The sequence below is a fragment of the Zingiber officinale genome, chromosome 2B (assembly GCF_018446385.1).
Source record: "Zingiber officinale cultivar Zhangliang chromosome 2B, Zo_v1.1, whole genome shotgun sequence".
Lineage (NCBI taxonomy): Eukaryota > Viridiplantae > Streptophyta > Magnoliopsida > Zingiberales > Zingiberaceae > Zingiber > Zingiber officinale.
The window spans coordinates 121,092,094-121,164,182 of NC_055989.1; the positions used below are offsets into that span (position 1 = coordinate 121,092,094).

A 72,089-nucleotide genomic window follows, 5' to 3' on the forward strand; every position below is an offset into this window, starting at 1 on the left:
GCACATCTTCTAATTCTAATAAGAGAAAGGAACCTTCGGAAACGAATCAAACATATCTTTGGTATCTAAGGCTTGGTCATATTAACTTAAGTAGGATTCAAAGGCTAATCGACGATGGACTCTTGGGTTCATTAGTGTTGGGAAACTTTCTAACTTGCGAATCTTACTTGGAAGGTAAAATGACCAAGAGACCTTTTAAGGCCAAGGGGTATAGAGCCAAAGATGTATTGGAACTGGTTCATTCTGATTTGTGTGGTCCTATGTCTATCCAGGCAAGAGGTGGTTTCAAATATTTTGTCTCTTTTATAGATGACTATTTGAGATATGAGTACATTTACTTGATGTATCGCAAGTCTGAATGCTTTGATAAGTTCAAAGAGTATAAGGCTGATGTGGAGAAATGTCATGGTAAAAGTATTAAGATATTACGGTCTGATCGTGGTGGCGAATACCTCTTTGGAGAGTTTAGGAATTACTTATCAGAGGCTGGGATTCAATATCAATTGTCTGCACCTGGTACATCCCAACAGAATGGTGTGGCAGAACGAAGGAATAGGAATCTTATGGAAATGGTTAAATCGATGATGAGTTATTCAGAATTTCCAGATTCGTTTTGGGGATATGCTCTGGAAATAGTAATGCACATTCTGAATATGGTACCTTCTAAATCAGTACCCTCTACTCCCATGAAATTGTGGAATGGACGTAGCCTAATCTGAGTCATATTCGGATATGGGATAGTCCAGCACATGTGCTAAAGGGAGATACTAACAAGTTGGAATTACGTACAGAAGTTTGTCTGTTTGTAGATATCCTAAGGGAATGAAAGGTGGTTTGTTTTATAATTCTAAAAATCAGAAGATCATTGTTAGGACCAATGCTCGATATTTAGAGGAAGATTATGTAATAAACCATAAGCCCATGAGTGAAATTGTTCTAGAAGAAATGAGAGAGAACATGCCTACTTTAGTACCAACAGTGCAAGATGAAATATCACAAGAAACTACAACACGTATCACAAATGATACACAACAACAAACTGTACCTCGTCGTAGTGGGAGGGTTATTAGGCAACCTGAAAGATTCATGTTTTTGGGAGAGTCGTCGGACTTGAAAGGTACACTCAGAAAGAGGAAATCGATTATGAGAAAACTTTTTCGCCGGTGGTCATGCTTAAGTCTATCCGGATACTCTTATCTATTGCCACTCATATGGATTATGAGGTTTGGCAAATGGATGTCAAGACAGCTTTCCTTAACGGAAGTCTTGAAGAAAACATCCACATGAAGCAACCAGAGGAGTTTATTGCATAGGGCAAAGAGCATCTAGTGTGCAAGCTCCATCTGTCAATTTATGGACTGAAGCAAGCTTCAAGGTATTGGAACATCCGGTTTAATGAAGTAATCCATTCGTATGAATTTATTCAGTGTCCGGATGAGTCTTGTCTATACAAGAAGTGTGATGAAAACGTGGTGGTATTTCTTGTACTATACGTAGATGACATTTTGTTAGTTGGAAACAATATCAAAGTGTTGTCGGAAGTAAGGGTATGGTTGCCCAAGCAATTCGATATGAAGGACATGGGAGAATGCGCACATATTCTCGGGATCAAAGTAATAAGGGATCGCAAGAAAAGAATGTTGTGCTTATCCCAAGCTTCATATATCGATACGATCCTAGCTCGTTTTAGCATGCAAGACTCCAAGAAAGGTTTTCTACCTTTTAGGCGTGGAGTATCTTTATCTAAAGAGATGTCTCCGAAGACATCAAAAGAGATAGAAGAAATGAAGGCAGTTCCTTATGCTTCAGCAGTAGGAAGCCTAATGTATGCTATGTTGTGCACAAGACCGGATATCTATTTTGCCATGGGCATGGTTAGCAGATATCAAAGTAATCTAGGACAGGGACATTGGACTACCGTAAAACATATATTAAAGTACCTGAGAATTACTAGAGATTATATGCTGATTTACCAAGTAGATGATTTGCTCCCTGTGGGTTACACAGATTCTGACTTCCAATCAGATAGGGGCAATAGTAAGTCTATATCAGGCTATGTGTTTACTTTAGGAGGTAGAGTCATTGCATGGAGGAGTGTTAAACAGAAATGCATTTCAGACTCAACCATGGAAGCTGAGTATGTGGCAGCCTCTGAGGTAGCCAAAAAAGTTGTATGGCTTAGGAACTTCCTAATGGACTTAGATGTGATTCCTAGTTTGCCCAAAATCATCACAATTTATTGTGATAATAGCGGTGCAATAGCAAACTCGAAATAACCACGAGTCCATAAGGCGAGTAAACACATAGAGCGCAAGTAGCACCTGATACAAGACATCGTAAAGCGAGGAGAAGTTGTTGTCGCCAAGATTGCATCAACAGATAACCTGGCAGATCCTTTCACTAAGGCCCTTCTGGCGAAAGCTTTTGATCGACATGTTGAAGGAATGAGAATCAGATGTATGGCAACGTTTATGACAGCATAGTCTTTTAGTATAAGTGGGAGATTGTTAGAGTGTATACTAAAAGCCTAGCTTTTTGTAAACATTTATTTTGAAATAAAGAATCACATTGGTCAAATGTCTACATTTATATGGTAAGTGTAGTTGTTCAATTAATTTATATTGTAGATAACATGGTGTGTGGTGTCACACACAGAAGATCATGTTATCAATTCCTTATAAGTTATAAAAAGTAGCTCACGACTAAGATGGAAAGGAACAAACCATTGGAATAGTCATAGTTTAATTTGATATTAGTTTATCTTAACTATAAAGTTACACTAGTACACTCTGAGTATATTGAGCAGGACCATTTGAGGAAATATCTCTTTATACTGACTATATAAAATATGAAGACCTCTGTTATTATGGAAGTGTGTGCTCTTAATCATGATATAATAACAAGAACGTATACTTAATATTTATTTCTTTAATTTATCAAAGGGTGTGATTTAGTTCGATAAATCAATAGGCCCGATAAGTTGGGAAATGATATTATTTATATGGTGTGTTGTTGATTATAGAATGAAACTGTGTCTTAGGAATCTAGGTTGGTGATATCCCCAAGAGGAGCTCATAAGGATTGTTATGTAAACTCTGCAAGTGGACTTAGTCCGACATGACGATAAGGTTGAGTGGTACTACTCTTGAAGCTAGATATTAATTAAGTGAGTTATCAGTAACTCATTTAATTAGTGGGCATTCGATATCTTAAACATAGGGAGATTAACACACTCATGATAAGAAGGAGCCCAAAATATAATTTGGGATTGGTACGGTAGTTCAATAATAGCTTTTTAGTGGTATGAGTTATTATTGATGAACTTGAGTTAGGTGTTCAGGGCGAACACGGGAAGCTCAAGTTCATCGGGAGACCATAACCAATTACTCCTCTCGATCTCTATTATAGCCTCTTATAAATAGCCTTATATCTACCCAAAGCCTAGCCTCTTAGCCCATGCTAGGGGTCAACCCCTATCCTTGCTTGGAGCCCAAGCAAGGGGTCGGCCAAGCCAAGCTTGGTGCTTGAGCTAGGGTCGGCCAAGCCTTGCTTGGTGCCCAAGCAAGGGGCCGGTCAAGTGTGAAAAGGGAATAGGGATTTTATTAAAAATAAAATTTTGATAAAATCTTTCCTTTTATGTTTTCATCCACATAGTTTTAAAAGAGAGTTTTAAATTTTAAAATCTTTCCTTTTATAGATTTTCTCCAAAGGATTAAAAGAGAAATTAGATATATTTCCTTATTTGTAGTTATCTATAATGTGAAAGAAAGATTTAATTTTTTGACAAAACTTTTCTTTTTGTAACCATGATATAAAAGGAGTTTTATTTTTAAATCTTATCTTTTATAGATATCCATAAAAGAATTTAAAAGAGAGAGATTTTAATTTATAAAATATTCTTTTATAGCCAACCACAAAAGGGATTTATAAAAGAGAGATTTTAATTTTTGTTTAAAATCTTTCCTTATATGATTAAACACATGGTGGCCGACCAATATAGAGGAATACAAGGAAGTTTTATTTTTGTTATAAAACTTTCCTTTTTTGGATTCACCAAGGAATATAAAAGACGGGGAGAACGTGCCTTCATGAGACACACAACTTATTCTATTGTTCCTCTCCTCCATCCTTGGTGGCCGGGCCTACCTCTTCTCTTTCTCTTCTTCATTGTGGCTGGTGGCATCTTCCCTTGTGGAGCACTTGGTGGCCGGTAGCTTGGAGGTAAAGAAGTAGAGAAAGGAGGCATTGTTTTCTAGCATCCCTTGGAGCATTGTGGTGGTGGCCGAAACTTGGAAGCAAGGAAAGCTTTGGTGGTTTTCTTCTTGGTAGATCGTCGCTCACACGACGTCCAAGAAAAGAAGAGGAATACAATAGAAGATCAAGAGGTTGTTGCTTATAAAGAAAGGTATAACTAGTAGTTTTATTCCACATCATACTAGTTTTCTTTGTATGGATTTTGAAATATCAAACACAAGAGGCTAACGATTCTAGGTTTCAAATTTATGATTCGAGTTTATGTTTCTTTTGTTTTTTTCGATCTTGTAATTCGATTGTTCTTAATGGTTAAACTTAGGGTTACTATAAGGAGATTAAATATTGAATTTCGTTGAAAGGCTTTATCTAGGAAGTGGTGGATGCTCCCATAACCAAGAAGGCCTAGTGTCTCGCCATGTTTAACCTGGAAGTCGATCTCTGAAATTAATATTTAATCAAATTTGTAACATAGGTGGATTTGGATTAATAATGTTAAGCATCATTTGCAATCCACGTCTAAACCTCTAAGAACAGATAAGTTGAATTTGGAATCAATAATGTTAAGTTTTATTTACGATTCCAAATTTAATTTCTAAAGAACACAATAAGTTGTTCGGAATGGTTCAGGACTTGTACAAAATTTTTGTACAGGGGAACCAGTATGATATTCCGGAATAACAACCAACAATCATTGCTTCTTTTGTGGTCGCTTGAGTGATGCTTTAGCCTTCTAGAGTTGAGCTCACCCGAATCCAACTCTGGCTTTCTCCTCGAGTAGTTTTCTACTCTGGCTTCTCATCCCTCGAATACGCTGCACGCGTCCTTCTCGCTCCATCGGCGCCCTCTTCCACAACTTCTCATCCCTCAGATGCACCGTGTCCGTTGACTCGATTCCTGTGTTATCATTCTCGTCCGCTGCATCTTCTGCTTGATTTCTTACGTTCCTAAGTCCCTTCACACTCATACGCAAGACATTAAAATACGCAGAATCTAACATAACTTGATTGATCACATCAAAACCCTAGGGTACTTACACCTGTAAGTGTTATAAATCCTTTTAGATGAAATAATATTTTATTTTGTTGAACTAATATAGATTAAAATATTGAAAGTATTTTATTTTGATCATGAATCTTAGTGACACATATTTGTTAAGATTTTATTATGCACAATCTTTTGTCTTAATAAAGAGGTCATATATTATAAGATTTAAATGTGCATAATTAATTGAAATCTTATCTTAATATAAATATCATATCTTTTAATATGGTATGATTATTTTATCATATCTTTTAATATGGTATAATTATCTAGTCATGATTTGCCATAATAATAAGGAAGAAAATGATATACAGAGGAAAAAATCTTAAGAAAAATCTTATGGATAGACACATAAAGTGATGGGGCTCACAAAAGTGAAAATGCTGGGTCATTAATTTATGTGTCTATCCCTGTGCTTTTCTATGAGATTTTTTCCCTTTGAGTATCATTACTCATTAAGGAATGACTCAATGATGGTAATGACTCCCTATAAATAGTGGCCTTTAGGGTCCCTAAATATACACACCTTTTAAGAATAACAACACCATCTATAAAAGAGGTTTGGAGTGTTTAAAAGTCTCTAAAGCATTAAGCATCAAAAGGGGTGGCAAGCATTCTTCAAATATTAATGGTTGGAGGTAATAATCGATTTATTTTTTTCATATTCAGTTATCATGTTTATTTAAAAACAAGCATGATCTATTATTTCTAATAGTTAGTATTAGAGCAACTTTTACTTTCGTCTTGATATAATTATAAATCAATCAAATTTTTTTATGCAATTTTCTAATTTCTATTTTTTTAAAAACAAAAAAAATATTAGAATTTAGAATTATGAAAAATTTGCATGTACAAAATAAGCATGTATTTAATTTATGCAGCACAATCTTCAAATTTCTCTAATATGCATTGTGATATCCTCGAACTCAAGGGTGATAACTATAAAGTATGGATGGAAAGAGTTCTCCTTCATTTGAGATGGTTGGACATTGACTATGCCATAAGGAAAGACGAACCACTTGCTATTAATGATTTTAGTATTCCCAATGAGATTGACCTTTATGAAAAATGGGAGCAATCTAATCGTCTCTGTGTAATATTCATAAAGACTAAAATCTCTACTGATATTCGTGGTTCGATTGAGGAGCATGGAAATGTCAAGGACCTATTTAAGACAATTGATGAACAATTTGCAACTTCAGACAAGGCCCTTGCTAGCACCCTAATAATGGAATTCTCATCATTAAGGCTCACCAGCGTGAAAGGTGTGCGAGAGCACATCATGAAGATAAGGGATATAGATTTTATTGTCCATCTCATAACACTAGAATTGTAGAATCAAGAAATGTAAAATTTCTTGAGAATGACTTGACTAGTGTGAGTGATCATTCTCAAGACATAGTTTTTGAGAAAGATCATATTAATGATCAACCACCTTGTTCAAGTTATGAATGGACTGTCATTCACACCCCTCAAGCATAAATGAGTGTTAGACAATCAATTGAGGAGATTCCATAAAATATTGATAAAAATCTAGTCAATCAAATGGTTAATGAGGAACAATAAGGAATTGCTCAACCGATTGAACAACAAGTTTCTCAAGAGGATAACTTACGAAGATCTACTATAATAAGGAAGTCAACAATACCTAGTGATTATGTTGTGTATCTACAAGAATTGGATTTTAATGTTAGAGCCAAAAATGACCCTGAAACATTTTCACAAGCTATGAGTTGTAGTGAATCAAAATTTTGGTATGATGCTATGAAAGAAGAATTGAATTCTATGGCATCTAATGGAGTCTGGGATCTTGTCAAGTTGCCTGATAATGCAAAAACCATAGGATGCCAAAACAAAGGACTCATTGGGCAACATTGAGAGATATAAAGCAAGACTCATGGTTAAAGGATTCACTCGAAGGGAAGGAATCGACTACAAAGAGACATTTTCTCCTGTCTCTAAGAAAGATTCCTTTCACATTATTATAGCATTGGTTGCACATTTTGATTTAGAATTATAACAAATGGATGTAAAAATTATGTTTCTTAATGGAGATCGAGGGAAAGAGGTTTATATGAAACAACCAGAAGGTTTTTTCTCTAGTAATGGTGAGCACTTGGTGTGCAAGCTCATGAAATCCATATATGGATTGAAACAAGCTTCTCATTAATAGTATTTGAAATTTCATTATGTTATCTCTTCATTTTTTTTTGGAGAATGTCATGGATCAATGTATATACCAAAATTTTAGTGGGAGCAAGATTTATTTCGTTATTCTCTATATGGATGATATTTTACTTACAACCAGTGATAAGGGTTTACTATATGAGGTAAAATAATTTCTCTCTAAGAACTTTTATATGAAAGATATGGGTGATGTTTCTTATGTCATTGGTAATAAGATATACAGAGACAAATTTCAAGGAATCTTAGGCCTATTTCAAGAAACCTATATCAACAAAGTTTTAGAGAGATTTCAGGTGAAAAATTATTCACCAAATATAGGTCCCTTTGTGAGAGGTAGCAAATTCAATATGGATCAATGTCCGAAAAATGACTTTGAAAGATAACAACTAAAAAACATTCCTTATGCTTCTGCTATCAGAAACTTGATGTATGCTTAGGTCTACACTAGACTTGACATTGCATTTGATGTTGGTATATTGGAAAGATATCAAAGTAATCCGAGTATAGACCACTAGAAAGTTGCAAAAAAAATGATGAGATACCTTTAAGGGACTAAAGACTACATGCTTGTATTAAAACTAGCTAAAAATTTAGAAGTGATTGGCTACTTTGATTCAGACTACACTGGCTGCATTAATTCATGAAAATCAACTTCTGGATATATTTTTATGATAGCCAGTGGAGCTATATCTTGGAGAAGTGCAAAGTAGATATTGTCTGTCACTTCTACTATGGAGGCTGAGTTTATATCTTGTTTTGAAGTGACCTCGCATGGTATTTAGATGAAGAGTTTCATTTTGGAGCTTAAAATTATGGATTCTATTTCAAAGTCATTGAGGATATATTATGACAATTCAACTGTTGTCTTATGGCTAAGAACAATAAAAGTGATAGTTGAACTAAGCATATCGACATTAAGTATCCAGTCATAAAAGAATGTGTTAGAGATAAGATAATGGTTATTGAGCACATTAGCACTAAATTGATGATTGTTGATCCTTTGACTAAAAGCATGCCACCGTTGAAATTTAGGAATCAAGTAGAGAGGATGAGACTTGGTTCCCTTATGTAATTTTTGTTATTAGAACAATTTAGTTATCAATGAAACTCAATTATGATATTTTCTCATATTTGTGTACACATTAATTAATTTGAGAAATATCAATAAAGTTGGACCTTGAATAAAAAACATAAAGTTTATTCATTAAGATATATTGGTTGAGAAACATGATACAATGTAATACATGGAAGATAATACTCGCGTTTGGAGGACCTATCACCATGATTCATGTATAATGTACACTCATTTAGTGAATGATGAAATATATATGTGTCAAGTGAGAAAATATTAGAAATATTTTATTTTGATTATGAATCTATCTTATTAAGTTGCACATATTTGTTAAAATTTATTTATATACAATCTTTTATCTTAATAAAGAGGTCATATATTGTAAGATTTAAAAGTGCATAATTAATTAAAATCTTACCTTAATAGTGGTCTCTAGGGTTTCTAAACATACACACCTTTCAAGAATAATAATATAGAAGAGATTTAGAGTGTGGCTCTAAAGCATTAAGCGTTAAAAGGGGTGCTAAATATTTTTCAAATATCAATGACTGAAGGTAACAATTGATTTATTTTTTCACATTCAATTGTCATGTTTATTTAGAAATAAGTATGATCTATTATTTCATAAAATACAAGTACGAGACCACTAATATGCTCTTGGAGCTCCCAAAAAGTGAAACATCCCTCACGCTTTTGTTAGACTTGGACTTATTAGCAACTACGAGAATAAGAGATTTTAAAGTTTTTTAAATTGATATGAGGTATCCAGTTTATACTAATTAATTTTATAGTAATTAGTTTGATCCTATAAAATTTTTCCATCGGTCATTAAAATAAATTAGGAAATATTCGTAGCGGGTGGTTCATTAGCCCTGTATTCTTAGATTAATCGTCCATTAAAAAAAAATTATCCATTAATTCTCTAAAACTGAGTTTTACTTAATTAGATGGTTGAGAAACTAAGCATGTGTCTTATTTGTTTTATTTTATTTTATTTATTTTTGGAGGCATGGATATATAAAAAAAAAAGAAGGTAAATTGCATAGAAATCAAAATCTTTTGCTCTGTTTAGCTAATATAAAATAATGAACGGACGAATTATAATAGATCAATTTTTTGCTATTATTTCATTCGTCTGAAATCAATAAGGGAACCTAACATTTCTTCCCCTCTTCCTCAAACTCGTGGCCTGAGCCTCACTCGAATCTCTTATAGCGATACCATGACGCCAATAGTAGTGGCGGTAAGGGAACTCACGGTCTTAAGGTTTAGCTTGGCAGCCGCGAGCCACTGTAAATTTACTGGCCACACCACAATTTCTTGTTTTTTTTTCTTCTCTTTCCCTTGCTTCTTCTTTTCCCTTACTTTTCCATGCGATTTTTTTTTTCACTTGTAAGTTATTTCCTTATTCAATTCATATTGTTCACGCTAGGGGAGATCGTGGATCGGGTTGATTCGATTATTAGGATAAAAAATTATCCGGCCCTACTAGATCAGATAATACAATATCAGGACCTACATTCGACCTTATATCCGACGGTTATTATGTATTAAATATTCGACGGATTGTCAGTTATTTAGATATCCGACCCTATATCCAATAAATATAAAATAATAAAAAATAAAATATTTTAAAATGATAATAGACATTACTCATTACACGCTGTAGTAGCTAATCGTCAATAGCTCCTACAACGTGTAACAATTTATCGGCAGTAGCTACTACAACGTGTAGCAGCTTATCCGTAGTAGCTACTATAACGTGTAACAACTTATCGGCAGTAGTTGCTACAAGTAAGGGTGATCGCGGATTGGGTTGGTTCGGTTATTGGGATAAAAAACTATCTGGCCCTACTAGATCGGATAATGTAATATCATGACCCTATATCTGGCCCTATATCCGGCAGATTTTGTTTTTTTCGGTTCGGTTCAGGTAGGCATAAGCGGATTGGTCGATTTGACGAGTTGACTGCTCACCCCTAGTTCACACCATTCACTAGAGATGTATTACATGTTCTCTTTTCTCATTCTCATTTATTATTTCATCCTTTAATTTTCATTTTGATTTTCATATCTACAAGAGAATCATATATTTATATCCTATCAAATATCCTATTACCCTTTATATATATATATATATATATATATATATCTTACTATTTTATTAAAAATCCCTCCCCTTTACTAACTAACTTTGGTGAAGCCTAAAATACATTTACGTTAATGTCTTTTTTTTCTATTTACACTAAAAATAATTCCAAAATTTATTAGTAATTCCACAAGCGAAACAATCAGTAATTTAGAGTTCGAGACTCAGTTACAACGTATTATTATAAATTTTTCTCATCATTAATTTTCTATGGTTGTTTTATATAAAAAAAATATAGTTCTCTTTAGTCTCATATCTTAGATTGACAACACTATGATCAAAAAAGTTTATATAAATATTTGAGGTCTACGTTGTTAAAAAATATACTTTTCTTAGTTTTTTTTACTAAGACAAGTATAATATTAAATTAAAATAATTTTTTACATAGGGAAGCCCGTTATAGTAGTCATTATTGCATGGGTATGACGAATTTTACCCAAATAATTAATTCTTGGTTTATAAGGGTGACACTAGAAAATCTAAACAATTTAAATTTTCAAAAATATAAATAATTTATATATTATTATATTACACAATCAAGTATATATAATTAAAGAGTTGTTAGTGGGTTTTGAATTTTCTTTGGGCTTTGAGAAAAGAAAGGGAGAGACTATATGAGAAATTGGCGGTTCAAATGATTCAAAGGGTTTCCTCTGGTTCGAGTGGACAATTCTGATGAACCGGTACTTGGTTCAGCCGTTGCAGGTAAAAAATCACAAAGAAATGTGAGAATCTAAAGATGTTTCTAGAAGAAAAAACAAACATGAGATTAATTATGCCAAAGCTAAAATGCTCTAAAATAACAGAAGATATTAGGGCATATACGTAATTCCGTCCGGTCCTTGGGGTGCACCCCACTTCAACAGCGCACCCTCGCGAACGACCATCGCAATCTTTTCCTTTCCCTTGTAGGACTTGCCTGGGTCCCGTGTAGCTTCGAATAGGAAAAGAGGGTATTCGAATTGAGGGCGCGTCCGGAGGCTTATATTTGGGTCTATATTTATTCCAACTAATAAACAGAAAAATAAGAAAATAAATTAAATAAAGAGTTTCCAGGGATCGAGATCGTCACCCATAAAGTGTCCGCATCGCAGGCAAGGAGGAGGCGGCCTCTGCCAAGCCCGCCGCCGCGCTCCCATTTGCTTCTTCGCGGCGGCGCCGCCCGAATCCCTTCCCTCCTCTCACGTCTACCTCCTCTCTCTCATCGCGGGAGTCCTGCCATGCGCATCCGCAAATGCGCCGCTCGGCTGCTGGGCACTGTCTGCGCCGCCTCCTTCTCCTCTCCTACTCCGCCGCCGACGCTGCCGCCGCAGCACCCGCGGGCCGCCGATGATGCCTTCTCATCCGACGGCTGCGGGATTCTCTGCGAGCTGAATCGCTCCCCCTGGGACGACCTGATGTGCCTCGACCTCGTAGCGGCTTTCGACCAGGTATGGCCTATCGATCCGCACTTGTCGCGGTCCTCTTCGTTTAGCTCCGAAGGAGCTTCATTTCCGCTTCTGAACCAGCTCGAAAGATCTAAATTCGGATGGCTTCGGCTCTATTTAGCTCCTCGTCGCTTAAATATCGCTTCCTCCAACAGTTAGGGTTTCCTATTCCTTGCCTCCCACCTTTCTCCCTAAACCTGGGATTGAACCCTAATTAATATACAAGCAGTAGCTGAGTCGATGCCCTGAAGTGAATTCGCTTAGCTATCCGCGTCCACTGGACAACTAATTACCCTCCGCATTTATAGATTCGGCAAAGGAAACCCTAGCTAGTTGCTTCTCATCGATCTCAATAGTGCTAAGTTTTCCCAATCTCATTCCTGATTCAATCTCTGTGATTCTTGGTGGGTCTCTGCCACTGGATCGGTGCAACGATTCGACCTAACTTACTCCAAGTATTGGCAGGATGAAGAGGAGGAAGACGGCGAGGGCATTGTGGGGAATGCAGTGAAAGCAGAAGCGGGAGAGGACACGGGTATTCTTGGAAATCACCTAAAAAATGACGCCGACTCCACTGCCACTGTCGAGCGGTATGCTTCTCCCTGACCTAACCCTCGACTTCTCTCCCTCCTCCTCCTCTTCCAAAAGGAAAAGCTTTTTTTTTTTTCCTTTTCTTGGCAGCGAGGAAGCAAGGAAGGAGCCCAAGAAGAAGAAGAAGAAGGAGAATGAGGAGAAGACCGGCGCGAGATGCAAGAAGAGCGACGGAAGGGGGTGGCACTGCAAGCGGCTGGCGCAGCACCCGCATTCCCTCTGCAGTTACCATCTCGCGCAGCTCCGGTCATACAATGCCAGCAAGGTCGAGGTAAGCAAGGAAAACCGCGCGGGGAGGAAGAAGCAGGCCGACCTATTATCCGGTGGCGCTGCCGATGACTCGAACTTCTACTATTACTACTCCGGCTTCGGCCCTTGGCGCGGGAAGACTAGAAGCAGCGGCAGTCGAAGTGACCATATCTGTGTTCGCGGCTTTGCCCTCGAAGATGAAGACGACAAGGAGGAAGATAGAGAGGATAATGGGATCGTACACGAGGTTGCAGCCGTGACGATTGCTGGTGGGGATGAAGAGGACAGCGACGTCGACAACAACGGAGGCAGCGGTGGTAATCGGGAAGATAACACGTCGAGGAACGCCAGTAATCGTGGCAATCATAAGAGCTACAAGAAGAGAGGAAGGAAGAGAATGAAAGCTAGATCGCTCAAGTCTTTGCTTTGACTGATAGACGATCATTTGTAATTGGACATGCACACTTGCATGCGTAGAATATTTGTGCCTGCATGTCATGGGCCTGGTACAGACACGGCTGCAACATTTAACCAGCAGAGCCCATGGATAGCTGAATTTGGCCCGCAAATATAGACGTGGATTCTTCAGATATCTTAGTCCACACACACGCACAAAAGAATAGCTAAATCTTCCAAAATATGATTTTAGATAATAAAATAAAACCATCTCGGACTACTAAGGTTTGCATTAGTGTATCATGTCGTCTGTACAAACATCATCCCTTGGATACATTTCTTTTCTCGTCTGAGGGGGGCCTTCAAAAACACATTTTGTTTCAGTACCCGCCAAGACTTTCTGCAACATAAACGTCAACGAAAAACACTAGAAATTATCAGACTACCCTTGGTTTATTCTCCTCAAGTCGATCACGACTACGCTTATGTTATCAGTGGCATTCCGTGCCAATGCAAGCCTTGCCAAGAGCGCCGCTGCGAGAGAGCAGCGTGAATCGGATGGTTGCTTGTTCTCTGCATCAGATGCTTGTTCTTTCTCTGGACCGCCAGCTTCATCCCCACCACCTATTCCACTGAGGATCTCGGAATCCTTTGGTGGATCAGCTTCTGCCAGACACTGTCGAGCCACATTGCACGCTACCTCATTAGGTATGACGTCCCATAGCCCGTCGCTCGCAATGATTAAGCACTCATCTTCGGGAGATCTATCCAACACGCAGATCTCCGGCTCGGATGTCACAAAAGCTTTCAGGTACTTGTCTCCTGATGTAACAAAATCATCATGTGAAACAATTAAAAGCATACAAGCACATCGATGGCATGAATTAAACAGGAAATCAGCATGTGAAGAATCTACAAATCATTCCCCATATGATGCACGCCAATTTCTAAAGATCTCTAACAATGTCTAATCTCTCACAAGACTGAGACTGAGCACGACAAAGCAAGTAGAATCAGTTCTAGAATTCAGCAATTGTTGTTGGGTTCACTGAGCCAAAGCCAATTTATTAGGCTCAGTTAGCCCTATCGTATCAAATTAATATTAACTTAGACTTTTCATAAACATTGCTATGGTTGAAATTTCATGACAGCTGAGACTTTACCTGTTGCACTTGTCGAGAGCCCAAAAGATACTACGGAGTGAAGTTAAAGGCGATGGGAGTCTAATAGACTTAATAGAGGAAAGAAATTTTTCTTCAATTTTTTTAATACCCCACGAGCACAAGAGGTGTTGTCAATTTTTTGTATTGCTGAGATAATTTCAGAAAAGATTGAAAAATATCTTGCAAAATGTGCGGTGGATTTGCTTAAATTTCATTATACCTATTTACTAGATACTTGGGATTCTCTTAGTGATTGTAACTCGTCTTTTGTTATATTTGTACTATTATATATACCAAGATAGATGAATATTCCATCATATGAACTTGTGGCAGAGATCATTCTACATTCCATAGACTAGATTTAGATGTATAAATATATGAGTTAAGACATTAGAGACTAGTAAGCTATGTTGAAGTAGTCTGCAAACCCATCTAGCAGTACTAGAGGCCCTGATCCCAAAAAGTGATATCAAAGTTGAGGTCACCTACTTTTGTAGTAGACTTTGTATTAGGAAAAACAATATGCAAGACATCCAATTCTTTTAGACAAGCAACATGGACTTTAGTGAACAATAGAGTTGATGCGGAGGTTAGTAATCTTGACTCGATCAACATAGACTCCACGTAGAAAGCCCTTGACCTAGTCGATGTAGACTCTATGTGGCATCCCTTTGGCTCGGTCAAAGGAGGTCCGGGTCATTTGAGTCCCAGGGTACATTTGGATTGATGTAGTCGGGATAAGAATTAGAGCCATCACAGGAAAAGGACGCCTTTGTTTCTAAGGTATTTGCTCCAACCTCCAAAGGTATGCACAATTAACCACAAAACCACTATTATACTATTCTCCGTTCTTTTCTCCAACCCTACCCTGACTTGAGTGTCAAAGGGGTCATGCCAAGGTACGTCTTGACCCCCTTCTAATCCCATGTTAATCATTTCCAGAGAGGACAAGGCCCTTGGGATCTTGTTGGTTCTCAGCGAACACTAGTTTAATCTGCAAACAACTAACTTGTCAAAGCTGACTCATCGATAGTTGACTGATCGACAGCCGACCTGACGATAGCCGACCCATTAGAATTCAACTTGTCGAAGACAGGCCCGATTAAAGGACAGAAGTCGTTGCATCAAGAAGTCAAACTGAGACAACTCGGCAAGGAGTTGACCTGTCCTCCGTTCTCAAATTGGAACAAAAGTGTTTTATGTTCAAAGGCCTGATAAGAAGTCCATTTTTCTTTTCCTCTTAGTTATTGATATATCAAATATTCATTGATACAATAGGAGTTGTAATGTGCATGACAAAAAAAAAGGCATTATATATTAAAGAGAGTGACTAAAAAGAAAAAACAGGCAAAGAAGTTAATACCAATACCATTAGATTAAGTCTTACAAATAATGTCATGTATATGGTGGCAATAAGATTTTACATTTGTGCAAAGTCTGAAGGCATGTCACATGGTGACAATTTAATTAACAAGATACATCTCAAAAGGCAGCTACATAAGTAACATATGATAGATGACAAGGACTTGAAAGGAACATATAACTTTGTTGCTAGGTTGTGGATAACTAAAATGGAGATCTCAGGTGAAAATTTAGTGTTGATATCCATAACTTTGTTGCTTAATTATATTTCCTGTGAAGACTCTTTTGATAGGTTAAAGAGGTGAGTTCACTCTTTAGGCGATGAATGAAGCTATTGTATATATTGCTCAAGTAGAAATTGTCATTTCAAATTTGAGTAAATATACACTAATTAAACAGAGCAAGAACAGAAAGGAACAAAACCATTGGGATGAAGATAACCTACAAATATAAACAAGTATTTTCTATGACAAACATTAGAGAAGTTGCAAAATCTTGAATAATCAATGAGGTATTTATTGAATTTTATGAGGAATCAATCATAATCAACTTAGACTAGAAGAGATCAGCAAAGTTAATGTAAAATTGCTCAATTCAACTGTATGCTTCTTTGTATTAAGATATTTAGTTTGTGTGTGAACTTGTATATCTGTACTAGACATTTCAAAATTACAAAAAAAGATGTATATGAATACCCTAATGAACAATTACAAGTTTTTAACAAATTGTTCGTAAACAATGTTAATGTACAGGAATAGTAATAGGACGAGTTCTCAAATTTCTATACCTTCCCTTTCTTGATTATTTTTCATCTCATGGGATATTGATATTTGGCCGGCTAAAAATATATTATAATTAGACAAATTGAAATTGAACTCCAACTAATATAACAAAAAATAATTGGATACTTTAAATATCATTAGTGAATTGACTTTGTATCAGTTAAATGGGGGAACACCACTCAGGTGGTTGACCCAAAATATGGCTTGATAATGATCTCATGAGAATGAGATACATGTAACTAGCATGTTGCCTTAGTGATGCAAACTGAGGAATGTTTATTACCTTGAATGTATATAGTATAGTGGATGTATTAAAGATTTCTCAATTGCACTTGCATTGATAGTTACCATCTATATTGTATTTCGACTTGGATGATTGTAAATCTATTCAAGACCGATGATTTAGAGACCATTTTTAGGTCAAATATGCTTTGAGGGTCGACCTATTCATGTCTCTCCTTGGTGGAATATAAACATTGGTGCCCCTAATGCGTCACTTTCAATAGATATCATCTCTATTTTTGTTTAGTATAATCCCTCACATTGCTTTCATCACCACCTATAACTTGCACAAATGAACTAGGAACCATATTGCTCCATTCCCACTTTAAATATACCACAATGGTGTATTATGAGAACCAATCATCTTTCCCTCTAACATTGCTTAATGGCTGGCAACAGTAGTGCCGCTACTTCAGTCATCCACAAGTGCTGTCACCTCCTTTATTATTGAGCAGGATCATTGTCTTACTTTTAGCTCATCTCAAACTCGATCAAGGTTTTCACTAGTTATTTGTTGATCTTAATCCAATAAGGTTCATATCTAAGCTAGCTGATCACCACAATACACCCTTGTGAGTTGTATCATTACTTCCAAGCATACCCACAATTCCGTAAACCTAAAGATGCCAAAGAACGTCGATGGTGACTATGAAATACAATAGAAACAAGAAGAGTCTGAAAATACAAGGTAGGAGTGATCATATTTTTAAAATCCCCAAGCTAGCAATTAAAATTGACCATGTCTTGTAACTAGCACAATCCAATTCAATGGTTCAATAGTCCAATTATTTAATATATTATACACATGAAGAGTATCATTGAATGCTCATTAAAGATTTTTCAGAGTTTTGCTTATTTTCATAAATAAGCGAATGAATAAATGATCATACACTAATCTAAAGGTCTAGTTGAAAAAAAGTAGCCCCCGGGACTATGGTGCAGAGGTAGGGCATTCAAGTTGTCATCCAGGCAACCATGGTTCGAGCCTCAGCTATGGCGAATTTGCAGGAATTTTTCCTCCAAATGGGGCACGCAACTAAAAGATGTTGGGCTCCTGGGCTGCCCGCTACGAGCGCTTCCCGATTTTTTCTGGTAACCGGTTGGAAACTTCCGTGGGACCGGGCCGGTCACCTCAGGCTCGACGTTACCAGCCTGGTTAATCATTTTTTTAGTTGAAAAAAAAAAGTAGCACATCAAAACAATCTTAAAGTTTTTCATTAATGAGATAATGAAGATGCTAGTTAAAAAGAAAGTAGCACATCAAAACATTTTCAGAGCTTTTCATAAAATGTGAGGATGAATAAAGATGATATAGCAATCTCAAGATCTAGTTGAAAATAAAGTAACACATTAAACATCATGCAATATAAGCATTACCAAAACATTAAGTGGGCAATGTTGTTAAATAAGTAGAGGACAAGTATATTAGTTCAGTATGGAATAGAATGAAATACCTAATTAATGCATATCAGAACTCAATTATTAAAAACTAAATAAACTTGATAAAAGTTGATAATTGAAGTGACCCAAATCAAACCAAGTTTTAATCCTACATGACAATTAGACTTATACAACACCCACCCATATATAAACAACTAAAGCATTGCATTTAAACATTCACCCTTTCTCACATCTCCCAATTGTCACTCCATCAACACACTATTGTATGTTTTTAATCACAATGTTGATGTGTCTAAGATGAATGATCTCAAAATTGACAATGCATATTGAATTGGGCTTTTATGAGAGATCAGAGTGGGCAAGTGGGCACAAGGGTTCACACTATAATCACAAGATTTAACCATTGTTGCCTTGGAAGTTGATGCCAAAAATGTATATTGTAAGAAAAGTGATGTAGTTGCAAACGAACTAAACTAGTACATATGTTGAGAGCAATATTTTGCGAAAAAAGCAAATTGAAGGTTACCTTTCCATTTATACCACGTCTTTACTGTGCGCTTGAAATTCAACAATTGAATTGAAATTGAGTGGGCAATGCCATGGAGTCTAAAGACATCGAGTTGAAGTAAACAAGACTATACTAGGCCAACATTAGCTAACTCAGCTCAAATGTTAAATATTATCACTTCACGTTTCACACCACTAAGTGAGCATCTCAAGAATTGCTTTTAAATCTGAATAGATTTAAGTAATCTGACTAAAGAGTGTCCTTTACGATTTATGATAGCATAAATTCCATAAAATTGAGATAACAAACCATCTTATACTTTCATCAAGTACCATCATTCAACTATATTATTCGGTTTGTTGGTCATGCTCCTTGCTTTTTTGTCTGTTGGCTGATGTTTCATATGAGACTTCTAACCTATGATTAAATTGGATAAAAATAGCTGTGCCTTGTGAAAAAAATGAAAAATGCTTCTGAGTCAATGTGTCATCTATTTTATGAATGTGACAACTCAACATTGGTTTGAAATCAGATCGCTGCAAATATATGATTTGAGTAACAGAAGAGCCTTTGGGTTAGAATCATGACAATGTAGCAAGTTATCTGTTGCTATGACGAACTCTCTGTACATATGGTATATTTTGAAGAAAAGAAATGAAAGGATCTTTCCAAAAATTGGATAAATTGCATGAGCTAGTGGCAGCTCGTATCCTTCTAGATGTGGAGGTTAAAATGCCTTTCCTAACAGGAAAACTGCATCCTGCTGAATCCCTGAGGCTTTATGACTGTACCAAGTTTGGGGCGCTAAATTTATTGTCATTCCAAATCTGGAGTTGGCTGCTTTAGTGATGAGTTGTAAAGGCTATTTGTTCTCTGAACTATTGAGATTGTAGTTACTTTAGATCAAAATGCTGAACATTTATTGTTCTAGAAATCTGTTTTGGATAACAGATTATTTTGAGCTGATGAATGAAATTTCAGATACTGAACTTTAAAATTGCATTTTTTTTTTTTTTGTTCCAACTTGGATGCTGAAACATGAACTTCCTTTAAAAAATAAACAGGGCATTGATAAGGGGCTGAAGGATTTTCTTGGGAGCTTATGGCAAGATGAAAAGGTCGCATAAATGAAGGTTTTCAGTTTGAAATTTTGAATGTTTGGAAGAAAAATATCCAGAAGACTAGAAAGAAAAATATCCAGAAGACTAGAAAATCCTCAGAAGACTAGAAAAGGAAATGAACTTTATTATTAAAGGAAGTTGATTAAAAGATATGTTTTATATTCTTTTTCTTTCTAATTCTTTTGTATGACATCTTTGTCTTTAAAATATGCCTTCTAACCCTCTTGGTTTCCTACACTCACATATTGTGAGTGACCCTTGTGAGACAATGCATTTGAAATGTTGGAAAGAGCAAGTTGATACATGGTTCGTCGGAACGGATGTGGAACGGCCGTCGAACGAGCGTTTTGGCACGGGAACACCTCATCCCATGTCAAATTTCTAGTAAATAACATTGGTTGCTATGGGCCGGCATTCTTGGGCGTTATAACGGCAAAAAAAAGGGCATAGAATAGAACGAAATGACTTGGAACGAACCTTGGATTCTTCTTTTAGTGTTTTGTTGCATTTAAGGCAGATTTGACCTTGTTTTGATTTTTTTTTAATGTTTTGTTTGTATTTAAAGAAAAAAAACAAATTTGATATGTGGATCACATCACTATCTTTATTTTTCAGTATTTTGCAAATAATGTAAGACTATCGATCTACCATACATAAACATATTGAAATTTGAATATATTCATTTTTGACTTATGGCCCCGTTTGATTTTTTTCTATCATCATTCCAATATATTTTTTTCTATCATCATTCCAATATATTTGACAAACAAACCTGTTTATTCAAATATTTTGGTTTAATCTACTAAGTTATTAAGAATTCTTTATTTTTATGTAGCTCAAAAATATAATATTAGCTATATATTTTTATCATATAAGCATGATTATAACCATGTTATTAGTTAAATAGGAATGTAATGCAATTTTTTATTAGAAAGATTAGGGTATGATTATCATTTATTTTTATTGTCTTGTTTAGTGTTTTAGGCACATCCATAAATTGTTAGCACATCATTAATTATTTTTTTAGAAAATATATTAAAATAAATTGAAAATTATACTCGTAATTACTAATAAATTTGAGATCGATTTAATCACACATGATACTCAAGGAGAATATAATGAAGATTTGGTTCCCTCTCCATCACTCTTCGTGGTATTAACTTTGACAAGATATAATTTACATTGTATTTTCTCATTATGTTATTATTATATGCTAATTATGTAATGATGTATTAATTTTTTATGACTTCATATATTTTATTTTTTATTACTAATGTAATTTATACATTTATTTAATTTTTTTTTTACGAATTCTCTATTTTTTATTTTTTTTACAAATCCACATCCTAAATGTTCCGTGAAATGATATTGGAACCGGAATGGTAGAATCCATGATAGCCGCCACAATCGTTCTTGCGAACCTTGTTTAAGATTATCACAAGTTATCTTTGTAAGTACTCAGTAATGGTTTTGATATGATCAACCAAGTCATGTTAAATCCTGTTGTTATTTTGATACCTTGTATCTAAGTGTGCATGAAGGAAGTCGAGCGAAAGACACAGCTAGCGAGAAGGACGACGCAGGAGAGAGCCGATGGGCTAGGTGCATCCGAGAGACGAGGCGCTGTAGAAGAGTACGCTAGCGGATGAGAAGGAGGCGCGTAACATTTCATAGGGATGAGAAGCTGGAGCATAAGACTGCTTGAGAAGGTCGAAAAATGGGTTTGGGTGAGCCCTATTCTGGATAGCCAAAATCACCCCAAGCGAGCGGAGCAAGAGCGGAAGACCCAAACGAAAAGTCAACTTGAAGTTGACTGTGGTCCGGGCACCCGGAGCTATTTCGGGCGCCCGGACCAGTCTAGTTCAGCCGAGACGCCTCACCAAGGCCCCCCTGTGTGAAGGCGGTCCGGGCGCCTGGACTAGAAATTTTATCCAGACCCATTACGTCATCATCCGTTGCGATGCGGATAAAATTTTATCTACACCCAGGCGCCCAGAACCCTTTCAGGTGCCCAGATCTGGCCTATAAATGCAGCCCTGATTTCTGTAGTTAGAACAACACTTGAAAAATGACTTCTATTCTTGTTCTACTACTTTTGTGAGTTGTCAATGTTGTAAAGAGACTACTCCGACTTCATTTGTCTAGGATTAACAATCCTCTAATTACAAACCTAGTAAATTCTCTTGCCTCTACTTTTTAATTTATGCATTTACGTTTTGTTTTTATACAAGTATTTTCTTAATTTAGTTTGAAATGTCGAGAAATGCTGATTTTGATTTTCAGGGCAATTCACCCCCCCCTCTTGCCTGCTGCCAGGGGACCAACAATTGGTATCAGAGTCAGGACGCTTTAGAAGGACTAACCATCGACCGAAGCAAAATTGATGGTCGGACCAAGCCTTATCCCACCAAAGTTCAAGGGGGAGTTCGCACACTAGAAACACCAAATGGAGGTATTCCTAAAAACCGACTTAGAAATTCTTTTAATAATTAAGTACGATTTTACAGTTCCAAAAGATCAACAAGGCGTAGAGAAAGAAGAATATCTTTGAACGAAGAAGGAGCAAAGTGATTTCATAGCCAGCAGTAGAGAGGAATATCACTTATTAAGTATATTATCGCCTCAAGAAGTAAATTGCATCGGAAGCTACACATCGACAAAAGGCCTCTGGGAGAAGTTCCTGGAACTCCACGAAGAAACATATGAAGCAAAACTAACATGACGGGACATTTTTCGGAACAAGCTAACGAGCATCCGTCTAGAGAAAGGTGAGAAGGTAGCTGAACTACACACAAAGATCGAGGAGTTGATCACGGACTGGTCAACCTCGGTGAAACGGTAACCAACCGGGACTCGGTACGCTACGCACTCAACGCTTTTCCCAGGACTCCAGAATGGACCTCGATCCTATTACATCTCGAAGAATCTGGAGGTAAGTACCCTAGAGAAACTCTTTTCTACTTTATAATTATATGAAACCAGATGTGTAGGTACAACAAAAGAATCAAGCCGAAATCTGGCACTAAAATCCACCAAAAAGGATGAACCCGAGTCAAACTCAGATTTGGAAGGAGACCAAGAAGCTTATATGGTAAGAAAATTTAGAAAAAATTTTAAATCTAACAAATTTAAAGAAATGCAGAACAAAAAAAAATCTAAGAAATAGAAGAAAGGTTCAATGCTACCAGTGCCAAAAAAGACACATAAAGGAAGACTACAAGAAACTCAAAAAGGAAATAGACAAGAGGCCCAAGCAAAACAAGCACAAGAATCTCAAGGTCACTTGGGACGAAAGCTCATCATCCGAGTCAGAAATAGAAGCATACGCTGGTCTAGCATTGATGGCTAACCACAAAGAGCAAAGCACCTCGAAAGCCAGCATCGATGAAGGGGGAGCGACTTCAGACGAATACAGCGAGGCAGGGGGAGAATCAAGCTTTAGATCTGACATGGTAAGTGAGGTATGCCTCTTACTAGGGGTGTAATCGAGTCGAACTAAGCCGAACTCTTGAATGTGTAAGTTTGGCTCGTTTATAATCAAGTCAAACTTGAGGTTTACTTAACGAATATATTCATGGCTCACGAGCTTATTCGAGCTAAATTTAAATATTCATTAAAAAATTAAATTATATATTTAGAGAAAATTATAATATTCTTATTAAAATTTATAATTTTATTCTAATAAATAAATTTAATATATTTGTCTATATGTTTCACAAGTAGAGTGTAAAATCTATAAATTCAATATCAAAACTATTATTTTTTTATTTAAAAGTTGATTCATGAGTTTAACAAACATGTTCACGAGCTAACGAACCGAATATTATGAAGCTTGAGCTTGATTTGTTTATCTTAACGAGCCTCATTAAACAAGCGCAAACGAGCTTTTATCGAATCGAGTTTCGAATAGCTCATGAGCGGCTTAGTTCATTTACACCTCTACCTCTTACCACCTGATCAACTGTATTTCGACATTAAATCAATGGCAAAATCAATGCACAAATTGAAAACTAAATATCACAAATTAAAAAATAAAAATTTAATTGAAAATGTCAATTTGAAAGAATAAATAGAAAATTTAAAATGTTCAAATTTTTCTACTTCAAATTTTAGGAATTATAAAGGATTAAATTGGTATTATAGATTTCACAAGGGTCAAATCTAAAAAATAATAAAAACATGCATCCCTAGAAAATATTTGATTAACCTAATAGGAAGTGATCTTGTCTGAAAGCTGAATCAACGGACGCTGGGCACGTGACGCTCTCCGAGTTGCTGACGTAGATCTACGACCGGTCGCACGGCGCTCCGACGAACCTGCAAAGAAATCGGGCCGGGAAGGGGTTCCCGGCGACGATCCTCCGACGCTCAAGTCAGGTAAGTGGGCAACAAAGAAGTGGCTCCGAATATGCTAGCATGCGTACCTCCGATGAAGTGCAAGGCTCCTTATATAGGGCTGGGGAGGAGCTCATGCACACATATCGAGACGAATACGTGTCCTCAGTCCATACCCCAGCATGGGCTTGTCAGAAGAGCATGCCTGACGCCATACTGCTACAGTCCGAGCACCTCCATGATGGGACATTAGAACATTCCGGTCTAAGATTCCGTACATGGCTTGTCCTCCGAATATGCCTACTGTCAGAGGATGTTTCTTTGTTCTTGTCTTCTGTTCAAGGCGAGGGTCCAGCCGTTCGACCGTACCGTTACGTCCGACCGTCCCTAAGTACGAATCTGCTCAGGAGAGTCTCGCTCGTGTGCTCGGCTGCGTCTGTCAGTTGCTGCTTTATGCCTATGCTGAGCGGACCGTCAGTCCGCCACGTGTCGGTCGGACACAGGGCGCATTTAAGAAAGGCGTGCTCAGCTTTAATTATAAAGATTTGACACAAATTCCAACGTGATATCGAAGAAGGCATCCATGGAATAACGCCGAACGGGCATGACAGAAAAGAAGAGCCGAGCGGAAGAGCATTCCATGGGCTGGTTCAACGAGCGTTATTCAATCAGACCGGCGGTCCAGTCAGTCGGACTTCGCCTCCTTCGACTAGACTTGAAGAGAAGGCAAGTGATCCGGTGATAAGGATGGGGACCCCCTTTTCTGAAGGAAGTCAAAGCCACGTGGCGACCCAAGGCCAAGAGGCCGATCGGGAAAGAGGTGCCGATCGGCCTAGAGGAATATAAGCAGAGGCACATAGCCCGACAAGGAGTTGGGTTTCCGACGCTCAGGGTGAAGAAGCTCGCCTGTCCGAGCGGACGGTCCGCTCAGCATAGGCATAAAGCAGCAACTGACAGGCGCAGCCGAGCACACGAGCGAGACTCTCCTGAGCAGATTCGTACTTAGGGCCGGTCGGACGTAACGGTACGGTCGAACGGCTGGACCCTCGCCCTGAACAGAAGACAAGAACAAAGAAACATCCTCTGACAGTAAGCATATTCGGAGGACAAGCCATGTACGGAATCTTAGACCGGAATGTTCTAATGTCCCATCATGGAGGTGCTCGGACTGTAGCAGTATGGCGTCAGGCATACTCTTCTGACAAGCCCATGCTGGGGTATGGGCTGAGGACACGTATTCGTCTCGATATGTGTGCATGAGCTCCTTTCCAGCCCTATATAAGGAGCCTTGCACTTCATCGGAGGTACGCATGCTAGCATATTCGGAGCCACTTCTTTGTTGCCCACTTACCTGACTTGAGCGTCAGAGGATCGTCGCCGGGAACCCCTTCCGGCCCGATTTCTTTGCAGGTTCGTCGGAGCACCGTGCGACCGGCCGTAGATCTACGTCAGCAACTCGGAGAGCGCCACGTGCCCAGCGTCCGTTGATTCAGCTTTCGGACAGGATCAGGAAGGAACCTATATTGGATTCCAAAATCATGTTTAATTAATTTGTGCATATTTCTAATTTTAATTTGTTTTAATATTTGCCTTTTAATTACCTAATATGCTAAAATAAATTCCTTTATACAACTTTTGAAAAAGAGGACTTAATTTCCTATCTCTAGAAAATTTTCTAATTTTTTTTTTGACCGTTGTATTTTATGATTTGTTTTTCAAATATTATAGTTTTCAATTTAAAAAAAAATTGCACAGATATTTTTACTTATAATATTCTTTGCCCAACAAAATAATTTTAAAGTATTTTGATTTTTTATGAATTGTTTAGATAAATGCTAACTTTAAAATAAAAAATTCTTGAATACTTAATTTTCAAAAAAGTAATTTTTCTGCAAATATACGTACACATTTACATTCTCAGAAATTTTCTCAAGATTTTCTGAACCTCTAAACTATTTTTGAGCATTTTTTTAATGAAAATTCCTCCTATAGTAAATAAATCATCACTGCTTAAATTAATGTCATTTTTTATGAAAATTTTATTCCTACTTTCGATGTGTCCGGTTAACCTTTATAAAAATGTCTAGAATTTTTCAACAAATAAACTAAATTTTAGAATTTTTTGTTTTAAATTACTTTTTAATCACAAAAATTAGAATTTCGAGTATTAATTTTTAAAAATTTTCATAAGTCACTGTTTTTAATTTCGAGTATACAATCCTTAGACTTTAATTTCAACTTATTTGAGTAAAACCCCTATTTTTAATGTGATCAAAGGGGGAGAGTTAGAAGTTAAGTTTAAGGGGAGGTATATTTTTCAAAATATTGCATATCCACTGCTCTGTTTCAAAACTTGCAATTTCATTTAATGTCTTATCTTGTTTTACCCTAATTTAACTTGGGTTGATCCACATCAAAAAGAAGGAGATTGTAAGTACCCCGTGATGGTTTTGATATGATCAACCAAGTCAAGTAAGATCTGTTGTTATTTTGATATCTTGTGTCTAAGTGTGTAGGAACTTAAGAGCATAGGAAGTCGAGCGAAAGGCACAGCTAGCGAAAAGGATGGCATAGGAGAGAGCCGACGGGCTCGATGAGTCCAGGGGACGAGGCGCTGTGGAAGAGTACGCTAGCAGACGAGAAGGAGGCGCACGACGTTTCTGAGAGACAAGAAGCTAAAGCGGAAGACTACTCGAGAAGGCCCAAAAATGGATTCGGGTGAGCCCTATTCTAGATGGTCGAAATACTAAAGCGAGCAGTGCCGGAGAGGAAGACCCGAATGAAAAGTCAACTTGAAGTTGACTGTGGTCCGGGCACCCAGAGCTATTCCGGGCGCTCGGACCTCGGGCGCCCGGACCAGTCTGGTTCAGCCGGGGCGCCTTGCCAAGGCACCCCTATGCGAAGGCGATCCGGGAGCCCGAAACCCTTCCAGGTGCCCGGACCGAAAATTTTATATAGGCCCGTTCCGTCGTGATGTGTTGCGACGCAAATAAAATTGTATCCACATTCAGACACCCAGAATCCTTCTAAGCGTCCGGATCAGGCCTATAAATGCAGTCCTGATTTCTATAGTTAGAACAACACTTGAAAAATGGCTTCTATTCTAGTTATACTACTTTTGTGGGTTGTCAATATTGTAAAGAGGCTACTTCGCCCAAAAGACACTTGAGTGAACTTCATTTGTCTAGGATTAACAATTCTCTAATTATAAACCTAGTAAATTATCTTGCTTCTGCTTTTTAATTTATGTATTTACGTTTTGTTTTTATACAAGTGTTTTCTTAATTTAGTTTGAAACGTCAAGAAACGTTGATTTTGATTTTTAGGACAATTCACCCCTCTCTTGCCGGCCGCCAGGGGCCAGGGGACCAACAATCTTTTTCCTGACTTCTAAGAATTTCATTGTCATCACAATGGTCGTTTTCTGAGGCAAAAGGTAAAACCATCACCTTGATGACCCCTCCAAAACAATCCCACACTTCCTAGAAGGAAGTAAATCACGGGGGCACAATGCCCATTGTCTTGATAGAGATGTTAAAGAAGTTCATATACAACTTCTTTGACAAATATCTTTGTGAATGTTTTAAAACGCCCAATGATCCTATCATGTTCTGTGTTTCATAAGCTTAAAACAACACACAATATAGGTTTTATCAAGAAAATTTCTTAGTAACTTATCCCGGGTTCGCAAGAACAGTCATGGCAACTGTCACGGATTCTATTGTTCCAGTTTCAATATCATTTCACGGAACGCTCACAATGTGGATTTGTAATTTTTTTTTAAAACAAGAATTAGCAAAAAATTTAAATAAATATATATATTACATTAGTTTAAAAAATAAAATATACGAAGTCATAAAAAATCAATACATCAATACATAATTATCATACAATAATAATGAGACATACAATGAAAATTATACCTTCTCGGAGCTAATACGAAGAGTGATGGGGAAGAACCAAATCTTCATTATATTCTCCTTGAGTATCATGCTGATTAAATTAATCTTAAATTTATTAGTAATTATGAGTATAATGACAATCATTTTAATTTTCAATTTCTTTTTAATACATTTTCTAAAAAACTAATTAATGATGAGTTTGAGGATGTGCCTAAAATACTAAACAAGACAATGATAATAAATGATAAACAATCATAACCTAATCCTTCACTTCAAAGACTGCATTACATTTCTATTTAAGTAATAACTTGATACAATCATGCTAATATGATAGCAAATATTTTATTTTTGAACCACATAAAAAATAAAGAATTCTTAATAACTTAATAGATTAAACCGAAAAAATCAAAAACTTACCTTAACCAAGATTGTTTGCCGAATATGTTGGAAATGATTATAAAAGAAATCAAACGAAGGAGCTCAGCCACTGACCGTAAGCGAAAAATGAATATGTTCAAATTTCAATATGTTTATGCATGTTAGATCGGTAGTCTTGCATTATTTGCAAAATGCTGAAAAAAAGCTAGTGATGTGATGCACATATCAAATGCCTTTTTTTCTTCTTTGAATAACAAAAAACATTAAAAAAAAAAAAGCAAAGCAAAATCAAATCTACCTTGAATGCAAACAAAATAGTAAAAAAAAATTCAGTAAGTTCCAAGCCATTTCGTTCCATTCCATGCCTTTTTTTTTGCTGTTATAACGTCCAAGAACGACATCCCATAACGACTAACGTTATTTATTAAAAATTTGACATGGCATGAAGCGTTCGCGTGGTGGAATGCCCGTTCCGGTCGTTCCACATCTATTCTAATGAACCATGTATCAATTTGCTTTTCCCAATATTTTTGCATTGTTTCACTAAGGTTTCTCATATTCTGAGTGCAGGAAACTGAGTTAGAAGAGATATTTGAAAGACAAAGATGCCACACACAAAAATTAGAAAGAAAAAGAATAGACCCATTTCCTTTTCTAGTCTTCTGAGTATTTTCCAATCTTCTGAATATTTTTCTTCCAAACATTCAAAATTTCAAATTGAAAAACCTTCATTTATGCCACCTTTTCATCTAGCCATAAGCTCCCAAGAAAATCCTTCATCCCTACACCATGAGTTGATACGTCACTTCAGAAAATCTAAAAACTTCAAAGGTGAGGACTCGAAGCCTAGATGATTCGTGAAGGCCCCGACTAGATATGCATCCTTTGAATTTTGGATAAGGTCCTTTGACATTCAAGAAAACCAATAGAATCCCATAGATTGCTTTGTTATAAAAAATTCTTGTGGAGATTAGGGATAAAAGATTAGTAATGACTAAATTGCAGCTCAACTTTGTATCTCACAAGGACCACAATAAATTTTGCCTCTTTATAATGAGCACGAGCATGATATTGATGACTGCATCGTTTGCTCAAACATAGAAGGAAAGAACCAAAGGAGGAAATAGTCGAATTAGTTTAAAATAAAATTTAATCATTGGTGGCTCAACAGGAAGGAGAGTCGAGCAGCACAAAAGTCAAGACTTATGAAAAAAAGAGGTCTGCATACTTCTCTTTGAGTGTAGCACCCGAGTACAGTTGTGATATCACTTTCTTAGACGTTGACAGGCCATCAAAATGCTCTAATGGTCCAGTTTCAGATTTTCACCTGCTTAGTAAAGAGAATACTTGTGGGCATCGGTAGCTTCGCAATGAAATTCCTAACCCCCACTAGTATCAATGGGCATCAGTAGCTTCGCAATGAAATTCCTAACTCCCACTAGGATCAAATTGATAGGAGCTGACTCTGCAGAGTCAAAGGCATGTTATAAAACTGCCTTGAACATAACAAGGAGACGCAGCCACCCAAACCAATGCAAAAAAGGTCACAAAAAAGCTGAAGGCAAGGCAGCCAAGGACCAGTTCATTCTTGAGACGTGAGCCTATGGAATAACCTAGAGAATTTGAGGAAGGACTAGATCAGACATTAAATCTAGGAAGCGAAACATCCTCCAACTCTACATAGAGTACTGAGACATATTTACATGGATAGTCGAAGATATATTAGGGATCCCGGGTCGTATGGTTAAAAGTGCAATTATTTGAGAAATATAGTAAGAGGTGAGAAAACGGATAAAAGTGCAATTATTTGAGAAATATAGTCCTGACAATGTTAGCCAACATGGTCATAGTGAAGAAGCCAAAATGGGAAGTGGCAGATGTGCATGGACTTCATCAACTTTAATAAAGCTTGCTTGAAAGATGTTTCCTAGTTCATAAGATAGATGAAATAGTGGACAGCACTGCAAGTTATGAGTTATTGAGCTTTCTGAGTGCCTCCTTTAGATACAACAAGATCAGAATAGCTTAGGATGACAAGCCCTACACCTCCTTTCAAATTGACCAAAGTACATTCTACTATAAAATCATATCTTTTCAATTCAAAAAATGTAGGGGCAATATATCAAAGGATAGTTAACAAGTTATTTGGTGGTCAGATTGAGAGGAACATGGAGGCATACATTGATTGCATGGTAGCAAAGAGAATTCACAAAGATCATAAGGAACCTTAGAGAGGTATTTGAAATGAGGAATCAAATAAGGTTAAACTTGTTAAAATAACTTTAGGGTAGGCTTAGCCAAGTTCCTTGGTTACATAGTTCATCAAGGGGAAATTAAAGCAAACCCCAAAAAGGAAAATTCTGGTTATGCGACCACCTCACAATAAGACAAATTGAAAAGCTAAACCGTTGAGTAGTAGCCTTAAGTGTTTTCTTCTCTAAGTCAATCAACCATGCATCAAAGTTGTTGAGAGGATAACGAGAAGCTTTTGAGGATAAAAGAGGACTTAGAAGGACTACCTCCATTATCCCAAATTGCACGAAGAGAATTGTTGATCTTCTAGATGTTAGTACCTAAGCATGCTTCAAGTGTTGTGTTGTTGAAGAGGAAGGAAAGGAAAAGCTTATTTAATTCGTAAACTGCACAATGAAAGGGGTTAAACTATGATATGCAGTCGTCAAGAAATTACATACTTTCAAAGTCATGTCATTCATATGATGATGAATTACTCGTTAAGGCAAGTGCTGCAACACCCAGATGTGGTAGGCAGGATGTTGTGTTGGGCAATTGAGTTAGGTGAATTCAATGTAATTTCCTATATGCAAATGGAAATGAAGTGTAAGCATCGGAAGATTTCATATCAAAGTTGACAAGCCCAATGGTTGAGATAGGGCAGAACCAATGGTGAACATTTTTCATGTAAGCATCGGAAGATTTCATATCAAAGTTGACAAACTTTGATAAGCCCAATGCTTGAGATAGGGCAGAACCAATGGTGAACATTTTTCATGGTTGGGTTATCTATGAGGAAATACAAGGGCATTGTGTTGGAACTTATCAGCTTGGACAGTGTAAAACTCAATATGACCCCATGGTTTGCTTTCGTGATAACCAATAATGAAGAATGGTATATGACTCTCACTATAGGTCAAACTCTAGAGATTGAGGTATCTACAGAAAGGATTCAAGTGTTCGGGAACTCCCAATCGATGGAAACAAACAGCGAGGTAGCCCTAGCATAATGCAAGAGTCAATGTCCTACCAAAAGTTGCAACCCTCACTCCTTTGGAGATAGCCCTAGTTAGTATCGAAGTGGTCAATAAATGCAACATTTAGATACTTCTAGAGGTAGATATGTGCAATTATTGGATGGGGGGAGTTATCATACGGTAAAGCCCAAGTTTACAGTAAATTATCAAAGGCCAAAGCCATTATATCTTAATCAATGGAATCCTATATAAACATTCCTAGTTAGTGACTTATTTGAAGTGTTTTCATGCAATATAGATCTAGTTAGTTTTGTTTGCACCCAATATAAATCTAGTTAGTTTTGAGGGACTTACATAAAGGAATATGTGGAAATCAAGTGGAGCCCAAAGCCTTTGATTTAAAGTGGTGAGGGCTAGATACTTTGGCCCACTCTTTAAAGAGATGCATCTAGCCTAGTAAAGAAATACATTATATGTTAGAAATACTTGGTGATTTCAACAATTAGTAGTGGAAGTTACACTAATAGATTGTGTTTATCCATTTTACTAGTAATGAATTGACATTTTGAGTCCTTTTCCACTGAGCGAAAGATAGAATAAATTAATTGTAAGAGTCGATTACTTCACAAGTGAATGAAATCTAAGCTAGTTTGGATCATTTCAGAGCAATAGTTGGTTATGCCCCTCCCTATCTTTAAGGCCAAGTTCTCAACCCTTAATTTCTCTAGTTCTCTAGGTCCTCAGCTTGAAAGTGGACAAGGACCCAACATCACAAACTCAATTCCACGAAGCCACCTCCTATTAGTGATCAGACCACTATTGCAACACTCTTGGATTTGACCTTTTTAAAGCTTATTCCATGTAATTCAATGGCAAACCCAGGGATAAGAAAGCCCATGAGGTACTCTTCACAGTGTTTGAAGATTTCCCAAATTGGATAGTCATCCTTCAACCTCCATCATGCTTGCAAACAAGGCCTCTTTAGGCTCCCCAACACCTCCATCAATTTCCACTTGAGAGGAGATAATCATGAATTGGTTTGACTCTCAAAGGGAGGTAAAATATTAAATAGAGGGCTCATGGTGCTTGAAGGGCACATAACGTCAGATATGTCCATTAGTCTCGAAGAACCCACTAAACTTGAAGGACCTACAGTTTGGCACACAAAGCCCACCTCTTTATCCATGCAAAGCCCAAGCCTTCTAAGCTCGAGAGAGGACTCCACCATTGCGTCTCCTCATCCAAGAGAGAACATCATTAAAGTTGGTGATATATATATATATCCATGAAATAGAGAATTAGTATGTTAACCTAGTGATACAACCAAGGAAAAAGAAAGCACATCTATAAAGCTTCATAGACCAACTTCAATTAGATCCTCCTAGTGTAGCTACTTAAGGAGCTTGGACTTAGTGATGAGCGTTTGCAAACTCAATGCATCTAACTTTTCTTTCTAGGTTAAGGAGTGAAGAGAATTTCCAACACGAGGAGAATGTGCCTAGTGGATTGGTATGGTTAACTCAGGATAACCTATATAGAAGAACTATCTCTCCTACCCCATCTTCAAAGCTCCCTCCCTCGCCGCGACAAAGCTCCATTGCCGGTAAACATAAATTTTAGATAAGAAAAACTTTTAAAGGACAGAACTAGCAGAATTTTGATTTGCAAGTTTTCTTTCTGAATTTAAATTTGCAGATCGAAAAGTTGCTTCCCCTGTTGATTTTCCCCGCTATGCCCTGGTCTACCTTGTCGTGATGAAGCTCCCATGCTTTTCATTTTATTGTTAATCATGTTTTGTTTCTTTCATTTTGTGTTATAATTCCTTCGTACCCTGCTTTTTCCCATTTATCATTTTTAGAAATTGCATGATTCTTAACTATTTGCTTTCAGTTATATCAACTCAAGGAACCTTTAAATCTTAAGGAGCAGGAAAACACATCCACTTTTTTGTCGATTTTCATGTGATCACTATTGTTTTCAGGTATATTCATATTTTGATTTTTTTTTTAATAAACGTGATGTACTTGTGTCTTTAATTGCACGAATAAGGTCCTAACTCCTAAATAATTGGATTGTTGTGTTTTTTATAACTTACAAGATATATGTGTAAGGTCTTATATAAGTGGATTATAAAAAAAAAGAGCAGCCCGGTGCACGAAGCTCCCGTCATGCGGGGTCTCGGGGAAGGACCCATTGTACGCAGCCTTATCTTGCTTTTTGCAAGAGGCTGTTTCCAGGATTCGAACTCGTGATCTTTTGGTTACATGGCAACAACTTTACCGTTGCGCCAAGGCTCCCCTTCATATAAGTGGATTACGAATCGAAGAAAAATTCTCCATATCAAGTTTTATTGTTCTTTGTTTATTGCTTATTGTTCATAATTATCTATTATCATAAAACAACTTTCTGGATATCAAAAAAGACAAAAAAAAATAGATAACCCAAATCTTAAGAGGTTCATTGAATAAATATTTTAGTAAAGAATCGTATAACAAAATAGAAAGCTTAGTTCAAATTTTAACTAATGAATCAATGAAGATTTTGTTGAAAACAAGAATGATGAACATGAAGAATTTGTGAGAAACGAAAGTGATGAGAATGAGAAATTTGTAGAAAATGAGAACAAAGATAATACAAATTTTAATAATTTAGATGAAACTGAAATTGACAAAACTGAAGATATGATCCTGTCTGAAAATCGTGAAGAAGGCTGGTTGGGGATGTGGCTCCTCAGTTGACCTCGTGAAGACTTGGCTCTAATCTACAACGCAAGAAACGTTAGTGCTGGCAAGGGAAAGGGTCCCCGTTGGCCCTCTGGCGCTCAAGTCAGTCACCAAAACAGTAGAAGAAGGTGGAGCAACAGCGAAAGCAATGAAAGCACAAGCGTGAATAATGAATAGCACATACCTCTGCTGGTGCATGAACCCCCCTTTATATAATGCTATAGTAGGCGACGTGCATGCTCCTCAGGGCGTGGGCATGTTTTTCCAACTGTCCTATGAAAGGATATGTTAGAAATGTGTCTCTAACACTATATCTTAACAGGGCATGCAAATCCCTAACATGACCGTAGAAGCTTCCGTCGTACGATTTGTCTGTTGATCATACCATGTTGTCAGCGACATTACCTCCCAAAGGGATATTATGAGATATGGGAGGGGCTCCACTGTTTGGCCGAGTGGAGTAGCTGCTTAGTCGGGACTCCCCGCCCGGTTGATCTTAGTTGTTCTTCTTGATTATAGTTTGGTTCGGCTGATTGTCTCTAACCCGACTAGATATGAGTCTGGTCGGCTCGGTACTCGCTTGGTCAGTTGTGCGTCATCTGATGTTCTTTCTATATGACCCGTCCGGATGTGCAATCTGCTCCGATGAACCTGCTGGCCAATCGAACCTTCAAGCTAGATTGGTCGCTGAAGTCGACCTCTGCTCGACCCACTTTTGGTGAGCTCGTGGTTCCTTGGCATTTGACCGCCCTTGACTTTGACCTCCACGTCGGCTGTTATCTCCGTCCTTTACCCGCACTTGGTGGGCCTCCCTTATCACCGCATCAGTTGTGATGATCAACATACAAACGAATATCAATGTTCGACACTTAGATATGATTTGAACATATTTGATCCAAGAGTTTGGGATAATCTTGATATAAAAATGAGAGATTTACTCGAGAAAAGAGGTCCTAAAAGAAAAGATATTCTCAAATTTCCTTTAGGTAAAGAATCTCGACACTTTTCTCATACTTACTATATTCAAATGTTACCAAATGGTGAGACTCGTGATAAAAATAGTTAGTATCCTCGAAGGAGTTGGACAAAGTATTTTGTATTTGTTGTAAATTATTTAAAGTAATACACACCAAAAGTTATTTAGCAAGAGGAGTTAATGATGGGAAACATTTATGTGACAAACTTAAACAACATGAAAGTAGTGTTGAACACCTGACTAATCTGAGAGTTTTTGTTAAACTACAAATGAGATTAAAGAAAACATTGACAATTGATAAGGGAATGCAAGAACAAATTAAAAAGAAACAAAACATTGGAAATACGTTATGCTAAGAATAGTTGTTATTGTCAAATGTCTTGCTATACATAATTTGACATTTTATGGTACACATGATAAAATTTATAAAGATGGTAATGGTAATTTTTTGGGTCTACCTGAAATGATTGTAAATTTTGATCCAATAATGCAAGAGCATTTTTGACTCATTCAAGATATAAAGATTCATTATCATTATCTTAGTCATAAAAGAAAAAACGAGTTAATATCTATTCTAGCCTCCAAAGTCAAGAATGCAATAATTAAAAAAGTAATATTTTTCAGTAATTTTTTATTATACACCAGATGCAAGTCACAAAGAACAAATAACTTACATATTAAGATGTGTAGATGTTTAAGAGACTCCAATTAAAATAGAAGAGTACTTCTTAGAATTTGTAAATGTAGAAGATACAACTGGTTTAGTTTTTTTCAATTAATTGCAAGTTGCTTAACAATCTTTAAAACTTGATATTGATAATGTGAGAGGGTATGATAATGGATCTAATATGAAAGGCAAAAATTAAGATGTGCAAAGGAGATTGCTTGACATTAATCCTCGAGCATTTTACATGTCATGTGGTTCTCATTCTCTTAACTTAGTTGTTTGTGACATGACAAATTCTTGTGCTAAAGCAAAATCATTTTTTGGAGCATGTCAATGTATGTATACCATGTTCTTTAATTCAACAAATAGATGGAATGTTTTACTTGAATATATTGATGGATTAACTTTAAGATTCTTGTCGACTAAAAGATGGGAAAGTCATATTGAAATGATCAAAGCAATATTATCTCAAGCTTCCCAAATCAAAGAAGCTTTGTTCAAATTAGTAAAAATAAGTAAAGACAGCAAATTAAGTAGAGGTGTTGAATGTAGATCCGCTACATTAACGACCCCTTAGTGTCAGCCCCACGGATATGGAGGAAGGTACATGTAGGTACACAGGCATCAGGCGTATGGTGGAGTAAACCCCAGGTCGTCAGTTCTGAGAATCGACCCCTGGCCATTACGCCAGAGATGTCATGCACCCACCGTCTGTGCTACGCCCTGGAGGCTTAAGTAGAGATGTTGAAACTTTAGCATATGGTGAACTTTGAAGTTTTGAATTTATATTAAGCCTTGTTATTTGACATGATATTTTGCAAAAAATTAACTTAGTTAGCAAAAAATTACAGTTAAAGTATATGCATTGGATATGCATCTTGATGTTGTTGTAAAATAATTGTCTAATCTTGTTTCCTTTTTTGAAAAATATAGAAGAAATGGTTTTACTTCTGCTATGGTTGATGCAAAAAAATTGGAAATTGATCTTGTATTTCCTACAAAACGTAAAATTTGTAGAAAGAGGTATTTTGATGAGATTGCTTACACTGAAAGGGAAAATCAATCACAGGAAGAATCTTTTTGAATAGATTATTTTATCTTAGTGGTAGATATTGCTTGGGACAATTAGGTTTGAACAGTTACAATATTTTGAATCTATATTTGGATGCCTGTATGATGTTGCCAAATTAGTTTCATTGGATGATGATGAATTAATGAGTTCTTGTGTGAATCTTAAAAATACTATAAGAAATGGTGGCACTTCTAAGATTGATGTAAAATATTTGTTTTCAGGACTACAAGTTTTACAAGTAATGTTACCAAGTAAATCTCATGAAACAAATAAAAAATAATCTTCCATTCAAATATTAGAGTTTTTAAAAACAATGGATATATTTCCAAATGTGATGATTACTTATAGAATATTACTGACAATACCCGTGATAGTGGCATTTGTCGAAAGAAGTTTTTTAAAATTATAATTAATAAAATCTTATTTACGTACCATAATGACTCAAGATAGGCAATTTTATGCATTGAAAAGAATATTTTGGAAAACATTGAATATGAACTATTATTAATGATTTTGCCTTTAAAAGCATATCCATCACGAAGACACTTTAAATGACTTACCGTTGTTTTTTTAGGTGTATATATATTCTATGATGGATGATGTAAAAGTTTCTTTTTGGAAGAAATAGTGTTAGGAAGATAAAATTGGGACATATTTTATAATTTCACCCAGGACCTTTAAACAACAAGGACCTACTCTATATAATTATATAAAGGTTCCAGCGCCCATGTTAGGAGAGGCAACAAAAGGAAGAAAGAAACATAGTTTGGACTAAGCAAGATGACTACAGTGTGTTAAAAAATATTTGAGATATAAGAGCAATCTACAAGCAATAGGTCGATAGTTTGTTGACGAAAAAGATCCCAATCTAATAGGCAAAAATATGATAGGCAAGTATGGCACAAGCGAGCGAACATACCCTCATTAAGGCACCATAAATTAGTGCCTAACAAATAATATAAGTGACTAAAGGGAGAACTTAAAGTTGTGGAATTCTCAAAGAGTGTATCCAACTTATAGATTTTTCAAAGGGCGCACTTTTTCCCATTTTACCCCCACCAACCACTTTGGTGTTGGATTTCAAAGAACAACACCACCCTATGGCTACTATTGGGTATTCAGAACAACGGGGTTCTAGATTTCAAAAATCAACACCATTGTGATGTTGCATTTCAAAAGTCAATACCACTATGGTGGTGCATTTAAAAAATCAACACCGCTGTGGTGCTGCATAAATACTAAACCATCACCACCACCACAGTGTTGTATTTTGAAACCAACACTTCCCTATTTTTGAAGACAGAGACGTCAGAGGAGTGTGGTTCTATTTTTAGAAAGTTAACACCACCTTGGATGCTTTGGAAAAAGTGAAATTTGGTTGGCTGTTGGTAGAAGGGGTAAAATGAAAAATAAGTGCGCTATTTGGGAAATCTAAAAGTTAAGTGTGCCCTTTAGGAATTATGCTACTTTAGTGTGTCCTTTGATCAATTGCCGAATAATACACACATAAGATTCTTCACTTCAAACCCCATCATGATTAGCCTTGATGCGAGGAGTAACTGATGCAGGGTTATCACACCCCACCAACTATCAAGGCATGCCCCACCCTATTTTGGTTAGATCACATGGGCATTACTGTGGGAACTAGCTTGACAACCTATCACATCATCAACAAAATACATAAGGGTGATGTCACAATTAGGATATATAGTGACACCCAACGATGTAAGTACAAATTCCAAGGCCTATAACTACAACCTTAGAGGGGGAAAGAGAGGGAGACCTTTTTTCTTTTCATAAAGAGACAAAAAGAGAGGCTTCACAATAGAATCTCGTCCTCAAATTGAGATAATCCACCTCAGCAACATGAACCTCAACTTGACCAATTTAACCAATACCCTAATGGTCAGTCATGCCCCTAACCAATCCTTCTCGAACCAACATTCATTCATTCACTAGTTCTTGTTGCCTCAAGTCCCTTGCTCATATTCCTCCAACTTGGCCCTATGGAAGACTTGCTCTAGTGAAAAAAATTGGAAGGTGTGAATTGTATATTGATCTCGACCTTAACAAGTGTTAATACTAGTTTGTTTTCGGTTGCTATTACTCATATTTTTGATCTCACACAAAATCATTTTAAGGTTTTCTTTATAATCATAAGTTCACAATTGGACTAGTAAAAATGAAAAAAAAAATACTAGTCTTAATCATTTTTGTTCACCTATAAGTTTTACTAAAATAAAGCTCTAAAACTTTTATTAGAAGCCTTTAATGGCAAATTTATCACCCTACTTTCAACATTTATTACAAAGTTCATGTTATGTACACAATGGAATATGATTTTGTGAGTAACTAATAAAATTTAAATCTACTAATATTTTATCATACTTTAAAAAGGGGCAACAATGAAAGAAAATCATACCTAATGCTCGTGACATAGCAAGCATTCCACTAACTCGAGCTCCATTAAAATAAATCACACGCCCACCAGCACCTTCTATCCTTGCCAACTCATCCGGGCGATCGGGCTATAAAACAAGAAACATTAATAACAATCAATAATACAAAAAAACTATTATATACCATCTTTCATATTATCCCATATATGTAAAAAAGGCCTCAAGGCTATGGTGCAATAGAAAGACGTTAAGTTGTTACTTGGATACCTATGTTCGATCCACATCTACGACGCATGTGGAGGAATTTTTTCTCCAAATGAGGCACGCAACCACACATTTTTTTTTTCCATATATGTAAAAAAGCAAAGAGGCACCCCTAGCATTTAACAACACTATAGGATAAATCTTTTGATTTTTTTTTATCAATTAGAATCCTAAATCTAACTTTTTTTTATCTTACCTTTATTAATAATTTTTATTTTACAAAATTAGAATTCGTTTATTGATTTTAGATTTTTTTTATTGAATCAAACTAGTTAAATAATATATTTTTATATTTAAAAAAAAGTTTAGTTTTAAGGTGACTTTAAGAGGTACTTTAGTGATTTTAGAAATTAAGCATCTTTTAACTTTTCCCTCTAATATTTAGCTCCATAAAGCTTAACACGGACCCGTGACTGCCCACGCTAGTCCAACGTGTCCCAACTTAACACGTGTCACGCTATTGGAATCATCTTTTAGAATCTTTAGCTCCCAAATTTGAGGACGCAAAACTCGTGGCAACATAATTACATGAGGTGTCACTGGACTTACCTTGTGATCATCGGTGAGAGGCACCGCTTGACCCCCGCGGCTGAGCACCGCCCGCGAGTCCCCGCAGTTGGCCACGACGAGCTTCCTGTTCCCGTCGAGTAGGGCCACAACCGCTGTCGATCCGACGATGTCAGACTCGATCCCGGAGCGATCGCACCTGCAGAGGGGAAGCCCGACCCTCCCGCACGCGCACGCCGACAGCGCCAGGTCTTCCATCCGCGCGAAGCTCCTCTCAACTGCTGCCCTCATCCAAGCCACTTCCTCGCCGTCGGTCGCCTCCCCCTGGCTTAGCTCCTCACCCAATATGACGTGCATCCGTTCCTTGCACAGAGCCGAAACCTAGGCCACAAGATTCGGTAAGCAACCAAAATTAGTTTTTAGGCGAGTTGGATTTTAAAAACATAAAGCCTCGAACTTTGTCGATCGATCATTTAAATGGCGGATTACAGTACTTTTAGTTTAAAGGAACGAAGAAAGAAAGGTGAGTGAGGGTTTCAATATTTACATGGGAGCCGCCGTGGCCGTCGAAGACAGCAAAGAAATGGAGCGGAGCGCGTCCATCACGCCTGAAAAATCCCGGCTGGACAGATACAGCGTCCTCCATCTCTCTAGACCTACCGGAGAGGGATATAAATCCGAACATGATGGAGGTATCCACGAGTGCCGGTGCCGACATAGAACTAGAAGCGATCGCCGGAATGCTAGCGTCTCCGCCAGATGGCGAAGAAGTAGACGATGAAGAACTCGAGGAGGTATGCAGCGGCGAGAGAGATATAGGAAGTGGTGCTTGGTCGCTACGGCCAGCCCGGTACCTCTTCCCGCTTCCCGCATCGCCTGGACAGAGCAGTTCAACCACCTCGCCGATCTCCGGCCTCCTCACCGCAGCCCTTGTGCTCGAAGAAGATGCAATTGCCCTATCGGGCTCGAGGGGGCTCGTCTCGATCCGCCGCCGGCGCGGCTCGCGGCATTTTTCCGGTGAGTCGCCTTCGCCGGCCATCACCAAGAAGTGGGCAGCCATTAACGGCTGGGATCGGCCAGAGAAACCGAGAGCCTCGAGTAACTCCGATCTCCGTCGTCGATCATCTGGCGAGGTGAGCAGAGAGATAGAGGGGGGGAGTGGGAGAGAAGGGGGAGAGCAGAGAGGTTAATTACCTGTGTTCTATTTCTATTTAAAGGAGGAGGACATGGACTTGACCGAACTGAGACAGAGGGAGAGAGACGAGAGCGTAATTATTGTTGGTTTGGATTTCCGTTTTAGTTTGGGTTTAGGAAAGGAAGAAGAGAAATGTAGAGTAGTGGGACCAGGGCGGCCTTGTTCGTGGAAACCAGCTCGAGGTGGCTCTTTCCCGAACCGCGATGATGCGACACGTGTAAAAGTCAGTCGTCGTCCTCTTTCGTGGCACGTCGAAACTGCAACTGCTTAGACGCCTCTTCTTTCTCACTTTTATTAATGTAATTAAATGAATACGATAAATAAATAAATCCGGATTTAACTTTGTTAAGTTAATTAAATCAATAAATTCTAGTTCCTCCTTATTCCTGAAGTAGTAAATCACAATAATGTGAAGAGAAGTTTCATTCTGTTTCTATGTTCTACACGCAGACAGCGATGCCTTAAATTATAACTGACCGTTGCATGCTGTACGACTCTGCTGGCCATCGGATGAGCGACGCGTATTCTGGCAGCGGCGAGTGGCAGCGCTCCACGAGACAGGGATGGTGGGACCCGCTCCACCACTTTCCGAACCCCGCGTTTGCTTTTAATTAAGCCGGGTCCGCCGTCGCCGATAACACGTGGCTGCCTCCCGAATGCTTAGCGTCGCGCGCATGGCGACGTGTCGAAGCGAGGCGGCGATCTCGAATCTCAACGGGAGTGGCTTCGCACGTCCCGAAACAATTGCAATTTGAATTGATTTGCCTTTTTAACCTTTTGGCCGTGTCTGATTCGGGTCGGATGTATTCGGATCGGGCAAAACATCTGCCCCTTCCCGCACCGAACCGTGCTGGTGAACGTCAGATAAACGCAATTTTGCAAAAATTTAAAAAATATAAGCAGAATTTTAAAGTGAAATGAAAATTTAAAAAAGTTAAACCGTGAATAAAAATATAATTAATAGAATAAATGACGTCAAGAAACTTTCTACACTAACTACGAGATGATAAAACTCAGTTTCTACCTACCCTATACATAAAGCATAGTCCATGGTCTTTAATCGTTGACACCACACAAAGATGGAGGTAGATCAAAGATGTTTTGTATTCCATAAGTTAGTTTGTTAAGATTGCCAACCTTGGTCGAGCTACTAGCTTCCTTAGGCCGATCTAGCCCTAAGTTAACCTACTAGCTACCTCGCTAAAAGTGTGTTTTAGGCCAACGGCAACTTGGCTCTTGGAAACAATCACTTAAGTCGACCCAACAAAGACCAAGGTTAGAGGTTGCTTAAGACATAAGTTGCTTAATAATTAAGGATTACGATGAAACTCCCTAGATAATGCTCTTTTTCTTTAAAAAAAAAAAATTATCATCATAATATTTCTACATGATATAAATACAAAATATTACAATTTTGACACAAAGGCTCCTTAAGCTACAAAATCTAAAAAAAAAATGGAATCACCACATTAACACCCCTAGAAGGAGGTTTATAGGAACATGGGTGTTAAGTATTAGCCCCGGTGAGGACGGCTAGAGAAGAGTGAATAGCCTACAACACCAAATTTGTACTTTCTCTCACTTCTAAACTTAGCAAAGACAAACACATATTAGTTAATAAAAAATAATAATATAAAAGGAAAGTAAGAGACTTAAGGTTTACTTGGTTACAACCTGAATGATTATTAATACAAGGCAAATGTAAGTTTACTAAACAGAATTTCTTCAATGAAGACGGAGTAACCTCTTACAAGCGTTGAAAGCACTAACAACTAAACAGAAGATTACAGACATTTAAAATGAGTATCTTGTTCTAACTTCAAAGACCAGGACTATATTTATAACTCACTGGTCGAGTATAGTCGTTGGTTGATGTGGCAACTCCCGGGCACCTAGACCTGGTCAGGCCCATGGACTTGGTCACCTCAATCCACTCCGCAGCGACTCTTCGTCAACTGTTTATTGGTTCCTGAGCGCTTGGACCCACTACAGGCGCCTAGACTGGCGCCTAGACCCAGTCTAGGCGCCTGGAGTCTTGCTGGTGTGTACTCCAATCTGATCCTCACTATAACGTCTTGAACAACTGGCCAATACTGCTCCGAGCGCCTGGACTTGGTCCAAGCGACTTCAATGTTGACTATTTTCTTATCGAGTCACTTGGGTGATTCTCTGGTTGTCCAGAGTTGAACTCAATCGAATCCAACTTTGACATTCTCCTCGAGCATCCTTCCTCCTCGGCTTCTCGTTCCTCAGAAGTATCATGTGCGTTCTTCTCGTCCACCGATATACTCTTCCATGGCTCTTTATCCCTCGGATGCACAAAGCTCGTCGACTTGCTTCCCATGTCATCCTTCTCCCTAGTTGTATTTTCCGCTCGACTTCTTGTGTTCCTAAGTCCTTACACACTTAGACATAAGACATCAAACCACAGAGTCTAACTTAACTTGGTTGATTGCATTAAAACTCTCTCAAACAACTTATATTAAGTGCATGGCAGGACGAACAAGTGATGCATTTCCTAGGACTCAAACCCTTCCCATAACAAGCAAAATAGCATGCATTTACCATCTATACTAAGCCCTGGGCCAGGTGATGAAATCTCCAAGCTTGACAACAAACTTGATCACTTTAGTCCAATCTCCAAGTTTAGCCCCTAAACCCTAGAACTCTAAATGATTTCACACTAATCAGTCATCCAATTAATCTTGATCACTTGAGTCTCTCAAATTAGCACGATTAATCTAACAAACTCCTAACACCAAGAGCTGAACTAAAATATCAAAATATTATGAGAATCAATTTCCTAATTGAGATATATTTTTTATAAAATATTAGAGAATTATTTTTAAAAAAAAAATAAAAACATTATAGAATTATCATTTGTAGGATCGAAAAGAGTGCTAGAGAGGAGCGAGGGGTAAATAGCGAGTGTCATGTTTTTCACATTTTTCAAAAATACACAGCAGAAACAAAATATAATTAAAGAAACACATTTATTTTTACTCGGTTTACAGTCTATGCTACTATTCTAAGGCTTGCAATGTTGACTGCTTCCAATGGACAATCCACTAAAAGTCTTCTCCTCTGAACAACAATTCAGATGCAAAGGTTCAGTGTTACATAAATTCGACGAATGATAACATGTTTACCGTTCCTTAGAAAATAAAACATAATGCAATAATTAAAACAATTATACTGACAACTTTAAGGATCCAAGGTTGAGCATAGTTGTTGGAGATGTGTCCTGGCATAGTGTTAGCATTTCTAAAGCTAGGTGGGAACAAGAGAATGATGAAAAGTTAATCACAAGTGTTGTGAGAGGCTGCTATCCGTAGCTTCTTTTACCCTTTCTGGTCGCCCATATAACCCCCGAGTAACCATCTACTTCAGGGAGCCTATATCCTCTTCGGTCACTTGAACGTTTGGTTGCCTAAATCTTGTCCAGTTGTCAGGAGATATATTATTCACTTTAGACCTAAACCCTTATGGTTTTATTTTGGGGTTTAACCTAAAAGGCTTCATACCAATGGAGATATATTTCCCTTATAAACTCATGATCTTTCCCATGTATTTTCAATATGGGACTTTGTTTGTAACCTTACAACCCAACAATTCCCCTCTCAAACAAAGGACCACAAGATTCCCACGTCCGATCCTTGACCCATTAGATCTTTCTGCCCCTCGGTCCACCCGACCTACTAAGACTTTTTTAATTAGACGCAATTAGTACTTCCTGCCTAATGTCTGGTCCTCTTGATCTGGACACGGGAGCCCCCACTTCCTTTGTTCGAGGTCAATATTCTACTCACATAGCTCAATTAGACCATAGCTCTTGTACACAGTCGATAGTTAGCCCTTCTAGAAATCTGAACTCTGATACCAATTATAGGACTAAAAGGAATTTAGATATCTCCATAATGGTATGATATTGCCCACTTTTGACCTAAGCCCTCATGGTTTTATTTTTGGACTTCACCAAAAAGTCTTCACACCAATGGAGATATCTTTCCCTTATAAACTCATGATCTTTCCCATGTATTTTCAATATGGGAGTTTGTTTGCAACTTTGCAACCCAACACATAGAGTTAGCATAACATGAATAATATATAAATGGTGATAGTCTTACAACTATCCGGTCTTGACTTTGAATTTCTAGTGAAACCCTAGGTCGAACCAATGCCTATTATTCTCTTCAAGAGAATGTGTCCTTACCCATTTCACCTAGGAGAGTTTACCTGTCTGTTAAACATTCGATCCTCTAGTCATGTTTGGACTTCCTGCTTAGCATTTAATCCTCCAACCCCCAAGACTTCCTTCGATGTCCAGTCCTCTCTAACCCATCTGTTGGAACCGAAGGATGTTCACATATCTCCACAATGGCATGATATTGTCCACTTTAGGCCTATGCCCTCATGACTTTGCTCTTGAGCTCTCCCCAAAAGACCTCATGCCAATAAAGATATCCTACATCATTTTAAACTCATGATCTTTACCAAATCTTTCCAATGTGGGCCTCCCTACAAGCATCCATATTCGGTCACCTTGACCTGCTTCGGGCCTCCCTGCAAGCATCCGTATCCGGTCACCTTGACCTGCTCCTAGTCTCCCCGCGAGTATCCGTATCCAGTCACCTTAACCTGCTCCCTCCCCACGAGCATTCGGTCACCTTGACCTGCTCTAGGCCTCTTCGCAAGCATTCAGTCACCCTGACCTGCTATATGCCTCTCGTAAGTATCTAATCATTCTGACTTGCTCCAGGCCTCCCTACAAGCATCTAGTTATTTTGACCTACTCCGGGCCTTCTCCACGAGCAACTAGTCACCCTAATCTGCCCCGGGCCTCTCTGCGAGTATCCGGTCAACCTGACCTACCCCGAGCTCACCCTCAACTTCGTTCAAGGTCACCCCACATGGCATCTGGTCTGGATCATGACTCTGATATCATTTGTTAGGACCGAAGGATATTCACGTATTTCCACAAGGATATGATATTGTCCACTTTGGGCCTAGACCTTTATGACTTTGCTCTTGGGCTCTCCTCAAAAAGTCTCATGCTAATAGAGATATCCTACATCATTTTAAACCTATGATTTTTACCAAATCTTTCCAATGTGGGACTTTGATTGAGCCCTAACACCATCAACCTACTAGATGTCTAGTCCATTGACCTGTCTAGACTTCCCTCCTAATGTCTTTGATCTGCCAAGATTTTCACCTTGCCCAGTATATGGTCCAACTGATAGGACTTCTAGCTACTTAATACCCAATCTAGCAAACCTACTTGGATTTTCCCTTGCCCAGTCTCACTAGGGCTTTCACTTGCCTAGTCTCATTAGGACTTTTTGGTTGAACTACCTGTACACTTGATCAACACCATTAGATCACAAATAAGCTTGACTTTAAACTCTTTGTCAATATCAAAACTCTGGTTTGATCGTGTAGTACTTCCTGCACCAACAATCTCTTCATTTTTTTAATTATGACAACCTAGTTCTTAAGAAAATATAAAGCAATTTAAAATGCTATTTTCAAAAATAACTCTCCATTAACTTAATTTCTCCCTCTGAAATTAATGTCTTTGGGATTTTTTGAAAATACTTAACTTTTTCAAAATAAACAAACTTAAATTTTAACCTTTATTCTCTCCCCCTTTAACATATATAAAAAATAATCAGGGAGACCAAAACATTACAAAACATATAAAGGGTGAGTTCAAGATATTTTAAAGGATAAATACTTAAGTGTGTAGTTAGTTAATCAAGGTAGTCTTATAGTTTTTATGAAATGATAGTTAATTTTATCTTTATTAATTTATTTTTAATTATAAGAATGGTTTGACCTTAAGTTAGATTCAGATTTAACCATCGATCAATTAAGTACACATTTCAAGTCTCAGCTTCTAGGCCGTGGTGAGGTATAGAAGGCTTCTTGAGTATCGGAACAATGACCACTTTCTAAGATAAAGTTAATTTGAGAAATTGAACACTTAGCTAATCTATTGAAAAATCCTAATCTAACTAGTCTAGGATGTGGTGATATAGTTTTAGTTAGTTTCACTTAGCAAAGCAGACCAAGTAGGGTACTCCTTACTGTAGGTCCGAATTAGGGCGGCTTGTGGGGGGAGGGCGGGGGAGGGGTGAATAACCCTGAAAAATAAGTTAGCTAAATCTCTTACTTTTATTTAGCAAGGAAAATCAAATTAATTAATAATTAAAATAATCAACATAAAATAAAGAGACTCAAAAATTTTACTTGGGTCCCAACGGGGAGGTTGCTAATCTAAGGCAGTTGAAAGCTCACTAAAGATCCTTTTTGTTGAAGGCAGAGAAATCTCTTACACACTTTAAAAGCACAGGAATAGCTAGATAATTGAATACGATGATTATTGATTTATTCCTACCACCAAGGGGTTTTTTATAGCCTCCTGGGATAAAGTAACCGTTGGTATTCGTCACTTGGAGGCGCCTCCAAAGAGGTCCAATGTGCCTCCAGGTGAATAAAATATTATCCACACTTCAACGGTCAGCCAAAGGCTAACCAACGGCTCTGCGAAAATGGATGTGCCTTCAATGTCTTTCAAGGTGCCTCTACTTGAGGCGCCTTCGATCTCGCTTGAGGAGCCTTCACACTTTTCATCCGAGGCGCCTTAGACACCATGGAGGTGCCTTCGCGCCTTTGCTGGGCAGCTTAAATAGCAGTACCCGAGGCACCTTCAATCACAATGGAGGTGCCTCAGATCTTCAAGATCAACCTCTAAGTTGATCTTCTTTGATCTTGCTTGGTTGGGTGATGCTCCGGTCATTTGAAATTAAGCTCACCCGAACTCAACTCCGACCATCTTCGAGTCGTCTTCCTTCTCGACTTCTCATCACTCGAACGTCCCTTACGTCATTCTCATCCACTGTTGTACTCTTCCATATCACCCCATCCCTCAGATGCACTGAGCCAATCGATTTGCTTCCCGTGCCATCCTTCTCGCTAGCCACATCTTCCGCATGATTTCCTGTGTTCCTAAGTATTGAATCGAGACGCATGTGAGAGGGGAGGGGGTGAATCATGTGGTTTTGAAAAACTTTTTGTTTTCAATTTTAAAATGAGTATACGACGGAAAAACACAAAAACAAAAATCAAGTAAAAAAGACAGGTCCAGTTTTACTTGGTTTGGAGCCTTCGGTGACTCCTACTCCAAGATCTAGGTCTCGCAGATCTATCGACTGATAATCCACTAATAATCTCTTCTAGAACCGCCGGAAGAGGGGATCGAATACAAAAAGAATCGGAACAAGTGTAACATGCTACACTTTTCCTTTTGGAGAAAGTAAGTATAATATTTAATTTTGTTACCCAACACTTTCAAAGATGATCGGCTTAGATTTGGTGTCGGACGACTCCTCAGCACTAGTTGAATGCAACAATGTCATAGCAGAGCAATAGCAGGAAGCTAAAGCAATCAAAACTTCAAATGGATTAATAGAAGAGTTGGTGAAGAATGCTTGGTCGAGCAGCACTTTTATAAGGAGCAGAAGGCGCCTTCCATAGAGACGAAGGCGCCTTCTATAGATAAAAGTTTATCCTCAAAAATGCAGATTCTTATCATTGAAGAAGTAAGATTTTATCTGATGGAAGGTGCCTTTTATTGCACCAAAGGTGCCTTCCATTAATAGTCGAAGGTGGCTTCCAATGGCTTGAAGGTGCCTCGAGTACTGTTCACCCGAGACCTTCTTGCTCCTTTTACCCTGTAAGTTAGGTTAGTCTAATATGATAATATCTACTCTATAAAACAAAGTTAGCATAATAATAATATGATTAATTTATGATTTAGATTCTGTCCTCCAGACCAGGAGTCAAGGTCTCAATTTAGGTTTCTAAAATGAACCTAATGTTGGAGCAATCCCAATGGTCCGCGGGACCATGTGTTTTGGTGTTTGGGCAAAGGGTTTAAGTTAGGTTCACCCTTGTATTTGATATGTGTATTTGAGTTGTGCAGGTTTGCAGGATACACATATGACTCAGGTTGATGGCTTCGGGTCCGGTGAAGGATGGAGCATCCGAGGGACCGTGGACAAGGCAGCGAGGACAAGGGCCGAGGGAAGCGACTTCGAGGCATACGCGAAGGATGGCATTGGGTACGAGCCGCGGGCTTGAATGCATCCGAGGGACGAGAGCCAAAGGAAGTAGGCTTGAAGGCAAAAGGTCAAAGCTGCAAAGGAAGAATCAAGTGAGTCATAAGGGTGAGGGTACGAGCGCACGAGAGATTGTACTCGGAGTAAAATCCTAGTTTTAGGGTTTCTTGTAGCGATCTTGTAGTAATCTTGTAGCACTCATGTAGCGATCTTGTGCGATCATTGCATGTTTTAGCGATCGATGCGATCGGCGATCGGCATCGAGCGAATGTGTGGAATCGAGCCGTTGGGATGTAACGGTCGAATTTCCAGAGAGGGCATGTCGTAGTAAATGGGGGTTTTCAACCGTGGCCTATAAAACCAAAGCTTGGGAGCTTGGTTTGAGTTGACGAAATAGAGATGGTTAATCTCTATTAGTAGTCTACTTGTGCCCTAGCGTCAAAAGAGTTCTTGTGAGGGTTGTGGTGAGGTTTCTCCACCCACAAGGAGCTACGTGAGCTAGCCGGAGTTTGCCGGGGAGTAATCCACCGACGGATTGAGGGATCGTCCACCTTACGGACAGCCGTGGAGTAGGAGCTTTATCTCCGAACCACGTAAATCGGCGTGTGTTGGTTTGTTTGCTCTTTCTTATTCTTGTCTTTAGTTTAGCTTGTTTGTTTTGTATTTCCGCTGCGCAAGCTAACATCGTAGGAGAAGCGAGTATTTGGGGGCGCCGTCTATCCAACCCCCCTTCAAGCCGGCCCACCGATCCCTTACAAGTGGTATCAGAGCAAGGGCGCACTTCATCGGACTAACCACCGAGAAGAGCAACGCATAAGAAGATGGCCGGGTTGATTGTCCCTCCAAAGTTTGAAGGAGGAAGCCTTGTGGACATCACATTTTGGATGATGAAGATGGAAGTCTTCTTCAACACGGATTGGGACACCATGATGGTGGTAAAGGAGTCATTCAAAGTCCCAAAGAACAAGAAAGAAAAGAAGCTCCGAACACGACATTGGACGGAGGAGCAAACCTCACGATCGGAGGCAAACTCAAAGGTAATAGCAATTTTAATTGATTTATTGCCTCCTAATGTGATAAGTGGTGTAGGTAAATATGAGAATGCCCATGAATTGTGGAGCAAAGTGAAGAAATTACCATGGGAGGAATTTTGCCTACACAAGAAGATGAAAATCCGAAGAAAGTGATGAAGTGGTCCAAGAGGAGAAGAAGGACCAATCGGATGTGGAGAGCAATTCAACATCAAAAGAAGAAGAACCCAAGGAGATGGGTTTAATTGCTCAAGTTGAGGAGGAGGAAAATGAAGATGAGGCATTATCTACATCCTCAAGAATTGAAGAAAATTCCAAGGCAAGTGAAGAAGAAGAAGAGGTCTTGGAAGTGGTCAATCTAGCAAGCACCTCCACCGAAGTGAAGTCAAAGGACCACATAATTTGCTTCGGGTGTAATAAGAAGGGACACTACAAGAGTAGATGTCCTTTGGGTAAGAAAGAGGTAACTCCTAAACTCAATTCAATTCATTTTGAATCTAATTTGAGTTGTAGGAAGAAGAACGAGAAGAAGCACATTAGATGCTTCACTTGTGGTGAAATAGGGCACTACCACACCAAATGCCCAAGGAAGAGAGAGCTCAAAAGGTTGGGGCATTTAAGGATGTGGGAAAAGAAGTGGAGGAAGAATGGAGGCTCATGTCAAGGGGGAGCTCCAAAGGTAAAGGGTAAGGTAAACCCTAATTTAAATTTGAAGTCAAATTTAAATTCTTCCATGCATGTTAGGAAAAATAATGTTAATCATTATATGCCCATGCAAAATTTTGGTTTTAAATATCATGATAGAAATAGGGTACATGTAGATCATAACCCTAGGAGACTTATACATGATAGACCTAGACACGTTAAATTCTCATTACCTAAGGAGAAGAAGGTAATGGAGACCCAAGGCATTAATCCCAAGAAGGGGAGACATATGCCTAGAAAGGGTAGGTCTAGGAATGTCCAAGGTGGACATGTTGACTCTAGGTTTAGGAACCTAGAAAGGGAGAACCAAGCTTTGAAGGCAAAGCTTGATGGTTTGGAACAATTCCTTAAGAGATTCACTATTGGATCTAAGGGATTAAACATGGTGTTGGGTAGTCAAAAACCCAACAATGATAGATCGGGTTTGGGATACCGATCTAGTCCCTCCATGGCCAAGGAGAGATCATATGCTAGGGTGGCAAATGATCATGGCAAGGGAGAGTCCTCCAAGGCTAAGGGAAAGTCTTATGCTAGGGTTGCATATGACTATAGCAAGGAGAAGTCAATAAATGGCAAGGGAAAGACATTTAAAGGTAAGGAGAAATTAACCAAGGACAAGGTGTCCAAGGTTAAGAAAGTTAGGTTTGTAGGCCAAGTGTCACCGGGGGTGGACCGATGCGGCCTAGCCATTGTGGATGAGTCACCTAGGGAGGTGACTAATGTTAAGAGCTCTAGGGGGAGCTCAAATAGTCAATTTGGGACCCATGGCCAATGGATCTCAGGTGGGTTCTACTTGGGGGTCTAGAGGAGCCATGGAGTGTGCCAAGTGGTTTAGAGACGGACTTGAGTCTCAAACCTAGGGAATTGGCACACATGGTTTATGTTTCATGCAAGAAATATGACAATTGGGGTCATATTGCATGATAATTGGTTTTGGAAGTATAGATGCCATATAAACCAATGCTAGGGATGCATTGTGGGTTAGTATGGGCAAATACATCAAAAGGAAGCCAAAACTAGAACTTTAGGTCAAGGTTCAATTGAACTTTTTAGCTAGTTTTGTGTTTTGTGTCAATCTTGGGATTGGTGATAGATATATTTTTATATATATTTTTTCCAAGTATATATTGATATAATATATCTCTCCACAAAATTTGGAAATTTTTGGAGGTCTGTGGAATTTCTGGCGCATTTCTGAAGTTGACCAGAAAAGACTGATTTTTTCATAAATAGTGTACCAGTCGACTGGTATAGTTACCAGTCGACTGGTAACACTGTTCATGAGCACAGAATGTCTCTGTAAGCTCGTTTTCATGGGGCCAGTCGACTGGTACTTCTTGCAGTCGACTGATACCAGTCTGAAAGTGTTTTCAGCACTAGATTTTGACCGGGTCAGCTCATATAGATGTATGGGATCCATGGGTGATACATACATGAGTTTAGGGTCATTTGGATGACAAGTTTTCAATAATTGGGATATTGTTGGAGAACTTTTTGGATGTTAGGCAAAGGGGGAGAAGTAAGGTTTAGTTAGGAAAACCTGAAAGTACCTTTGTGTAGGGGGAGCCTTGGGATAGGTTCTTAAAAAGCCCGTTGTAAAAATCCTAGCTCAATGGAGAGCTTAGGTAAAGGGGGAGCCTTGGGATAGGTCCTTCAAAAGCCTTATGTGGAAAATCCTAGCTCAATGGGAGCTTAGGTGTAGGGGGAGCCTTGGGATAGGTTCTTAAAAAGCCCTGTGCATTGTTACGGCGGTTGCCAAGTGTGTAGCCTTGGCATCGTAAGTCCATTCGGCGTTGTAAGTCCAAGTGTGTAGCCTTGGCATCGTAAGTCCATTCGGCGTTGTAAGTCCAAGTGTGTAGCCTTGGCAACGTAAGTCCATTCGTTGTAAGCAAGTGTATTGGCAAAAGTATTCCGTAAGTTAAAGTGTGTAGCCTTGGCAACGTAAGTCCATTTGTTTTAGCATGTTTATTTGCTATATGTTTTCCCTAACTTAAACGTATTGCCAAACACCAAAAAGGGGGAGATTGTTGGAGCAATCCCAATGGTCCGCGGGACCATGTGTTTTGGTGTTTGGGCAAAGGGTTTAAGTTAGGTTCACCCTTGTATTTGATATGTGTATTTGAGTTGTGCAGGTTTGCAGGATACACATATGACTCAGGTTGATGGCTTTGGTCCGGTGAAGGATGGAGCATCAGGGACCGTGGACAAGGCGGCGAGGACAAGGGCCGAGGAAGCGACTTGAGGCATACGCGAAGGATGGCATTGGTGACGAGCCGCGGGTGCATCCAGGGACGCGAGCCAAAGGAAGTAGGCTTGAAGGCAAAGGTCAAGGCTGCAAGGAAGAATCAAGTGAGTCATAAGGGTGAGGTGTTGGGAGATTGTACCGGGAGTAAAATCCTAGTTTTTAGGGTTTCTTGTAGCGATCTTGTAAGCGCTCTTGTAGTAATCTTGTAGCACTCTGTGATCTTATGTGATCATTGCATGTTTTAGCGATCGGTGATGCGATCGGCGATCGGGCATCGAGCAGAATGTGTGGAATCGAGCCGTTGGGATGTAACGGTCGAATTTCCACAGAGGCATGTTTTGGTAGTCAGTGGTAGGCGGGGTTTTCAACCGTGGCCTATAAAACCAAAGCTTGGGAGCTTGGTTTGAGTTGACGAAATAGAGGTGGTTAATCTCTATTAGTAGTCTACTTGTGCCCTAGCGTCAAAAGAGTTCTTGTGAGGGTTGTGGTGAGGTTTCTCCACCCACAAGGAGCTACGTGAGCTAGCCGGAGTTTGCCGGGGAGTAATCCACCGACGGATTGAGGGATCGTCCACCTTACGGACAGCCGTGGAGTAGGAGCTTTATCTCCGAACCACGTAAATCGGCGTGTGTTGGTTTGTTTGCTCTTTCTTATTCTTGTCTTTAGTTTAGCTTGTTTGTTTTGTATTTCCGCTGCGCAAGCTAACATCGTAGGAGAAGCGAGTATTTGGGGGCGCCGTCTATCCAACCCCCCTTCAAGCCGGCCCACCGATCCCTTACACCTAATTGCATTGGATTGATGCCTACTATCCCTTCAATCATGATGCATCCTCACTTAGTCACTTTCCTCTAGTGACTTACCTCACTTACTAAGTGTCAAGTAACCTTACCGACGTCCAATCTGACCCACCAGGTCTTCCTGCTAGAATCACACATTTGAACTTCGCCAATCGGGAATCGAACATCCCGATCTCCTACCAGAATTGCATATCCGGACTCCCTCCAATCAGAATCCCATATCTAGACTTCCTCCTGCCATAATTCCACATCTGGACTTTGCTAATCAAGAATCGTACATCTTGACTGGACTTCCTGCCTGGTGTCAGGTCCTCTTGATCCGTCAAGTTAGTCAACGCTGCACACTCGATAATAAGGTTAGATCAACAACAAATCTAACTTTAATTCATTTATCATTCATCAAAATTCAGATTTGATCATTGGTGCCAAATGCACTAACAATCTCCCCTTTTTAATGCAAATGACAACCTATGTTAAAGTTAGAAAAATATGCAATAAAAAGGAAATAGAAATAACATGATTCAAGAGAAATAAAAAAATTTCAATTTCTATTTTATTCCCTTGATCATTTTAGAAGAATTTCAATATTTAGTTTATTTTTTTCTTACTTAACCCTTACCCCTCCCCCTTTGACATTTATCAAAAATAATGTAGATAAATATAGCAGATTATGAAAAACTTTATTAAGTATAAAACATTAAAAAAAATTATAGGTTTTATGGGAGGGAAGAGTTAATAAAATTCTTAAAGAAAATTTTAAACTTTTTAAAAGGATTTTAAAACATTGAAAATATCTAAAACAAATCTTTTTGCAAAGCTTAAATTATGAAAGAAGTTTAGAAATCATTTTGCAAGATAGTTTTTAAAATATTTTAAAAAAATGTTGCACAAATATTGTAAAACAATTTAAAGTGTTTTTAAAGCAAGTTTGCTAAGTAAAATAAGTTTGAAAGTATTATAACCCATTTAAATTTTCTAATTTTTCAAAAAGTTTTCAACATTTTGAAAATTAACTTTGCAAAAAAGAATATTTTGTACAAATAAATTTTACAAGAATTATACAAAGTAGATTCAAAAATATTTGTTAAAAAGGCAGTTTGTTTGAAAAATACGTTTTAAAAAAAATACATGTTTGAAAAAACTAGAGCCGTCAATTTGGGTTGGGCCCGTTGGGTTGGCCCGCCCCGCCAAACAATTTAAGCAGGTTGGGTTGGAATTTTATCAACCCAAGTCCGCCGTGGGCCGACCCGCCTAGGCCCGTGACCCGCGCGGGTCGGCCCGCTCGGGCTTGGGTTGGCCCGCGGGTTGAAAAACACATGTAAGCTAAGTTTTAAGCCAATTTATTATATTTCTTTGTTATAATTTTGAAATAAAAATAGTACTTTTCATCCAACATAAGTACTCGTTTGTGTTCATTTATATTTAAAATACATGTTTATGTATACATTTAATTGTAGAAAACTTTTTCGAAGTAAAATGTTGAAGATATGAAATATTTTTAATTTTTTAAAAAATTTTTGATGGGCCCGCGGGTTGGCCCGCCAAACCCGCAACCCGCCTTAGAATGTGTTGGGTTGGAAATTTCTCAACCCGCCAAGTTGGCGGGTTGGCCCACCCCGCCCCGCCAAATGATTAGCCCGCCACGGGCCGACCCGTCCCGCCACGGGTTGACCTGTCTGACAGCTCTAGAAAAAACTAAGAATTTTTGCAAAGCAAATATTTTAAAGATATTTTTGAAAGTATTTTGCAAAAAAAATTGAAAGCAATTTTGAAAGTGATATTTGCAACAAGTATTAGGAAAGGAAATAAATTATTTTAAAAATTATTTTTAGATATCCTCCCCCTAAACCTGATATATTAAAAAAATATTCATCTAAAAATTTGGCCTTAAATATTTAACCATTAGTTAATAACTAACTATCAGAAAATAGTAATTTTTACTTGGTTAGTCAAGCTAATTAAATATATCCAGTCAGTGTTTGACTAAAATAGATTACTTAACTTGATCACTATAATTTTAGTATTTTTCGCCTAGACTTGTGTTGATACATTGATATAACCATCTAAAGTTCAGGCAATAGGACTATGCATCTCATGTCGCTCTAAGTTTTTGAATACACAATTAAGGTAGTGTGTTTGTGAGATGCTTGATACCTATATCTATAGGAACATGCTTTTATGGATTTGATCTAGTGTAAGACCAAAATTAATTTTAAAATACTATGAAAATGAGAATTTTTTAGAAAATATACGTAAAGAATTTTTCTATAATTTGCAAACCATTTTAAAATTATTTTTAGGAAAAATATATCCTACTCTAAAAAAAATTCCTAGATTATTCAAAATAAAGTGTTCAAAGAGTAGTTGATTATATAGATCAAGTCAAATAGATATACAATGTATAACAGTGCACTAAATATAATCAAGTATGGTCATCATTAGTAGGCGGAGCTAGGGGCTGCTTAAGCACTCATAAAGCTCGAAGGATCAACTGCATCTGTATGTATAGTGTCGAAATCCGGTACTCATTTCCTCCTGGAGAGAGGTAAATCGGGTGGCCATCTCCCCCCGGAGACTGCTAAATCTATCTGAGACTGACTATCAAATCTATGCAGAAGGTTCCTCAAGTCAAGCAAGTCAGTCCTCGATAGATAGCGAGGTCAAGGGCTAGGTCGAGGGCTGGGTCGGAAGAGGTCCAAAGAGCTCCCCCAGTCGTAAATGATGGCATTCCTCCCCCTTGGCCGGAATGATAGGCGAGAAATCCTCCTCGACCTCACTTGGAATGTCTAGTTATGGTCCCACTCTCCAAGCCAGCCCCTCCTGAGTGGTGACATCTATATGCACTAATGCAAGCTGATGTTGACCAATCTCATTATATGCACTAAGGGAAGTGGACGTACTCTGAGCCATATTTACCCCTATGATAAAAAAAAATATACTTCAAAATGTGGCGTAGGGCATATGAACCTATTTCCTAGTGATGAGACTAGATGCATAGATGACATTCTAAAACATGTGTAATGCAATGTCGGTGTCTAGGCATCGACATAGTGCATACATAAAGAAATAATGGGAGGGTCGCATCATCGCAACATCGCGAGATGTGATCGGCAAAATGTAGATGGTCAGGACTCGATATTGGACATAATCCTAAACCCTAAGAGTGAGAATCCTGAAGTCAACAGTAGGTAGTCTCTCCTCTCCAAAAAAATATATAGATAGATAGTATCCAATGTAATATGGGAGTAGGATTCGGCAAATGACAAATTCCTACTAGGTAACACAAAAATGGGCGTGCAGACCTCTTAAAACCTAAACTATCATACAATAGAGAGGGTGGGAACCTAAAGTCCTTACCACCTATTCTGGTGGAATATGTCAGGTCATCGATTTTAACTAGACTATTATAAAACTAGGAACATAAGTCTAAGTTTACTGAGTGACTATAGTGGACTAGCCTATCTAACTGATAATAATCTATGACCTCTATAATAGGGGTACAGTATCGGATGAAGAATGACCTACTCAGAAACTTAGATTTTAGTGTTATATATGAATGTTGTAGGAAATCTAGCCTAAGTTGCTTAGTGGAAAATCTAGCATCGGTAGAGAGGATATTGCTCAAACTAGGTTGAAATGGAATAACATTTCATCATTTCCTAAAATAATTTATATATGCAAATATTCACAAAAAATAATGCAAATAGCTAGAACCAACTAGAAAGATTGAGTTAGAGTGTACCGAGGAGGCGTAGTTGAAGTTTGGAAGGAAAAAATTAGAGAAGAAAGTCTAAATCATCACTGGAAGGTGCCTTGAAGGGAGAAACTTTGTGAACAGAGAAAGCTTTTATTCGCTGTAAAAGTCAGGGTTAAAGGTGACTTTAGCCTGATGGAATGCGCCTTCTATATGTTATGGAGGGAACCTTCAACCGACTAAAGGTGCTTTCAGTCGGTTGGGGTGGGAATTTTCCTACCCTTCCAGGGCACCTCTGATAATATTAGAGGCGCCTTCGGTGTTGGCTCCCCCCTCTTTTATTTTAATTAATTTTAATTGAATTTTATTTTAATTTAATTGATTTAAATTTAAATTTAAATTTAATTTAATTAATTTTAATTTAATTAATTTAACTTTAATTTTAATATAATATAATTTAATTTAATTTTAATATAATTTAATCCTTATTATCTCACTCAATCTATATTTCAATCAAGGAATCCTACAATTTTATAAGATGAGTTGAGTTGAATTTTAAGATTTGATTTAACTTGTATTAGATTAAAGTTTAACTTTGGGTTCAACAAATAGACATTTTTTGGATAAACGCCTAACCTGTGGTGAGTTACCTGGACATTGTTAAAGTAATCACACCTTTAAAATTTTCTAAATAGTCTTATCCACTGAACTTAATACAAAACTTTGGTCTAACTAGTTAGAATTAGTAAAGGGTAGCTTCAGTTAGTTCCACTAAATCAAATGTACCAGGTCGAAGCCATATTTTCCTAGACATGTATAGGTAGAGCTTCCCTAACCTAATATCATCCAAAACTTCTCTAGTACCATTTATCAAGTTAAACTTTTATCCCTATTTATCCTAGTCCTAATTACCCAGCTGGGTAAATTATTATTTTGGAGGTATTAACTAATTTGTAGCCTCCCCCTGAATTATTGAACTTTGAGTTTAGATTTAAGTTTGTGTTGATTTGCTTTATAGTTATAATAGACTTGGTTATAGTTTGAGTTTTGATTAATTTAATTTTTATTTAATTTAGTTTTAGTTATTAATTTATTCTTTAGGTTTGAATTCAATTTCAAAGGTTTAATTTTTGAAATTAAGAGTGAGTTATGTGGTTTATTATGATTTAGGTAGTAAATTTTATTTTTTGGTACATAGTATTGATTGAGTCATACTTACGTGGTTAGGCATGCTTTCGGAACCCAAGCTTTAGTTAATTTTTAATTTTGAGTTAGGGTTAAAAATGATTTAAATGTAGAGTTAAACTTGTATCCAAGTCCAGATTTATTGTATGCAGCTCTTTAGGATCCAAGTATCATATTTAGATACTTAGATCCTGAGGTAAACTTTTCCAATTGTTCTTTTAACTCTTTAACTTGACTTTTTAAGACAGAATTTTCTTCCTCAAGATTTATAGCTTGAGTTGAACTTTTGTCTTGTATTTGTTCAGTTAAGGAGATCAAGCTCAGTTGTTCTTTAAGGATGTTATTTTCCTTAAGGAGGAGTTTTGTAACGACCCGACCCTTTAGCCTCTTGGGCGGCCCTTGCGACGGCCCACTAGTGGCCCTTATGTTGTCGGCCCATTTAGAGACCTCTAATGTCGTCGACCGACGACCCTTGGCCGTGTCGTTACTCACTAGGACTTCCCACCCCTGGCAGTGGATTTTTGCCTTCCCCAGGATTCGAACTCTAGACCTCCAGGCTTAAGTACTAGAGTTTATGAATCCTGGTAGCCAAGTGAGCGATAAAAGGCGCCTTTTTTATTATAACGACCCGACTCATTTGGCGGCCCATTTGGCAACCCTCGGGCCGTCGACCGTCGACCGTCGGTCGTGCCGTTACTCACTAGGACTTTTCACTCTTGGCCAGTGGATTTTTGCATCCCCCAGGATTCGAACTCTAGACCTCCAGGCTTAAGTACTAGAGTTTATGAATCCTGGTTGTAACGCCCGAAAATTCTCAAAACTATTTTAGAATTATTCTATGATTTTTCTGGAATTTTTAGATATTTTTCCGAAAAAATCGGAGTATCGGAAGTAGCAAAAATAAGTAGAACCGTAAAATAGCTTAGGCGGGAATCGAACCCGAGACCTATGGTTTACGGATAAGATTAGTAACCGGTGAACCCAGCAGGGCCGTGCTGAAAGAAAGGAGAACCAAATATATTTATATTAGAGTTGGGTTCATTAAACCACTTAATATAAATAATAAACTTAAGTTGGAGTTGGGTTATTTTATTTTGATTCGGCACATTCTCCTCTCAAACCCTCACGCCGGCGCCCCTCTTCTTCTCCTCTTCCTCACGCACGGCACACCAAGCCCAAGGTCCATCGGTTCACCTTCCGGCGACGACTCCAACACGAAAGAGGTTCTTCTCCGGGACGCGAAGACGTGATCGGATCGTCGAGAGGATCACCTCCACCGGAACTCTAGTGAATAGAATCGTAAGAAATTACGATCAAGAGGTAAGAAACCCCTCACCTGCAGTATAATAGCTCCGTTTGGTTTCATACGCATTAGTTTTAGCTATATGCAGGTTTTCCGGCACATAGGGTATGTTTAAACCCTCCTCGAGGATTTAGGGATCTAGTTGAACACCTCTAGACGGGCCGGACACGTTGTTCTCCTTTAGTTGGAGATTCTAGACATTGTCGGGTGCCTAGAGGTGATCTCCCTATTAGAGGAGAGAGTTGGAGCACACCAAGTGTTCGGTAAAATGTTAGTGTAGCTAAATACCACCTCAGTTATGTTTAATAGCTCAGTTAAATGCATTAGAGGCATTTAAACCAGCACATTAGTTTAGTTCAGTTTTATGGGACTACGGTCCAATGGGTGGGCTCCCACAGTCGCCTCTAGGTTCAGATAACCTAGCTCTAGGTTCAGATAACCTAGAAACAGCATGTTATATCAGTTAGCTATAGATATCAGTATTTTATTTTCAGTGGCACTGTACTGGATTAGATATCCATTGGGTTGGACTCCCACAGTCGTCCCTAGGTTCAGATAGCCTAGACAACCCTGCTAAATTCGGGACTTGCAACCCCGGGTCTAGTAGGGATGCGCGCACAGCAAGTACAGTTGTCGGGCCCAACAGCATGTTTAGTATTTTCACCTATTATGTATTAGATTTCAAAACTCAAAATCAATTATGCTAGTTGAGTTTGTTTCCAGTTACAGATTTAGTTTCAGTTAGTTTAGCTTATGTTCAGTTCAGTGCTTTTATTGCTTGCTACGATATGATTCAGTGCTCATGCCATGCTTATGTGTTATGCTTTATGATTTCAGTATACCATGACTTAGCAAGTTCAGTGCATATTTTCAAATAGCATGCTTTAAAAACCATATTGCACCGAATGCATATTTTTGTGAGGTAGATGGTTTCTTACTAAGCTTGTTAGCTTACAGATACTACTTTTCTTATACTGCAGATAAAGGTAAAGGAAAAGTGGACTAGCAGTGGAGGCTGGAGGTCAATGCAGATGAGGATGTGTGTGTATGGAACTGGAATCAAAGATCCTTAGGGGATTTAGCAAGTTTAAACGATTGGACTTTTAGTATTTCTGTTTTTACGCACTTTCAGTTATTAAATGCTACAAATTAGTAGACCATGTTTATATTCAGTTTAGAATGCTAGCTTAATGTCATTAGAATATGTTCTATAGATTTTAGAATTGTTGTGTGAGGTTTTGGCACACCAAAGTGCTGAAATCCGAGTCCCCGGGTGAAATCAGACTCTGATCGGTCTCCCGACCGATTAGGGCCTGGCTGTGTCACTGGATCGGTCAGCCGACCGATCCAGCGCGATACAGTAGCGATCCCAGCGTCTCCAGACACACCTGGATCGGTCTTGCCGACCGATCCAGCCTCTTCTGGATCGGTCCGTAGACCGATCCAGCCTTTACTGGATCGGTCAGCCGACCGATCCAGTTGGGAGCAGGAGCTTCCCCAGCTTCGATCGATCTGTAGATCGATCAGCAGGCCGGCAGTTAGTTGGGAAGTTAGTTTCTAGCCCCTAGCTCAGTTGGGATGTTCAGGTTCCCCTCCTTAGCATATGTATGTTAGGATCCTACGTACTCGGCTAGAGAGGGGGGTGTGAATAGCCGCCCCAAATCGCTCACGTTTCGTTCTACAAACTAGGGTTAGCGCAGCGGAAAATACAACAAAGAAACGAAAGAGAAGAAAACCAAACCTTAACACAAGGATATAACGAGGTTCGGAGATTAGGGCTCCTACTCCTCGGCGTGTCCGTAAGGTGGACGAGCCCTGTCAATCCGTCGGTGGATGAATCCCCGGAAACCCGGCTAATAAATACTCCTTATGGGTGGAGAAACCTCGCCACAGTCTTTTGCAACAGCAAACAAAGGAGTACAACAATAGAGACAACAAAACAAGAACAACAGAAATTGTAAAACACTTGCTTGCCTCTTGTTGTCGACTGGAACCTTGATGAAGCAGCACGCTTCAAACTCGGACTAACCAGCGGGCGGAGCTTTGGCCTTAGACTTGAATACGGCCAGAACTGGCCTGTAAGAAGTGGAAGAAGTAGAAGGCGACGGCCGAGGAGGGAGGAGGAAGTGGGAGAACGGTGTCGGTCGGAGCCGGCGAATTTGAGACTGAAGAAGCGCCGTCGTCTCTCTGCCTCCATTAATGCTGGACACGAGCATGGACTGATCTGTGGCCATAGCGAACCTGAGCCTTCTCGACCTCTGCCTGATCTGCTGGGCTCGAGGCCTTATCTTTATGAAATGAGGCGATCACTAGGAGCCAGAGATAGGGTTTGAGGAGGTCTGTTGGCAGTGGAGAGACCAGGTCTCACCGGCTCTGCTTGGAGATAACGTGCACAGTTCTTGATCCATATTAGAGATCGATGACAAATTGTTCATGGTAGGCCCAAACCAAGTCCAAACCAACATCCGGTCAATCTTGACCTGTTGGTACATTGCACCTAGCATCCGGTCACTCCCTTGACCTGCTAGGACTCCCCGCTAAGTGTCCGGTCAATCCCTTTGACCCACTTAGACTTTTCTCTCCGTACCAAGTATCGGTCACTCCTATGACCTACTTGGACTTCCCATCACCGGATGTCCGATCACCTTGATCCATCTGGATTTTCCTGCCTGGCTTCACTCACTACTTTCCTTAGCTTCACTCACTAGGGTTTCACCGGCTTCACTCACCAGGTAGCTGCTTGGCTTCACTCACGGGACTTTCCAAGCGCCTAACATCCAGTTAGGACTTTCTCATTCACCTAGCTTCACTCACTAGGGTTTTCACAGCTTCCTGGATTTTCCAATTCCCAGCTTCACTCACGGGACTTTCACCTTCACCTAGCTTCACTCACTAGGATTTTCACCTGGATTCACTCACCAGATTTGCTTGGCTTCACTCACGGGACTTTCCAACTTCCCTAACATCCAGTTAGGACTTTTAGTGCCAAGTCTCCATACTTGGACTTTTCGATGCAAGTCTCCATACTTGGACTTTTCGCGCCAAGCTCCGCTGGACTTTTCCGTGCCAAGTCTCCATACTTGGACTTTTCGTGCCAAGCTCCTGCTTGGACTTTTCGATGCCAAGTCTCCATACTTGGACTTTTCCCGAATCAGTCAACCAGTCAATCTTGACCTACGGTTGCACCAATAATCTCCCAAACATCTATTCTTGTCCCATATCAAGAATACAACTCTTCCACGAGTGTCAAACATCAACATGCAACTCAACTAGGTCAACCTTGACCTAAGGTTGCACCGACAATCTTCCTAAGTCAAACATCAAAATACAACTCGAGTCGGTCAACTCAGGTCAACCTTGTCCACCTTGACCTAAGGTTGCACCAACAATCTCCCCCTTTTTGATGTTTGACAAAACCCATAATCAAGTTAGTTTAACCCGATAACCTAACTTAGGTTTTCCAATCATCTTCCAATGTCCAATGTTCTTTCCTTGAACATTCTCTGGACATTCTCCCCTTAGGTTAACCCGATAACCTAACTTGGGTTCTCCAATAATTCTCCCCCTTTTTGACACACATCAAAAAGAATTCCAATGTTCTTCCTTGAACATTCCTTGACATTCTTCCCCTAGCTTAGGTTAACCCGATAACCTAACTTGGGTTCTCCAATAATTCTCCAATGAACACTCTCCCCTTTTTGACACACATCAAAAAGAAAAAAAGATGGTATCAAGGTCAAGAGTTTCTTCCTAATGAAAGTCCCATACCTTTCATTGAAACTCTTAATTTCCCCCTTGATACTAAACTCAACAATCAACTTAGTGATAATCCCATATCACTAATCCTCAAAAGTCTTAAGGAGTAAAAACTTCCCCTAAAAGTCAACTCCCCTTGACAATTAGGTAAAACTCCCCCTAAAAGTCAACTCCCCCTTGACCATTGCACCAACAATGTCTTTGTGAGTTCCAAACCTTTAGAAATCCAAAAACACCATTTCCATAATTGAAATTTCAGACAACAGCTGAAGAATCAGAAATTCGGCACGCCCTGATCGGTCCCCAGACCGATCAGGCCTTCACCAGATCGCACCAAGCTCTCTGGTTCTTACTGGATCGGTCTGCAGACCGATCCATGCTTCACTGGATCGGTCCACAGACCGATCAGGACTTACCTGGATCGGTCCCCAGACCGATCCAGACTCTGATAGGCAGATTTCTGAAATTTCCTTCCCGAAATTCAGAAACTCCTAGAAAATTCCAGAAAATTCGAAAAATTGTGAAATTTTGAGGATACATTCCTCATAACATATACTATCATGGAAAAATAGTTTTCTATGAAAATAACTTCCATTTTTCAATCTTGATACAAAGTTCAAAAACTTTGAAATCGTTCAAGTTTAACTCAACTTTGTATCACAATGTTCAATGATGAATGCTATCACCAGGAAAGCTTCATCAAGGTTTTTCAAATCAATTTTAAAATACTTTTAAAACCATTTGAATTTAGGACCATAATCTTAGGGCTAGATGTACATGACTTGTACACAAGCTTTCCCTATGATCCTTAATTTCTTGAATTAGGGTCATCTAGGTACAAGGACAATGCACCTTGATCCTAACTCATGATCCTAATATCTCACACACATCTAAGGTGTATCAAACCACATTCAAGTCAATTTGATGTGAGATATGGGTTAAGGTTAACTTAGGCTAAGTTCTCATGCATTTTCTAAACACCAATTTGATCTCAATATCAAATTATATGTTTGTCCTTAAATCAATTTCATTGATTATAATGCAAGAGATGATGACATGGCATATAGTGATATCATAAGTAAAAACATGTGCCAATGTCATGATGTCATGGCATAAAGTTTGAAAACTTAAATAAAGCATGACATATAAACTAGCCTAAGCATTATCATGACATTTCAAATGATAATACAATAAATATGATGTCATGGCATGGCATATGGCAACCAATCATGGCAAGTTAGCACAAATAAAATACCTAAATTCCCTATCTAAGTATCCTTAGCCTTTGCTAACTTAAAATCTAACCCTAGATTGCCCATATATCCCTAAGAGAAAACCAAAATCCCAATTATGGTATTTCTCTAGGTTTTCTTAAATTGTGTCAAATAAGATTAAAAATGAAATTTCCAATCTTTAGACACATTTAACTCTTCAAAGGAGTAAATGATAATTCCATTTCATTTTCAAAAGTTCTCAAAACCTTGAAAATGCTCCTTGAGTGTCAATTTCCTCAAAGTTGGGTTAACTACCCTTCTTATTGGAGTTGACACTCTCTAACCCATTTATGGGGTAGAGAAGATGCTCCTAAGAACCCAATACCTATTTGAGCTCATTGGGTTCACTAAATATTCACTAGGGATGACTTCCCTAGCAACCCTCCTAATGACCCTCTTAGGCTTTGAAGCCTTGGTCATTTGGGTCTCGTCAAAGTCAACTATAGGGGTGACTCCCCTTGTAACCTTGGTAATGGTCTTCCTAGCCCTAGGTTTTGTTCCATAATCGAATGGAACATTGTGGTAAGTGGGCTTGACCATTTGGGACTTAGGTTTGTGACCCAAACCTTTCTTGTCCTTGGACTTGGGTTTTTGACTCTTAAACCCTAGAGATGACTTCTCCATGTTTTTAAGAGCCTTTTCTAAATTATCAAGTCTTGACCTCAAGACTTGATTTTCCCTCTCTAATACCTCAAGTTTTAATTTGTCATTTTCTCTTGAGATATTCCTAGACATGTGTCTAGTCTTCTTGGGATTTCTACCTAGGTTTTCCTTAACTTTAGAAGCGTTAATCCTAGGGTTGGTATTTCTAGTGTTATCCTTACCTAGGCTAACATGTTTAGCTCCTAAGCACATGTATTGGTTCCTAAAGTTAACATGCTTATCATTATTAACAATTGCAACAAAACTACTAGCATGAGTTTTATTAGAATTGCAATAATGAACCTTAGAGGTTACCTTAGGGTTTGCCTTAGCTCCCCCTATCGTTGTGCCCGGTCTCTTGCCCTTGTGAGGTTGCCTCCCCCTCGGACAATGGCTCCTATAGTGTCCCCTTCGCTTGCATTGGAAGCACACCACGTGCTCCTTGCCTTTTCGTATCGGGCCTCCGGCTTCCTTGACCTTAGGCGCCGGTGGAGTCTTCCTAACTCTCTTTGGACATTTGCTCTTGTAATGTCCATACCCCCTACACTCAAAGCATAATATATGTAATTTGCTCGAAATTAAAGTGTTTGAGTTACCTAGGTTTGTGGATGGAGATGAGCTTTCTTCTTCATCCCTTCCGGAGGTAGAATCTTCTTCTTGCTCCGATCTTGAACAAGAGGAACTCTCCTCCTCTTCTTCCTTGGGTGTTGAGTAGCCCTCAACTCCCAATTCGCTCCCTCCATGATGTGAGCTACTTGGCTCACTAGGCTCCTCTTCATGGCTTGAAGTGGAGCTCTCCTCATGGTACTTGGCCAAGTTATCCCATAATTCCTTGGCATTGTTGTAACCTATCTTACACAAGATGTTAGTAGGCAATGAAAATTCAATTATTCTCGTTACCTCTTCGTTGATTTCGGATTTGTGAATTTGTTCTCTTGTCCACTCCTTCTTCTCAAGTGGTTTTCCTTCCTTATCCACCGGAGGAATAAAACCTTCTTATACACAAAACCAATTCATTATGTTAGTCATAAGAAAGTACTTCATCCTTACCTTCCAATACGCGAAGTCACCGCATTCGTAGAAGGGTGGAATGGTGACATCTTCTCCGTAGAGATCCATCTCTAGCCCGTGCTCCCCCGGATGTTGATCCGTCGAAGAGCGGCCTCGCTCTGATACCACTTGTTAGGATCCTACGTACTCGGCTAGAGAGGGGGGTGTGAATAGCCGCCCCAAATCGCTCACGTTTCTTTCTACAAACTAGGGTTAGCGCAGCGGAAAATACAATAAAGAAACGAAAGAGAAGAAAACCAAACCTTAACACAAGGATGTAACGAGGTTCGGAGATTAGGGCTCCTACTCCTCGGCGTGTCCGTAAGGTGGACGAGCCCTGTCAATCCGTCGGTGGATGAATCCCCGGAAACCCGGCTAATAAATACTCCTTATGGGTGGAGAAACCTCGCCACAGTCTTTTGCAACAGCAAACAAAGGAGTACAACAATAGAGACAACAAAACAAGAACAACAGAAATTGTAAAACACTTGCTTGCCTCTTGTTGTCGACTGGAACCTTGATGAAGCGGCGACTTCTCGGATCCGGCTAGAACACCGGCGGAAACTCACGCGAGCTTGGCGATGAGAGCTCGGCAAAGCTCAAGAGCACAGCTTTAGCAGAAGAGAAGTGGAAGAAGTAGAAGGAGGCTCGCGGCGGCCTCCTTTTATAACTGCGAAAAGCGAAGAAACACGAAGAAATCTGGCGTTGCGTCAGCGGCAGGTACTGAATCGATGCGTGGACCGATCGGGCTCCATGTGGATCGGTCCGCAGACCGATCCATTCCCTCCTCTTTTGTTTCTGTTCGTCCCCGATCGGTCCATGGACCGATCGGGAACCTCCTGATCGGTCCGGGGACCGGCCCACAGCTGATCTTTCAGACCACGCTCGTCAGCCCTTCTGCACGCCCGATCGGTCACCGGACCGATCAGTTAACCCCTCTGGATCGGTCCCAGACCGATCCAGCCGTCCGAATATTCTCGGTATCCCTGGATCGATCACCGGATCGATCCAGCTCATGGTTTTCGCCCAAACCAAGTCCAAACCAACATCCGGTCAATCTTGACTGTTGGTACATTGCGCCTAGCATCCGGTCACTCCTTGACTGCTAGGACTCCCCGCTAAGTGTCCGGTCAATCCCTTTGACCCACTTAGACTTTCTCTCCGTACCAAGTATCCGGTCACTCCTATGACCTACTTGGACTTCCATCACCGGATGTCCGATCACCCTTGATCCATCTGGATTTTCCTTGCCGGCTTCACTCACGGGACTTTCACCTAGCTTCACTCACTAGGGTTTTCACCGCTTCACTCATCCTGCTTGGCTTCACTCACGGGACTTTCCAACTGCCTGACATCCAGTTAGGACTTTCTCATTCACCTAGTTTCACTCACTAGGGTTTCACCTGCTTCACTCACCGTGATTTTCCCGAATGCCCGACTTCACTCACGGGACTTTCACCTTCACCTAGCTTCACTCACTAGGATTTTCCTGGATTCACTCACCGTGATTTCCATTGCCTGGCTTCACTCACTAGGACTTTCCCGCCTAACATCCAGTTAGGACTTTTCAGTGCCAAGTCTCCATACTTGGACTTTTCGATGCCAAGTCTCCATACTTGGACTTTTCGGTGCCAAGTCTCCATACTTGGACTTTTCGGTGCCAAGCTCTGGACTTTTCCGTGTTAAGTCTCCATACTTGGACTTTTCGCGTGCCAAGCTCCCTGCTTGGACTTTTCCAGTGCCAAGTCTCCATACTTGGACTTTTTTCCGAATCAAGTCAACCAGGTCAACCTTGACCTACGGTTGCACCAATAATCTCCCAAACATCTATTCTTGTCCCATATCAAGAATACAACTCTTCCACGAGTGTCAAACATCAACATGCAACTCAACTAGGTCAACCTTGACCTAAGGTTGCACCGACAATCTTCCTAAGTCAAACATCAAAATACAACTCGAGTCAGGTCAACTCGAGTCAGGTCAACCAGGTCAACCTTGACCTAAGGTTGCACCAACAATGTACACCAGCAAAGAAGGTCTTTGGACCTTTCTTATCAGTTGTATCGGTCATTAGTAGAGTAAAATTTTAATTAGCCCAGCTTTCCGCACAGTATACTGTAGAACGAATGTAGCGATTCGCCTTACAGCCTAGCAGTAGAAGGCGAGTCGTTACAGAGTGGTATCAGAGCAGTGTTCCATACTTCCTACACACACATCAGCATTGTACCTGCAGCTTCCAAGTAAGAATACCTCTACTCTCCTTATTGTTATTGCTTTCTAGTTACAGTTCATGTTTATATGCCTACTTCCTGCTAGTATGAGATAGTCTTTGAACATGATATCAGTGATTATAGAACTGTAATAGTATTAGTTATACATATGTTCTCTATGTCTTTAGAAATGGCACGAGGACGCCCAGCTAGAAGGGCACTAGCTACTGAGCCCCAGCAAGAGGTAGGCAGTTCAGTGCCTCCTCCAGACCTTACAGCATTAGTAGCTCAGAGCTGAACAGCAACACGAAATAGCCACCTTAAAGGCTAACGGTGATACCCCACGGTCACCGGGCCAGATCGGCGACTCCGAGTCTTAGAGGTTCCACCACCAGCCTACAGCACCCAGCAGCCCCAGCAGGTGAGCCAAGAAAGGAAGCCTATCTCATCCGGTGGCGGCTCAAGCTGGAGAACTTCTCGGCACTAGTGAACCATGGGATGCACAAGCATGGTTCAAAACTCTGGAGAGTATGATGGAGCTGACTGGCCAGAACACGAGAAGGTGAAGTGTGCCTCCTTACGCCTGACAGGAGACGACGCATGTGGTGGGAAAGAATCGAACGAAGCGCCCAGTGGATGACATGGGCTGACTTGAGAAGGAATTCTTTGAGGAGTTCCTTCATATCGGGTTACAAACCGCCATTATGACGAGTTCACGAGTTTCGTCAGGGCAACCTCTCGGTTGAGGAAGCCGTGAAGAAATTCAATAGGTTGGCTCGTCTATGCCCGAAGCTAGTCAACACGAAAAGGAGCGGATCGGGTTGATGCTCAAGATGCTGAGGCCGGAGATAGCGATGAGCGTGGCGGGTGGCATACATAGGCCACAAACCACGGAGGAGTTAGTGAGTAGTGCCTTGACCACAGAGCATTACGAGCAGCATGAGGCAGAAGCAAGTCTCCTCGAGTCCAAGGGCCAAGGAAACTCTCACACTCAAAAGCAGCAAGGCCACAACTCTTGGAAAGGGAACTCCAGCAGCAAATGGAGTGACTCAAAGGAGGGCCATCTAGCAAGCGACCCGGTTATCAGTGTGCCACTTGTGGGAGATTCCACCGGGGTTTGTCGCAAGGGCACACGAGGATGCTGAATGTGAACAAGAAGGGCACATGGCCGTGGCCGAACAAGACCGGTCTTCCTCGGCCGCGAGATCCGTATGCGGGCCGGCCGGCTCGATTACATCGGATGCGGGCCGCTGGAAGGTCACTCATCGGCCGGGGCGATTAGAAGCCCCTCCGGCTTTGGCGAATGCGGATCTACTCACTCACGGAGGGGCGTAGCAAAGGCCTCGGCAGTCGTCACAGGTCGATTAGCATTTTTCGATATCGTGCTACTTTATTTGATCTTGGGCAACCCATTCATATATAGCGGGATGTTCTCAGAAATTAGGAATACCCCAAGTACTCGGTGGTGGGTTTACGGCGGCACTACCTTGGAGAGGTCATGACATCGGCCTGGCTCGAGCGGTGCCGGTCATTATAGCGGGCAGGAACTCTTTTGTGATCGATCTTCTTTGGAAATGGTGACTACGACGTCATCCTTGGAATGGACTTCCGATCAAATCTGGTGCTTCCATAGAGTCTGTAAGCGAAAGTCGTATTCCACCCGAGCGGAAGCAGGTTCGGTATATCGGAGAACCAAAGAGAAAAGCAGAAAATTTCTCTCAGCTATGAAGGCACAAAGTTGATGGATTCGATATGCGGGTACCTAGCATGTAGTCACTACCGGCCGGGCGAGGACCAGCCTATGAGGTCCAGGTTGTATGTGACTACCAGATCTTCCACTGAAGAGTTCTGAGCCTAGTAGCGAGGGAGATTGAATTTGAGATAGAGCTCTTCCGGCACCAATCCTATTTCAGCGCCCTCTGCATGGCTCAGTGAGGAAGGAACTTCATGGCGACTCTGGGAGCTACTTGACAAGGCTTCATCGCCCTAGTCACTCACCATGGGGCGCTTGTGCTATTCGTGAAGAAGAAGGATGGAAGCATGCGGTTATGTATAGACTACGAGCCGAATCGGTCACGATCAAAGCGGTATCCTCTTCTCGGAATAGATGACCATTCGACCAATTAAAGAAGCGGTGTTCTAAAAATTGACCTCGGATCAGGATATCACCAAGTCGAGTCAAGGAGGGTGATATACCGAAGACGACATTCAGGACCGGACACGGACATTACGAGTTCGTAGTCATGCCTTTTGGCGTGACAAATGCTCCAGCTACATTCATGGATCTCATGAACAGGGTATTTAGGGAGTATTTAGATAAGTTTGTTATTGTGTTTATCGATGACATTCTTATCTACTGGGAACTCAGGAAGAACACTCGAGCACATGAAACTAGTATTGCAGACCCTTGACGAGAACCGACTATCGCCAAGTTCACGAAATGTGAGTTTGGCTCGTCAGTG

General features: G+C 39.3%; 2 protein-coding genes across 3 annotated transcripts; one reads left to right on the plus strand and one right to left on the minus strand.

The window, feature by feature from the left end:
* The first annotated feature begins 11,741 nt into the window (after positions 1-11,741).
* Positions 11,742-13,481, plus strand: LOC122046959. Of its 2 annotated transcripts, none has more exons than XM_042607926.1 (3): positions 11,742-12,133; positions 12,587-12,720; positions 12,812-13,481. In XM_042607926.1, exons 1-3 carry the CDS (start codon positions 11,924-11,926, stop codon positions 13,398-13,400), a joined length of 933 nt encoding a protein of 310 aa, XP_042463860.1. In that variant the 5' UTR covers positions 11,742-11,923; the 3' UTR covers positions 13,401-13,481. The 2 variants fall into 2 exon arrangements, with proteins under 2 accessions (XP_042463860.1, XP_042463861.1); XM_042607927.1 differs by having other exon boundaries at positions 11,743-12,133; positions 12,596-12,720.
* Positions 13,482-13,613: 132 nt separating this feature from the next.
* LOC122046958 (probable protein phosphatase 2C 24) lies at positions 13,614-41,695 on the minus strand. The gene is made up of 4 exons (XM_042607925.1): positions 40,965-41,695; positions 40,460-40,798; positions 39,670-39,775; positions 13,614-14,188 (listed from the first exon to the last, which is right to left on the minus strand). Exons 1-4 carry the CDS (start codon positions 41,475-41,477, stop codon positions 13,809-13,811), a joined length of 1,338 nt encoding a protein of 445 aa, XP_042463859.1. The 5' UTR covers positions 41,478-41,695; the 3' UTR covers positions 13,614-13,808.
* Positions 41,696-72,089: the final 30,394 nt, after the last annotated feature.

Bases quoted from the DNA above. Each gene is read 5' to 3' on its own strand.
- LOC122046959 (XM_042607926.1), top strand. From the start codon at position 11,924: ATGCGCATCCGCAAATGCGCCGCTCGGCTGCTGGGCACTGTCTGCGCC. The intron at 12,134-12,586 runs GTATGGCCTATC...ACTTACTCCAAG, and splicing joins TCGTAGCGGCTTTCGACCAG to TATTGGCAGGATGAAGAGGA. The intron at 12,721-12,811 runs GTATGCTTCTCC...TTTTCTTGGCAG, and splicing joins TCCACTGCCACTGTCGAGCG to CGAGGAAGCAAGGAAGGAGC.
- LOC122046958 (XM_042607925.1), bottom strand. From the start codon at position 41,477: ATGGCTGCCCACTTCTTGGTGATGGCCGGCGAAGGCGACTCACCGGAA. The intron at 40,799-40,964 runs GTAAATATTGAA...CTTGTGGCCTAG, and splicing joins ACGGCCACGGCGGCTCCCAT to GTTTCGGCTCTGTGCAAGGA. The intron at 14,189-39,669 runs GTATGATTTTCT...TTGTTACATCAG, and splicing joins TGCTATGTCACGAGCATTAG to GAGACAAGTACCTGAAAGCT.